The sequence below is a fragment of the Pan paniscus genome, chromosome 4 (genome assembly GCF_029289425.2).
Source record: "Pan paniscus chromosome 4, NHGRI_mPanPan1-v2.0_pri, whole genome shotgun sequence".
NCBI lineage: Eukaryota > Metazoa > Chordata > Mammalia > Primates > Hominidae > Pan > Pan paniscus.
This window is the reverse complement of record NC_073253.2, coordinates 101,683,922-101,756,010: the sequence shown is the minus strand read 5'-3', so window position 1 is coordinate 101,756,010 and position 72,089 is coordinate 101,683,922. Positions and strand designations below refer to the sequence as shown.

Genomic DNA, 72,089 nt, shown 5'->3' with positions numbered 1-72,089 from the left:
AAATCTGCATTACGGCTTACACTGCACACATATAATCTCGTTCTCTATATTTCAGCCTTGTTTCCTTTCAATTACTAAAAAATGCCTTTTTTTGTTTTTTGCCTCTTCTGAAAGAGCACATGCTGTTTTCTCTTTGTAAAGACACCCGCCCTCTGAAGCATAAGTGAGTGGATAATGGCGACATTTCATTGAAATTACATGTTATATTTGTAATGCTTTGGACTATACCCTAGGGATCTATCTTTTCCATGTTCCTCTTATCAATGTCAAAGCAGGATCCATGACACTTTTTTGGCACATCTCACATCTAAATATTCCAAAGCAACCTCTTGAAAACCTAGGGCACTTCTTTATTTCTCTTGGCTTCCTTTTGTTTATTAAAGAATCAATGTTTTCCTTTACACAGCCTTTCCCATACTCTTGGTTTCATATACAAAGCCATATGCACATGTTTTATTTCTAGCTCCTTTCCCCTTAATGATGATACATAAAATCTTATAAAATATACACTATTCCAAACTTCATACCAATGCATTCATATTTTATGTTGTTAAACTTGAAAATGACAGTTGACCTTATCTTGTTATCTGCTCACATTTATTTCATTTCAGGTGTTGCATATTTCTGCTGTATTTGTTCTTGTCTGTGTAAAATTAAATGATGATGCCCACATTGGATGCACATTGCTTTTTATTAAGCACTAGACACTGGACTTGATGTTTTGCAGATGTGATCCCACTTATTCCTCACACCACACTCTAAGCAAGAAATGGTTATTCTCAGTTAACAGAAGAGGAAATTGACCACAGAGGGGTTAGGCAATCTGTTTATGGTTTTAATACTAATAAATAGGCAAGGAAGTTTTGTTGTTTCTAAACAAAACTCTTGGCCACAACATTCTTTGTACATTCATACTACATTTCAATATTTTTATAACACACCTAAGCCCACAAAATTTCATTGACATCTTTTGCTTACAGTTTTTGCTTCTCTCTGATATTTTCCAGAATATCATTCTCTCTCTCATTTTCTTGTTATGATATATCCAACATGGAAATTGAGTCAATTTTTATTACTGTTTCAAATTTTTCAGTGGATTAAACTGCAAGATATGGTGAGGACTCAGGTGGAGGTCTATGTCAAAAGATAGAGGAAGAGTCAACAGGACTCAGAAAACAGAGGGAGTCACATATAAGCCTAATGAACCAAGGCTCAAATGAGGCCACCTTCTACATTTCATGCTTTTATCAAATAGATGAAATTTATTCTCGGTGTTTCCACATCAGAGATGGTGAACAGACTTCCTCTTGCAGACCATCTGGGTAGTAAGTGGTAGAGTACTATAATGAAATAATTGTAAAATGCTGCCCAAAATGGAAGCACACCATGGCTAATAACTGATACCTTTCTGGACACTCACTGAGGATGAGCTATGATTGGCAGAATGATCCAGGCATCTTTTTCCTTTGCTGACATTGTTTTGTATCTTAATATAATACATTGGATACAGTGTATCCAATGCTGACATTGCTTTGTATCATAATAAATGATAGCTGGTAGTATAACTGTATGATGATTGTGAGTCCTGCGAGTCCTTGTAGGGAATCATTGAACCTAGGGAGGTCTTAGTGTCCCTGCCACAGGAAGAGATTAGTAAACTTAGACTAGGTCAGAGCTCTGGTTAAGTGGCCACGAGGTCAAGACATGTCTCTAATTCAATCTCATAGAAACCTAGAGGGCAAGTCAGTACTGTGGTCTTAATAAATGATCAAGACAGACATTATATAGAAATTAGTTGTTACTCAATCATATTACATGTGTTGAGGACATTAACAATTAACTGGTGTATCAAAGCTGCCTGGGTCAAAGCTGACTCATGGACTAGATATTGATTCTAGAGGCTGAAGGATTTATATGTCTATGTGTCTAAAGATCAACAAGTGCTCTAAATATCCACAAAACAACAAACCCATATCCCCTTCTTTAATTATAGATTAGAGATACAGAAATGTAGATAGAAAGGAGAGGAACTCTGGATTTGTCTGATCTATTTGGTTTATGATGCTTTCGTTTTCATATTTCTTTCAAACTCTCAGACTTTAATTGAAATGTTTTTTAAAATAAATTGAGTAGACGTAAGTGAAATAACTAGTTAGGAGGTCATTTTGGTATCCCAGGGGGTGCCCACAATGAACCTGCCACTCATTGTTGGCACAGTGGGTTGTCAATTACATATTAAGTATGGAATTTGGCTTTTTTTTTTTTTTTGAGATGGAGTCTCACTCTGTTGCCCAGGCTAGAGTCCAGTGGCGCGATCTTGGCTCACTGCAATCTCTGCCTTCCAGGTTCATGCCATTCTCCTGCTTCAGCCTCCCCAGTAGCTGGGACTATGGGTGCCCGCCACCACGCCCGGCTAATTTTTCATATTTTTATTAGAGACGGGGTTTCACCGTGTTAGCTAGGATGGTCTCGATCTCCTGACCTTGTGATCCGCCTGCCTCGGCCTCCCAAAGTGCTGGGATTTACAGGCATGAGCCACCGCGCCCGGCCAGAATTTGGCATGTTATACAGGGAAGTGATTGCCACTTTAGGGACAGTGTTTGGGTCCAGCTTCAATGTCCTGCATCATAGAATTATAATGAAAATCCAAGTGAGTTGGGCAGCATTTTGTTGCAGTGATTCTCTGACCTGAAGATGAGCGTGCGATTGGAACAGATTTATTTTTCTGTTTTTGTTTTCCCCTTATATCTATACACACTCCCTATAGGAAGGATTATAGACCTGGTTTTCTAATTTAAAAGCATATCGGTTATTTAGGAAAAGAATTTTCCCCTAACTTTAAACTTGGAGGGAGGCTTTATCTTTGTATAAAGGACATTGAATAATATAGTAGAATGTATCTTCAGATATAGTTTTATAGTAAAGGTACACACAAAAAAATTTACATTAAATTCTGGTAAAATGTTACCATCTACTAAACACTATCCTTTCATCAGGCTTGTCATATCCATGGGAGTGAATCTCAAAGAGGAGACAGAACCTCTTGCTCAGACTCTTTTGCATCCAAGAGAGATGTTTATGCCAAATTTTATGTTTTCATTGCTCTTGAGCTATTCAGTCTTTGTTGTTCATGTATAGTTCAGTGCTTTTTAAAAGCACTTATCAGGCTATAAGATGACCACAATAGTCTGACAGGTAACCAAGTTTCCCACATCATGTGGCCATTTATACTTGTAATTGGGAGATAGATGATACATAGACAGATAGATAGATATAGATAGATAGATAGATAGATAGATAGATAGATAGATAGATAGATAGATATAGATAGATAGATAGATAATTTTTTTAAATTTTATTATTGTTATACTTTAAGTTTTAGGGTACATGTGCACATTGTGCAGGTTTGTTACATATGTATACATGTGCCATGCTGGTGTGCTGCACCCATTAACTCATCATTTAGCATTAGGTATATCTCCTGATGCTATCCCTCCCCGCTCCCCCTACCCCACAACAGTCCCCGGTGTGTGATGTTCCCCTTCCTGTGTCCATGTGTTCTCATTGTTCAATTCCCACCTATGAGTGAGAACATGCAGTGTTTGGTTTTTTGTCCTTGCGATAGTTTGCTGAGAATGATGGTTTCCAGTTTCACACATGTCCCTACAAAGGACATGAACTCATCATTTTTTATGGCTGCATAGTATTCCATGGTGTATATGTGCCACATTTTCTTAATCCAGTCTATCGTTGTTGGACATTTAGGCTGGTTCCAAGTCTTTGCTATTGTGAATAGTGCCACTATTAACATATGTGTGCATGTGTCTTTACAGCAGCATGATTTATAATCCTTTGGTTATATACCCAGTAATGGGATGGCTGGGTCAAATGGTATTTCTAGTTCCAGATCCCTGAAGAATCGCCACACTGACTTCCACAATGGTTGAACTAGTTTACAGTCCCACCAACAGTGTAAAAGTGCTCCTATTTCTCCACATCCTCTCCAGCACCTGTTGTTACCTGACTTTTTAATGATAATGGTTTTTGTTTTGCTTTATTTGTACTCTAAAACAATATGGCCAATTGATTTGTTTATTTTTTATTGACAGCATAGTATATTTCTGGGGTGCATATATTTTCATACATGTATACAGTGTATAATGATCACATCACAGTAATTGGGATATTTATCACCTCATCTTTGTTTGGGGAACATTTCATTTCTTCTAGCTACTTTGAAATATATAATAAATTATTGTTTACTATAATTTTCCTTCTTACCCCTTCTATCTAAGTCTAAGTTTGTACCCATTAACCCACTTCTGTTCATCCTCCCTGCTTCCCTCCCAGCTTCTGGTAACCACCATTCTACTCTCCACCTCCAGGAAATTCACATTTTTAGCTCTCACACATGAGTGAGAACATATGATACTTGTTTTCCTGTGCCAGGCTTGTATCACTTAACACAATGAGTGCCAGTTCCATCCATGTTGCTGCAAATGACACGGTATTATTCTTTTCATGGCTGAATTGTATCCCACCATGTGTATTTACCACATTTTGTTTTTCTGTTTTTGGACACCTAGGTTGATTTCATAGCTTGACTATTGCGAATAGTGCTGAAATAAACTTAAGAGTGCAGGTATCTCTTAGATAAACTGATTTTCCTTTATTTTGGATGTATAGCCAGCAGTGGGTCTGGCAGTTTTATACTTAGTTTTTGAGGAAACTCCATAATGTTTTCCATAATGGTTGTACTACTTTACATTACCACCAACAGTGTATGAGGCTTCACACTCACCACCATGTGTTGTCTTTTTAAAATGACAGACACTTTAACTGGGGTGAGATAATAAAACCATTGTGGTTTTGAATTGCATTTTCTTGATTAGTGATGGTAAGCAGTTTTTCCTAAACTCATTGGCCATTTGTACGTCTTCTTTTGCAAAATGTCTATCCAGGTCTTTTGCCCATTTTTAAATTAAATTATTATTATTTTTTCCTGTTGAGTTGTTTGAGTTCCTTATACATTCTGGTTGTTAATCCCTTGCTGGATGAATAATTTTCAAGTATCTTTTCTCATTCTGTGTGTTGTCTCTTCACTTTGTTAATTGTTTCCTTTGCTGTGCAGAAGCTTTTTAGCTTGATGTAATCTCATTTGTCTCTTTTTGCTTTTGTTGCCTGTGCTTTTGAGGTCTTACCCCAAAAAAACTCTTCCCAGACTAATGTCCTGTAGTGTTTCCCCAATGTTTTCTTATGGTGATTTTATAGTTCCAGGTCTTATATTTAAGTCTTTAATTAATTTTGAGTTGATTTTTGTATATGGTAAAAGATAAGGATCTAGTTTCATTCTTCTGCATAAGAATATCCAGTTTTCCCAGCACCATTTATTGAAGAGATTTTTCCCCAATGTATGTCCTTGACAACTATGTTAAAAATAAGTTGGCAGTTAGCATGTGAATTTATTTCTGGGTTCTCTATTCTGTTTCATTGGCCTATGTGTTCGTTTTTATGCCAGTACCATGCTGTTTTATTATAGATTTATAGTAGAATTTGAAATTAGGTGGTGTGATGCCTCCAGCTTTAGTATTTTTGCTCAGGATTGCTTTAGCTATTTTTTTTTTTTTTTTTGGTATGTGTGATTCCAAACAAAATTTAGAATTATTTTTCCTATTTCTGTTAAGAATGTTGTTGATATTTTCATAGGAGTTTTATTGAATCTGTAGTTTGCTTTGGGTAGAATAGATATTCAATAATATTGTTTCTTCCAACCTATAAGCATGGGATATCTTCATTTTTTGTGTCCTCTTCAGTTTCTTTCATCACTGTTTCATAGTTTTCCTTTTAGAGATATTTTACTTCTTTGTTTAAATATATTGCTAGGTTTTTCTGTAGCCATTATAAGTAGAATTGCTTTTTTGATTTATGTTCAGGTTGTTTGGTTAGTGTATAGAAACACTACTGATTTTTGCTTGTTGATTTTGTATCCTGGAAATTTACTGAATTTTTTAATCAGTTCTAGGAGATTTTGATGGAGTCCGAGCAATATATATTTTATTTTTGAAGACTTTATTAGTATATACTCACAGTATTGTTAAATACTGAGCACTCCCACTGAGCTTTATTTTATTTTGAAATAAACACTTAACTAGCATCGAGTAAGAAACTTAAGTGTTCTTGGGTAGATCTGTTTCCTCACTAGATTGTTCATGTTAGGCTTCTGCTTAATAAAGTGTGGACTTTCAATTTTGTCTCCGGTTCTGATCTCTTCTTTTGTTGCTAAATAGATACGTACATTAAAAAACAGAGAATATTATCTGGGGCAGGTATCATGGGTTGGCTTATCACCTATTCTTTATTGTTTCTCCTTTGCCTGGTTTTTCTCTAGCAGAAAAACAAGTCTTAATTTTTTTCTGGCTTCTTTGAATGTAGGGTGGCTAATGAGATGTAAGACACTCTGGTGCCACATCCCATTCTACCTTTCTCCTCTTCCTGGTCTGAACGCTGGCAAAGTGGCTGGAGCTATAGTGCCTACTGATGACGGACAGAGAAAAGAACAGGGTATCACAGATATCCTAGCTCTGATTCCATGAAAAACTGACCAACCTCTTCACTTCCTATATTCAGACTATAAGTTATGTTAAATACTTAAATAAATAAAAACACTTTCTTAAAACTTTCATTGGTTTTCTGTCATTGAAATTAATTTAAAAAAATATAAGCTAGCTAGCTATGAACTATGGATGAGTGGTACTGCTAATCTGGCTGATTAAATAATGAAAATATAATCTCTAACCATGAAAGAAAATTGAAGTAAATAAGAGACCGTTTTCTATGGCTCAATTTTGGGGAGAGAAAGGAAGTTTGGACTCGAGAAACTTAAAAAGTAATGATTTAAAAAGACATTTATTTGCAGGTATTAATATAGTCAACATTTGTTAGTTGCCTATGAATCATTTATACCTTTTCTACCTTTTCTTAGCAGTACCTACAATTTCCCACCTATAATGTGTGTGTGGGATGGGTTATTCCATCTGTGTTTCCAGGGGGTACACCAGGATTGGTTAAAGCCAATTGACACAACATATCTTCCTGGCCAAGATAATTTTCCAGGAAAGTACATATGAAAAACTCAGTGGAATAAAAGCCCAAGAATCTCGATTACATGGCTTTTATTTGGTGTGGGGGAAGCCGACTCCATCTTGGTGAATATGAACACGGAAGCACTTAGTAGATCAGCTAGCAGCCATGTTTTGAATACAAAAGGAGAGCCTAACAGGGAACAGAGGCAAGGGTAAGAAAAAAGGACTGAGAGTAAATTGAGTACTGGTTATATTTCTAGAACCCATAATCAAGCCTATCTTGCAACTAGAACATCAATTGCACGATGAAATGACATAGAAATTCCCTTTATTTTAAACAGTCTGAATAAGTATAATTTTCTATTACTTATAATAGAAATACTCCTATTACCTGTATTACCTTCTTGCTTTGTAAATGAGACTGTCAAAATATAGAGGATTATATTTTGTATATTTTGTCAGTAATTTTATTTGTCACTATTATAGAATCTCCCCCTTACTACATATGACTAAATAAAAGTTCATTTCATTTACTTTGGTAATTTATAGTGTTGTGTGGAGGGGCAAGCAATAAAATGAGAACTATAAAATCACTCCATAAATGCGTTGTCCTCTGTACATGTGTTTTAATCTTTTGGATAAAGAAATGTAGAGAGAGAAAGTGTGGTCCAGTTTTATGCTTGAACTTTGGATCAAGCATAGATCTACATTATTTCAGTTCCTGAACCACTTAGTGAAGTCAGCTAATAAATTTACATTATTTTATAACTGCAAATGAGAGTTGAAGAATTTGGTCACCAAGTTCCTTGTGATAAGTCCTTGCCCTCCCTACCTTCTTTCATTTGGACTTAAGGAAGACCTAGCTGTGGGCTAACTCCTACATGGTCTCTGAGCTGAGGTATGAAGTATTTAAGAACACTCCTCTGCTTTCAAAGGAAGGTGTAAAATTAGTCTTATTGTCATAAGTCCAATATACATTGTGTCTAGGAATAGCCAAGGGCATCAATGTGAACAATCTTGGGTAAACTCACCGGACTTGGTAGGGTAGTGGTAGTTGTTTATGATCATGTTTCAGGTCAGCACTGAGAAAGAAGAGTACTTTTTCAGTCTGTGTGGCTGATCTCTGAGCACATGTATTACTCTTAAGTGCCCATTCTCTCCAGAGGCCAGACTTCTGATTATCAACATTTAGTGTGCATGAATATCGCCTATGAGAGCTTGTTGAAAATGCAAATTCACATATCTTAGAAGAATTTGCTGAGGTGATTGTAAAACCACAGTTGAGAAATGTTAGGCTAGATATTGTCCCCAATTTACATATGCTTGCTGTTTAAAACTCAATAGACAACGTAAAACTTTGCACTTTTATACACTTGATTTTAAGCACCTTCAATGCTAACGCAACTCAATTCTGCCACTACCTTTCCTTCAAATCAGATATAATTGTATAAAGATTCACAAACAGATCCCTTCCCTCTCAGAATAAAATGGACTACTCTCTCCCTCATGATATGGAAGCAACTCAAAAATGTGAGATAAACAAATATACTATTTATTCTTCCTTCAAGAGCCTTTAAGTTTACTAAAGGAGGTAAGACAAGTTGTAAGTAACTGTAATAAAATGAAGAAAGTTATGCATTATAAGAAAGAAACAAATAATGCTGCAGGGGTTCAAAGATGAGAGAAAGCACATGCGTCTTGGGGTGTCCTAGAAAACCAACGTTCTGTGCCAATGCTTCTCTTTTGGTAGCCTTTTATTTGTTTTCAGTAGTTATGCTCAAGGAGGCAGGCAGTCAGCATGAGATACCAGTGTGGTATAAATTTCCTAACCAAACAGAAACTTTATGGAATTTAATATTTACACATTCTTGAGATCAGAATCTAATGCAGGCTTACCATTCACTTCATTAAAGTTTTGTTACTACTTGCAATGGATAAATTTATGTGTTAACTTGATTGGGCTAAGGGATGCCAAGATAGCTGGTGAAACATTATTTCTGAGTATGTTTGTGAGGGTGTTTCTAGAAGAGATTAGCATCTGAATTTGTAGATTGCATAAAAATGATAGCCCTCACTGATGAGGGTGAGCATCATTCAGTCCATTGAAGGACTAAATAGAACAAAATGGTGGTAAATTGGCTCTCTCTGTGCTTGGGCTAGGACATTCATCTTGTTCTGCCCTTAGACATCAGCACTCCTGGTACTCTGGCATTCAGACTAATATGTGGATTAACACCATTGGCTACCCTGGTCATGGCTTTGGGGTTTGCATTAGAACTATAACACTGGTTGTCCTGGGCCTCCAGCTTACAGATGGCAGATCACGGGGCTTCTCAGCCTCCATTATCATGTGAGACAATTCATCATAATAAATCTCTTCCACTCTCTCTCTCCTATTGGTTCCGTTTCTCTGGTGAACGTTATTATTATTATTTGTGAGTTATCCTTCAAAATTAACACAACCAAGTGACAAATATTGCAGAAATCTATGCATTATCCAAGGAATTTATGAATGGCAGAATGAGTGGCAGAAGGAGGAAATAAATGATTTTTTTTTTTTTTTGAGATGGAGTCTCACTCTGTCACCCAGGCTGGAGTGCAGTGGCACGATCTCTGCTCACTGCAAGCTCTGCCTCCCGGGTTTACGCCAAGGAAATGAAATATTTTTATAAAGTAAAGTGTGGTGGACAAATAAATAGAATAAATATGCCATATAACCATGTAGCTGTAAACCGTTAGAAAATGACTTTAGCAAGAAAGGTGCCATTTAAGAGCAAGGTGTGATATGGCATTCTCAAAACCTAATAGTATCAAACTAAAAGCAAACGGTCATGTTCAGAACATTCAGAACATATTTCTGAGTGGGGAGGGATGGAGAAGAGAGAGAAGGAGCAAGAAATAGAGATAGAAAGAGATTGGCATAAGTATTCTTACCTGTACCAATATCAGTGGAAAATTCTTGCCTGTGGTGTCATCCTTAAAATCAAAAGACTCATTTTAAATTTTGATCCACTTTTCACTGGTTAGCTTCTTAAATAGTGTGTCTACTGATTAATGTATTCATTTATTAGATATTTTTAATGTAATTTACTACTGTCTACCCTATATAGAGGAGATTTTTTAAATGGGTACAAAGCTTGTAAAGAGTGCTAATTGTTGACATGTGGGGAAGAAATTAAAATAGAATGCAATAAAACTGGAGGTGAATACATAAAGTGAAGTGATTGCACAATATAAGAAGAGAAAAACTGCAGAAAGTTAGAATAGAGTGAGGCTGCAAGTAAAGATATTTTAGACAGATGTCTTAAATCATGTTTAAGATTTACCAAATAGATATGGAAAGGAGAGGTAGAAGAAAACAATGTATGCAAAGTAATAGTGTCATGAGAGAATATGTGGACTCAGGATAACATAAGCAGAAAACCTGCTCTTCAACAGAAGCGTTCTTGCCATTTCAAACTATTTGGTAGTAATTTGTTAGGATAGTTTCAATTGTTTTGGTGGTTTTAGAGGGTTTCTTATATTAATAAATAGCAAATTTGACATATATCAGTTTATAAATATTATATTGTGGGTTTTTTCCTGATCAATTAATTACACTTTCAGAGGATAAAATTTATTCATAATGAGATTGCACAAACATTATATTATAGTTATTAACCTATATCCACAGTATAAACAATGTGATACAGCCTGTCAGTAAGAGAAAAATATGGCTGGAATAATCAAAGGGAAAACAAATTAGCTCAGTCATAGTAGGTTTGTCCCTTCTAGAGAAATAATTTGATCCCATGATTCAATTTCCTTTAAAAACTCGGAGATAGATTTATATCAATACACAAAGATTTATATTTTATTTTGACATTAGCTTTATAAATTTCTCAACAATAACCCTACATCACTGAAATATTTTAGCTAAATATCTGCTTAGAAACCAGAATTAAGAAGTGAAAAAACTAAATGACTGACACAACTCATGACAATAGAATTAAGTATTTTTCTTTGCTTCAAATTTTAACTTTGGGAGGAATGTGGTATCTTTTATTGGTCACATATGCTAAATGCAAATCTTTGTGAAACAAATCACATGAGCAGATGATCTTCTTTTTTTGCAATGGCCTGTGTAGCAGGCTTAATGTAGTCAAATTTTGTAAATGATAGGATTTGTGAAAAGCCACTTTCCCTAGGTTATAATGTGGATGTTATTAGGGTGTGCTCATGGTACGTGAGAATTTTAACAATCCAGGTAATGTTACTTCCTCTAAGTTGAGAGTACAAAATCTATCTTCTCGAAGGCTTTTAGATTGGATTGTATACCAGCTCTTGTTCAAATCCACAGATGTGACCCAGTGGTTATTTTGCCATGTTCTATACTAAACTTTAACCTCTTAAATGTTCCTCTTCGTGATTCTTTGTGCAATTTTTCAATGGTTATGTTTGTTGATTCTCCCTACTTAAAGATAGGCAGTGCATATAGTTTGTTTATTCCATTTTAATCTCTACTGATAACTAGATGATAAGATGTATTTAGCTTACATCAACCAAATGATTATGAAAGAATATATTGGGTATCTAATTGTTTATTTTGGTGTCTTATCAATATAGCTCCATGTATACATTAGAGAAGATACTTATAAAGCTAAGAATCTTCTCTAAATATTTCCATGATATGAACTTATCTCTCTATATTCCTTCAGATTTTTTACAATGATTTTGCTTTCTCATTATGATTTTTTCTTTCTAGCATATTCTCTATTGTCTCTCTCATATATTGTATCTCTGTATACGTTTATTAATTGCATAGACATTCTATATTGTACAAAGTGACTCCTATCCCTATTTTTTAAGCATATGTATCATTTTTTCTGTCTTTCAATATCCATGTCAATTATTTTTCAAATTTAAAAGGAAATATTTATATTCTAGAACCACATATATTAAGGAACTTCAATTTTGATACAAACAGATGATTAAACATTTCTGTCACCATCTCAAAAGCTTAGGATATATTTTAATCAATAAATTGCATCATATGTTTTATATGCATTTTCCAGAATTGCTTTTCTAGTATTTTTGTATATTTGTACCAAACCTTAGGATGCATAAAAACAGGACATACTGGGTCAGGATTATACATCGTATGGATTTTTTAAAGGCAGCTTTCCTAACATCATCTACAGTTCTCTTAAAGTTATCCTTGTCATGACCTCAAATCACTTAAATTCAATATTAAAGGGCACGTGCCTTTAGTCCCAGCTACTCCGGAGGCTGAGGCAGGAGAATGGCATGAACCCGGGAGGCGGGGCTTGCAGTGAGCTGAGATCCCGCCACTGCACTCCAGCCTGGGCGACGGAGCGAGACTCAGTCTCAAAAATAAAAAAAAAAAAAAAAAAAAAAAAAACTCTAAACGTGATAACAGGTTAACTCTCAAATTCCAAATAATTACAAAGAACTGACTTAAATGTCAATGTCTAGATTAATGTTAGTATTTAATAACCTTAAAAATGATGTCAGTTAAATTCTGTATTATGTAAATGATACTAAAATATGATTATAAAAATGGGAAAATCATTTAACAGTATCATTTTTTAAAAGAATAACTATTTTTCCACTAAATAATAAAAATTCAGAGGCTTATAAAAATTTTAAATGAATAAAAACAGGAAAATTAAAAGACAATTGAAAAACAGAAAAGATAGAAACAATGAATAATACCTAGGATTTGATAGCATAAAAGGGTGACTATAGTCAAAATAATTTAATTGTATATTTAAAAACAACTAAAAGAGTATAATTCAATTGTAACTCAAAAGATAAATGCTTGAGAGGATGGATACCCCATTTTTCATGATGTGATTATTATGCATTATATGCTTGTCTCAAAATATCTTATGTACCTCAAAAATATATGTATTAGTTTGGCGCCAAAGTAATTGTGGGTTTTGCCATTAAAAGTAATTAGTTTTCCACCAACCTTATACCTACTATGTACCCAGAAAAATCAAAACTAAATTTATTGTAAAAAATTGCAAAACAAATCTAAAATTCTGCTACTCAACTATTACAAAATTTCCCAGAATAGATTATTGTACTTATTTCCTATAATTAAAAATAAAACAAAACTTACTTTTTTTATGAAAAGGCAGCTAATTCGGCTTGATAGTTAAGAAATATTCAATTTGGAAAGAATATTATCTCTTATATTTCAAATCTTCTGTATCTAAATGTTCTATTTGACTTTCTTTCTTTCTCTTTCTTTTTCTTTCTTTCTCTCTCTTTCTCTCTCTTTCCCTCCCTCCCTCCCTTCCTGCCTGCCTGCCTGCCTTCCTTCCTTCCTTCCTTCCTTCCTCCTCTCTCTGTCTCTCTCTCTCTTTCTTTCTCTCTCTCTCTCTCTCTCATTCTTTTTTCTTTGACAGAGTCTCACTCTGTTGCCCAGTCTGGAGTGCAGTGGCATGATCTCGGCTCAGTGCAACCTCCACCTCCGGGATGTAACTGATTCTCCTGCCTCAGCCTCCTGAGTAGCTGGGACTACGGGCGTGTTCCACCACACCAGGCTAATTTTTGTATTTTTAGTAGAGGTGGGGTTTCTCCATATTGGCCAGGCTGGTCTCTGAATATTTTCATTTTATAATGCATTTCTGATTGTGGTATTGTCTTGCAGTCACTTATATAAAAAGGGCATCACTTCCACAACAAGTGATATTTCGGTAGGACAGTCGGCACATTTCGGAATTTATGCAAGATATTCAAATATTATATTTTCAACACTGTCCTTAGCCATTTCTCAGAACAGATCCAAAGGGAGATTTTCTAGTATCTTTTGAAATGTTTATTAAAATATCAAAAGTTTTTATTTGAAGCATCAATTTAATTGAAGACAATTTTTTATCTTCTGTTTCCAAAGATAATATGGAAGGGAGCAAAAGTTATGAACTTATGTAGAGTACTGATAAAAAATCCATTTTTGTTCCCTAAACTTCTTGTTACACTGTGACACAGTTTCCTCGTCTCCTGAAAGAAGCTATGATCCTGCCTGAATAGAAAATCAAAAACAAACAAAAGAAAAAAATTATCTAAAACATATGTTATATCAAATAAATAAGTTTTATACAAAGGATAATTTGGGAGCACATCACTTAGATAACTTAATTTTTAATTGTTTTTGACCAAACATAACTATTACACAGTGCTTGGACGTGCCAATAGCATTTTCATTGCTCTAACGTTGTAGAATTTTATGGTATTTTCATATTCAAACTATCATTAATCTTTATTTTATTTTTAAAAAATAACCTTGTATCTCGAATATGCTTCATTTGACATAAGATGAGCTGATCTGAATCTTTAAGATACTGATGATAAATAAAATGGAAGTTTATTTTAATTTCATTTCTCCTATTTGTATATACCTAGATAGTCTGTAACTTAATTAAGAAACAAAATTTGGTCAAGAAAGAGGAAATCTGTCTAATACAATTTGAATGTATTTGCAGATGAGGATGAGGATTGCTGTGGAGAAGGAGGTGCCAGAAATATTGGTGTTTTAATGTGACTAAAACCTACTCATTTTAAGTATTAGCACATTTTTTGAATAATTTCAAAAGAAAATATTGACGGAGAACTTCTCCATTTTCCTCTGCATGTTTTTCTTGGATCTTGACCTGAGAGTATCTCAACTCAAAGTCGATATATGATGCCAATATAAATAGGATCCTCTTTTCTCTTTTTACTGATGCATTACATCCTTGTGACATGTGATGCATGGTGTTGAGATGGACTGACATAGCTAATGAAATGTGACAGAAGGCAATTAGATACCAAGTTTTATAAATGCTAGATGTGAAATGAAAATCTATACAAGTTACTTTCAAAGGAAGCAGCTTTCATTTCACATTTTGTTTATCAACTAGAAGAGATATAGTCACATATGTCAATGAATTTCCTTATTAGCTGTAACTTAAAAATACATAAAATATAGTATTTCAAAAATTATTTTTATCTAAAATTTTATGCAAATCACCTAATTAATCACTATGTCAGTATAAGATTTCTCTAACATGGCTGGGCGCCGTGGCTCACGCCTGTAATCCCTGCACTTTGGGAGGCTGAGGCGGGCGGATCACAAGGTCAGGAGATAGAGACCATCCTGGCTAACACAGTGAAACCCCATCACTACTGAAAATACAAAAAGAAATTAGCGGGGCATGGTGGCGGGCGCCTGTAGTCCCAGCTACTCGTGAGGCTGAGGCAGGAGAATGGCATGAACCCGGGAGGTGGAGGTTGCAGTGAGCCAAGATTGCGCGACTGCACTCCAGCCTGGGCGACAGAGCAAGACTCTGGCTCAATAAATAAATAAATAAATAAATAAATAAATAAATAAATATTTCTCTAACACTCAGAATTTAGCATTTGCATAGGTTATACTTAATGGCTTATGCATCAGTGTACCTGTGGAATCATTTTGGGAAAATTTTAGATTACTGGAAATTATTTGGCCTAATGTAAATCTCATCAGACCACTGAATCCACCTATTTTTATATTATTGACTCATTAAACAAACATTACCTTACTTGGGAGTATACCAAATTTATTAATTTATCTCTTGAACTGGGACATAGCTAAATAAGGTGGCATGAGACATGCACACCTGGCTGACAGAATAAGTATAGATACTAGAACATTGAAAAAAAAAAAAAAGGAAAATGCTGCCATGTTTAGGATAAACCGATATGATGTTTTTGTCTTACTCTCAAAAAATTCAGAGAGTAAATAAATCAAAATTACATATACATGAGAGGTAAGATGTTAATGATTGGTGAAAGGTATGTAAGTATTCATTGTACTATTCTTGAAACTTCTCTTTGGGTTTAAAATTAAAAAAAATAAAGAATATATTAAATAAGTATCCTATAAAAAAGATAGTAACTGGTTCTGTAAAATAACCAGTAGTTAAAGTATTAAATTGGTATTTCCAGAATGAATAGTGACTCAGACATTAAATCAACATTTGGCATCAGAAAAGGAATTGATGTAAGATGAAGTTTTCAGGAAAAAAACAGAAGGTATTTTAAAGAATAAAGTGTCAGGAAACAACCAATGCTGGAAAGGATGTGGAGAAATAGGAACGCTTTTACACTGTTGGTGGGAGTGTAAATTAGTTCAACCGTTGTGGAAGACAGTGTGGTGATTCCTCAAGGATCTAGAACTAGAAATACCATTTGACCCAGCAATCCCATTACTGGGTATATACCCAAAGGATTATACATCATTCTACTATAAATATACATGCAGATGTATGTTTATTGCAGGACTGTTCACACTAGAAAATACGTGGAACCAACCCAAATGCCCATCGATGATAGACTGGATAAAGAAAATGTGGCACATATACACTGTGGAATACGATGCATCCATAAAAAGACGAGTTCATGTCCTTTGCAGGGGCATGGATGAAACTGGAAACCGTCATTCTCAGCAAACTAACGCAAGAACAGAAAACCAAACTCCGCATGTTCTCACTCATAAGTGGGAGTTGAACAATGAGAATACATGGATACAGGGAGAGGAACATCACACACGGGGGCCTGCCGGAGGGTGCAGGGCTAGAGGAGGGGTAGCATTAGGAGAAATACCCAATGGAGATGACAGTTTGATGGGTGCAGCAAACCACCATGACACGTGTATACCTATGTAACAAACCTGCATGCTCTGTACATGTATCCCAGAACTTAAAGTATAATTAAAAAAAAAAAAAAACTCCCCAATAGAGGTCCTGTATTTTCAAAATAAAATAAAATAAAATAAAAAGTCCTTCAGCTCTAAATTCTGTAAATAAATATTTCTTACATCAAAAAAAAAGAAAGAAAGAACAAAGCGTAATTCCTTATGCTTTTTGACTCTTTGCAGACTTGTAATAAAGAGTAACTAGAACCTTAGATGTAGTTAGCTCTGGAGATTCATTTGATCTAACCGATGGTTCTATATTAACATTTATATAGCTTCCAACAAAGGGCATGGTCCAGTGTAGATTTTCAGTACAAACTGGTTTCTTTACCTTTTAAGTTTAGGAGACAAAGTAGAACAGAGCTATGTCAACTGCTATTGTGAATCATAAATTTCTTTTGTATAAAATGACATAAAAATATTTTGTAAGATTGTTTTATTATAATAGTATTATTTTACAATAAGATTATGGGGACAGCAGTAACTTGGTGTGTTCTCCCATATTACTTTCTTAGCCTATTTGATACACTTTATCAAATGAGACTTTGTGAATTAGACAATTTTGCTTTGATTTGGGAGAAAGTTTCTCTTGATTGGGATTCCATTACATTTATAGATGAATTTGGGGAAGAATAGATTATGTCATCTCATCCATGATTATGGTATATCGCTTTATTTTGTTCACTTCATTGAAATTAACTTATTGTTCTAATTCTAAAGATAAACTTCACTACTTGAGTTCAAGTTTTGGTCCATTTCTACAAATTTTGGTGCATTTCTACAAGTTTTGGTGTATTTGCATGGCTCAGTTTACTTCTTCATGACAGACATATGTTAGTATGCCTAATTAGAATTATATTATAATAAATTCTATATCATATAACATGATCAATTATTATATATAATAAACAGTTATAACTATATTATTCATTTCTAAAGATGTGAATTATTTAGATGCAAAACATGTGAACACAAAAGGATTCTTAGAGCCAAATAAATTAAAATCTGTTAATCTTACTTTTCCAATTTTAATTTTATTATGACTTATAGTAGTAAAATATAAATGCTTGGAGGCTACCTAATTACTCAACAGAAAAGAATGATTAAATATATTGCAATAGAGCTATACAACAAAACATTATGTAGTTGATTAAATGAGTGATATATATGTGAATGTACTGAGAGATCATATTGTAGGGAAAATGAAAGTTTCAAAATGCTATGGATTCTATGATTTCATAAAAGCTACAGGTATATGTCTGTACCTAGCCAACAAGTTATTAATTTTTTTGAGACAAAAATCTCATTCTGTTGCCCAGGTGGGAATGCAGTGGCATGATTTCATCTCACTGCAACCTCCACCTCCCAGGTTTAAGCAATTTTCTGCCTCAGCCTCCCAAGTAGCTGGGACTACAGGCACGTGCCACCACACCCCACTTTTTTTTTTTTTTAGTAGAGAAAGGGTTTCACCATGTTTGCCAGGCTAGTCGTGAACTCTTGGCCTCAAGTGATCCGCATGCCTCCACCTCCCAAAGTGCTGGGATTACAGGCATAAGCCACTGCACTTGGCACAAATTAATAATCCTAATCACCTCTGAAACTATAGGATCAAAAAGATATTTTACTGTTTGATTGATATACTATAACCTATTTTTATTTCTTTTTTTCTGTTGATATTTTCAATTTGTTTTTCAATGAAAAATCAGAGAAATTAATGGGCAGTTAATTGCTTGTTGATGACACTACACAGTTGAATAAATTGTATCACCTGGGAATAAAAGAATCTTAAATGAGAGTAAATAAGTACATAGCTGGAACATGTGATTTTAATTATAATGTAATACAAAGGCAAACAATGTTACTTTTTCTCCTGCTTTAGTGAAGTTAATTGATTTTTAAAATTAGATATAAAAATTCTTCCCTGAATATGCTTTCATAATTGTTGTGGCAAATTACTTGGAAATATGTTAAGAACATCGAAAGGCTTAAGATTTTACCTCATTTTCAAGGTAACAAGTTAGTATGCCCTAGTTAGTGAGCTGAGTCTGAGATGAATGCCTGTCAAAGTTCAGATGATGTCACTGATCTCTTCATCTAAAATTAAGGACATATTTTATAGCAACTTTTCTACTTGTATGACTCTCATTGTAGAGACAATGACCTGCAAGATATGCAGAGATAACAAGTCATTCCTCTACCCCTACCCAGAGAAACTTCCCTAAGTAACCAACAGTGGCCTAATTTAGGAGACCTCCTCCATTGTCTAAGAGCTACATAATTCAGAGGTAGTGTTTTCTTAAGCAATTGCAGATCTGCTATGACCCAGACCTAGCGATGTAACCAATGACCCCTGAATAAAAGTGTTATTTGTCATTGTTAGAGTCCTCCAAATGAGACCTATGTTAGGTGGAGGTCACAGATTAACAAAGCCTCCAATACTGTGTTCCTCTCTGCAGGTATGTCTTAGAGTTCCTGGTTTAGTATGAGTAATTGAGTCTGTCTTCATTCTTGATGACTATCCTTTGTTCATTCCAATAGCCAGGTAGTATTTGTGATAGGATGAGTTGACATCCAATGTGATGACTAAGCCATGGTGAATTAGTTTTATATTGCAGCATAACAAATCACCACAAACTTAGCCTCTTAAAACAACACACATTTATTATCTCATAGTTTCTGTTTGTCAGAAGTCTGGGCACACAGCTTTATCTGGGTTCTCTGCTTCAGGGTCTTGATCAGTTGTAATTTAGTTGCTGTCCAGGTCTGGGGTCACATTAGATGCTTGACCAGGGAAATATCCACATTCAAGCTCATTTTTTGTTGGCAGAATACATTTCCTTGAGGCTGTACAACAGAGGTCCTTGTTTTCTTGATGGCTGTTTGCTGTCCCTGATGTTCCTTGCCACAGCGCCCTCTCTCTGAGCTTTCACACCATAGCAGCTTAGTTCTTAGCAGAGGGATTTTCAAAGGGATTATCCATTCTAGCAAAACAGTGCATTAACCTTTCCCTATGTTTTAACATAATCACAGGAGTGATAGGCCACCAACACTGCCAAGTGATGTAACCTAATCAAGGGAGAAGCAGCCCATCGCTTTGCCACTTCCTATTGTTTAGAAGCTAGTCACAGATCTCATCCCATTCAGGGAGAGAGGAAGTCTACAATAACATCAATTGTTGAGAGTTGATGGTGGCCAATTTAAAATTCTGCCTGTTAAAGGGGGCTGCTGGAATGAGGGTAAGAAAAAAACTCAGAAGCGATGGCAGGTTTTTTGTGGTGAAGTTTTAAGAGCTGATAACCATCTCCTGCTACATTAGATAGCCTTCTCAGTAAGGTTAAGGGAAATGGTGAACAAATTGTAGTTAGAGCTATCTGAGGGTATAGCAAATCCAGCAGCAAGTTAAATTTAAGGTATTTGCATTAGTTTGGGGAACTGCACCAGTGTATTTTCTTTGGGGAGGAGGGCTCTAGCAGCGACTCTGAAAACCGAAAGTTTATTTATGCTGTTCTGTCCCATACCTTCAAGGGCCAAACTTATCCCCTGTAAGGGTGGTGGGGTGGTTGATTTTCCTTTGTTGCCACACAGTTGTAGTTTCCTACTTCTGAAACTGTAACCACAACATTTTTTTTTCTCTAGCCATACTGTCCTTATACACAGACCTTTCATCCAGAAGGGCCAGAAGCAAGAGAGACAAAGAAACTTCCATAAAACTAACAAAGACCTATTATGTGCCATAGATGGATCATCGTGGGATACCCAGCAAGCAATATACTTAACCCACTACCACTTTAATTGATGTCTGATCATCACCAGGAAAGAGAAGAGATGAACCCTTTCCAGGTACAGTGACATCCACTGACAAAATCATATTACTAAGATGTTTAGACCAATAAGAGATAATGGATGTAGAGTCAGAAATATTTTTTGAGTGATATTAAGGAGACCATTCCAATATTCAACAATGCCAGATGCCAGTGTATTTTAGCAATCATGGACGGCCTGTCAAAGGACTCAGGGTTGAATGGCTTTTTCAATAAATTGTGCACTATTGTCAGAAAATAATCTGGAAAGTAAAAAAATATATATGGAGATTAATTTTAAAGTTTATAGTGATGTGGATAGCATCAGACGATTGGATTAGAACTGTAAAACTGTAACCTGGAAAATTGTAGACAGAGTTCCAATCTAAGCTTGAGGGACATATTGCTACCTTTGTAATGATGGTGATCCAAGCAGCAATGGCTAGTCCAATCTTGTTAGTGCAGGCTCAATCAGCAGTTTGATTTCTGTCAGTCTCATCAGAGAACAGATCCTTATTGTGGATGACAAATAGCAACTGTTTAGTTTTTGGGGGTTTCCATAACAAATTACCACAAATCGATGGCTTAAATAAACAGAAATGTGTTCTATCACAGATCTAGAAGCTAGAAGTCTGATGTTAAAACGTCAACAGGATTGGTTCCTTCTGGAGACTCTGAGGGAAAATCTGTTCCATACCTCAATCCCAGGTTCTCTTGGCTGCAGGCAGTCCTTGGTATCTCTTGGCATGAGATACATCACTTCAATTTCTGCCTGGGTCTTCACATGACCTTTGGGTCTCTGCTGTGTAGTTAAGTTTCAAATCGTACTCTCCTTTTTCTTATAGGGACATAAGTTGTTATAAGTTGTTAAATTTAGGGCCTACCCTAAATCCAGAATGATCTCATCTCATCTTTAACTTAATTACATCTGCAAAGCACATATTTCCAAATAAAATCACATCCACAGATATCAGGGGTTAATACTTGGGCCCTATCTTTCACTATTCAACACACTACAGTGACACAGATATTTCAATGAGAAGCCATAATTTATCTGTAAAATTTGTGGCCCCAAATAGATGTGCTTTAATCTGCCAGTTTAATCTTCAACACGAGTCAGAGTAGCGGGGGTAGAAATAAACAGAGGGTACAGAAGGAAGGAGTGATTCTGAGTTATGAAGCAACTTCATCCTTAATTTTCATTTGCTTTCATTTTCAATCCACCATTTTTCATAGCTCAATGAAAAAAATTCTCATATTTTCTGTCCTCCCAAAACTGTAAATCTAATTGTAAGGTTCTCACTGCAGACAATATTTGTTTCTGCTTTGGGATATCTTGGTTTAGCTGCCATGGCCCCATGGCTTTTTAGCTAGGGCCATGGAGCTTTCTGTCCCATCGCCATAATAATTCCCCTGCCTCGACACTCTTTTACTCCTTAGAGAAATGTGAACAACAATCAAGGTACCATTTGGCCAGCTTGCTTTAAAGCTATATTTCTCTGTTCAGCCTCTAAGCATAAACTCTTTTTTCTGTTCATTAACAGGCAGGACAGGGAACATATTCTCTTCTGTTTTCCCTTTACTAAGGCAAAAGCATTCAATATCAGATCCTAGGGAGTCATCTTGTATTCCCTATCCTAGCCCAAGAGGCCCTCATCCTTCCTCTTTTAGAAGGACATCTCTGTCAACATCACAGTCTCATTGCCAAACGGTCCAGGACTGTGAAAGCGCTGAGATCACACGCCACCTGCAAGCTAACAAGTTAGCCTGCCACAGTTGCAGGGATGCTGACAGAGGCTGCTAGGCAGAGACAAAGAACTTTATTACTCACATCACAGCAAGCACAATGAGCATTAGTGCATTTTCCCCGTGGGGTCATGGGAATGTGTTCACACTGATGCCGGCGTGATCAGTGGTTTGCATTGCAAGAAAGAAACCATAGCTTAGGGATTCTCAATCTTTCATAATGAGGAGTAAGCATGTCTGCCCTTTGCTCCAGAGGGAGACACTATCTCTGTCTTCCAAGGCTGTTTACTGTACAAATATCCTCATAAAGATAGTACAGATCGAGAGGCAGTCATTGCTTCTGTTTACAAAAGACGTACAGCAGCAGGATGAACCCATGTAGAATGGTCTTTCAACAAGGTCTAGTGTATTGAATTCAAGGCCATCTCTTATGCAGTGTAATTTGTGGAAATGTCATTTTTATTGTTGCATGACATTTTGAAATCAAACATGTTTTTAACAAAATAAAATGTTCAATATCATGATAGTTCCATATTGGACTATCATGATAGTTCCATATCAAATGTTCATCTTAAGCAGGATGAAATAAATGTGACTTTATTAAGATTACTTACACAGTATTGATTTGCAGGGGAAAATAATTTTGAAATTTTTTTAAATTATGTTTATCAGCCAGGTGCGATGGCTCATGCCTGTAATCCAAGCACTTTCAGAGGCCGAGGCAGGTGGATCACCTGAGGTCAGGAGTTTGAAACCAGCCTGGCCAACATGGTGAAACCCCGTGTCTACTAAAAACACAAAAAATCAGCCGGATGTGGTGGCGGGCACCTGTAATGCTAGCTACTCGGGAGGCTGAGGCAGGAGAATCGCTTGAACCCAGGAGGTGGATTTCACAGTGAGCCGAGATTGTGCCATTGCACTCCAGCCTGAGCAAGAAGAGAGAAACTGTGTCTCAAGAAAAAAAAAATTATGTTTATTATATATGACACAAATATTAACACACAAAATAAAGCTTTTTAGCTTATGGTGGCTGTGAATTTGGGTGCATAAAGTTAAAAGTTTATAAATGACAAAAGTAATTTAATAGTATGAAAAGCAGGGCTGGACATGCTGGCTCACACCTGTAATCACAGTATTTGGGAGGCTGAGGTGGCTAGATTGCTTGAGCCCAGGAGTTCAAAACCAGCCTGGGCAACATGGCAAAACCCCATGTCCACAAATAAATAAATAAAAAAATAAATAAATAATAAAAATAAAAATAAAAAATTAGCTGGTTGTAGTGGCATGCGCCTGTAGTCTCAGCCACTTGGGAGGCTAAGGTGGAGGACTGTTGAGACTGGGGAGGCTACAGTGAGCCATGATCATGCCACTCACTTCAGCTCAGCTGGCAAAACAACAAGACCCTGTCAAAAAAACAAACAAAAAGGTGAAAATCCAAAGACAATAAAATGTGTATATTTGGTAATGTACTTACATATTAACTCAATGCCTCTTTCCCAAATGATGGTATTTTTAGCCTCAATAAAACATAAAATTGAAGCTAAAACTCAAGTATAATGTTATATCTTTGGCAGATATCTATTTTGGTAGTAGAGCCTGTGTTTTTAAAATAAAGTTTTCAATGAAAAAGTTTAAGAAAACTAGCATTCCTTGTTCAGTGACTGGATATATGCAAGGGGAAGCTGTGGAACATTTGACTGTTGAGAGAGAATGCATAGATCAGGGAAAGATTAGTATATGCCCTAGTAGTGTATGTCTGTGCATAGATCAAACTCCTTTTTGATTTTATGAATCTAGCAGGAACATTCAGTATCTATTTTATTGGTAAGGCGCTACCTAAAAATCCAATGATATTCATTTTTGAAAATAGCCCCATATAGTTGTTAACTTAGAATATATGGGACAACAATAATATGGGGCTATTCCCCCTATAGACATTTAACTGAAATATCATTAATCATAGAATTTTAAGAAATTAAATGTAAAATGATAACATTTTAATAGATAATTAGAGAAAACATGTGTTGCATATGCTAATACTTAACTTTTTGTTACCTCAACAGATTACTTAACATAAAACTCAGGGACTTTTTTAAAAAATCAGGCTAAAATATTTTCACAGATAATATCTCTTTATGTTCTCTCCAAAATTTCTCTTCAGTTTTACATTTATCTTTCGTATTCCCAATGATGGATGTGTGTTAATATCAGATATATTGATACTTGTTTTATTAATATTAGGCTATTTTATTATTTTAAGGATGTATATATTTTTAGTAATGATGTAAAGATTGACGCTTGGGAGGGCATTTGTTGTGTGTGGGCCTGCTGCGTGCACACACTCCCATGTTGCTTTTGGTAGTGTTGTGAACACATGGATGTATTAGAAATGATTTTGAACAATTGCAGTAAATTCTACTGTACCAGCACTACCTAATCTTCAATTTTCAGAAAACTTATTTCTACCAAATGCCATTCATTCTTTTAGTAATAGGATATTTTTATTTCTCTTTTCACCAAATATACGTCCTTTTTCTATACAATAGCATTTTCCAAGGCAATAAATGCAACCTATATGGATTTTTTTCATTTTATGAGATAATATACTTTAAAAAATGTCAAACAAGCAAGTTTCATGAACTTTAAGCACACACACACAAACCACTTGAAAGTATAGGCCTTCCCTAGAAGTGTTTATGTTTATGCCCATTTTTATTTTAAAAACTTTTCTCCCCATTACTTTGTGAACATCATGGTCACATGCAAGGCTATTTTCATGTTTCTCACTTCAATGGCATAAGTAGGCAGTGAGTTAAAATGTAGGCCACAATGTCTGTGCTATGAATATTTATATATTTTGACATTTAGGAAGACTATTCCTTTCCATATTGTAACCCCTAGCAGTGTTTTAGTTGATATATTTCCAAAAATGGGGCAATTCATTTATACTGTGTCACTTTGGGCTTAAGGGACACATAACCTACCTTTTCACAGGCATAAAATTCAGTTGTCTTTTTTTCCTACTGCATGAATTATGCTTAGGAGCCTGTGGAGTCGCAAAGTGCTGTAATGCTTTCTGTTTCTACATTTATTTATCCCTAGGCAGCCACATTCACAGAACTGTAAGGGATATCAAGAAATTGCAGAATTGATATGGAGAATGACACCTTAAATATATGAAATAGTCTTTTCTTTCTTCTATTTCCAGAAAAAGAGAATCTCCAAGTTATTTTGGAAAATTGCTTAAGTTTCACAAATACAAGAAAATATTTTTGGTCTTATGTAAATCTCACTTTAGGTTAAATTTTTTCTTATACATTTTGAGGAAAATGGGATTCTTATAATTTTTCCCATAATTCATTCAGGAAAAAGTAATAATATTACCCATAAGTCATTTCTTCATTTCTGATGATTGAAGCTGTTATAATTCCTTTTATTTATTCTTTCAATCATAGGATTGGAAACTTTTACTTTTTCAGTCATAGGATTGGAAAGTCAGTGTCTTTTTAGTATGTTTTGTGCTCCTGTAACAGAATATTATAGACTGGATAATTTATGAGAAACAGAAATATGTTTTCTTGTAATGATGGAGGCTCAGAAATCCAAGAAAAAGACGCTGGTAGGCTGGGTTGTCTGGTAAGAGCTGCGTCCTCAGAAGGGGAGAGAAATGGTATGTCCTCACATGGTGGAAGGCAGAAGGGCAAGAATGAAAGGCTAGTTGAAGCCCTGTTTATGTAGACCTTAATTCCATTCATTAGGGGAGAATCCTTCATGATCTAATCACCTTTTAAAAGCTGCTCTTTTTAATACCATCACATTGGTTATTAAGTTTCAAAACATGAATTTTGGAGGGGACACATTCAAAACACAGCAGTCAGAAATACTCAAAGAAAATAAATAAGTTCCATAACTTTTAAAGGTTTGCAAACATTACTGTAAGGTTTGTAGACCTTGGATTTAACTAGTCTCTGCTTATGTTCTTTCAGTATTTAATGTTTAAAGTTGTATTTCCAGGGTTTCATTTTTTTTGTTGAGGCGAAAAGTATTAAATGTTTAATCTTAATACATATACAATGAATTTTGACAAATTAGTATACCTGTGTAACTAACACTTCAATCAAGTCGTAGATCTTTCATTAATACAAAAAGCTCCCTCATACCAACTTCCTGTCAACACCTATCCCAACAGGAAGCCACTGTTTTGACCCTGAACACCACAAATTAGTTTTCTGTGGTTTTGATGTTTATGTAAATGGAATTATATATTACTTCATTTTTGGGGTTTGCCTTTTTCCTTATTTTTTTTTTTGTGTGTGTGTACAAACTTTTTAGAGACTCATCCATGCTGTTGTGTAAATCACTGGTTTACTCTTTTTGTTGCTGAATAATATTCCATTGTGTGAATGAGTTAATCCATTCCCTGTTGAAAGTCCTTTTGGTTCTTTCAAGTGATTGGCTATTATAAATAAAACTTCTATTCTTATACACATTTGTTTTGTATACATATGTTTTCATCTCTCCCGGGTAAATAACAAAGAGTAGAATTGCTGGGTCATCGAGTAGGTACATGTTTAACTATATAAAAAAAAAAATGCCAAACACTTTTCCAAAGGTGGTTGAGTATTTTATATTATCATCAGCAATTGATGAAAATTCCAACTATTCCACCTTCTCATCTATACTCTCTGTTATCAATCTTTGTGGTATTAGATATTCTAATGGGAATGATGAGGTATTCATATACCTCATGCTTATACCTCATTGAAATATCTTGTAAGTTCAATTTTCATTAAGCTGATGAATGATTTTGAACATATTTTCATGTCAAGTGCCTGTTCACGTGTTTTCTCCATTATTTTACTATTGAATACCATTTGTGGTATTTTATTTCCAATTTTCCATGTGAAATTTTGAAAATTATTTCTACATTTTAGATACAAATTCTTTACCAGACACATTACTGATAATACTTTATTCCAGTATGGCTTGTCTACTTATTCATTTAATGCTATTTCTGAGGAGCAAAAGTTTTTCTTGAAATTTAATTTATCAGTTGCTTTATGGTTACTATTGTTTGTGTTCTATATGAGATAAAGGTTTACCTACCCCCAAATCACAACTTTCTCCCCATTTTCAAAATTTCTTAGTTTATTCACATATGACATTTCCATATAAATTTTAGAATCAACTTGAAAATTTCTATCAAAAGAAAAATACCTGCTAGAGGCCAGGCATGGTGGCTCATGCCTGTAATCCCAGCACTTTGGGAGGCCAAGGCGGGTGGATCTCCTGAGGTCGGGAGTTCAAGACCAGCCTGACCAACATGGAGAAACCCAGTCTCTAGTAAAAATACAAAATTAGCCAGGTGTGGTGGCACAGGCACCTGTAATCCCAGCTACTCAGGAGACTGAGGCAGGAGAATCGCTTGAACCCGGGAGGTGGAGGTTGCAGTAAGCCGAAATCAGGCTTGGGCAACAAGAGCGAAATTCCGTCTAAAAAAAATAGCTGCTAGAACTTTTATTAAGATTGAGATAAATCTAGACACCTACTTGTGGACTATTGATAAACTACAGTATTGAGTCTCTTTGGGTATGAAATTTCATGCCTCTGATTAAACTCCTTTAGTCTCTCTGAACAAGACTTTTTGTTTTCAGTGTAGAAATTCTGCTTTCATTGTATTTATTTTTTTAAGGCTAGTTTAACAGAATTTTGAAATGTATTTTTTCTAGATTTTCACTAAAATCAATTGATTTTTTAAAAAATTTTCCCGACCTTGCCTTTTGTCCTGAATCGTGCTAAATTCACTTTTGGTTCTTTTTTTTTTTTTAATTTTCCATATTTCATAGGATTTTTCAGGTACACAGTAACATCTGACTATAATGGCAGCTATACTCTTTCCTGTCTGATAATTTACTTGTTTATTTATTTTGCTTTATTATATCAAAGAGAATTCTCAAAAATATTGAGTAAAAATAGTAAGAGTGAGAATGCCTTCCATTTTGTGATTTTAGAGGCAAAGTGTTCAACATTTTACCACTAAGTAGATCAGCTGTAGGTTTTCCATAATGAACTTTGATAGATTGAGAAAATTCTATGCTATTTTGAGATATTTGAGGGGTTTTATTTAGTCATGAATGAGCATTGATTTTGATAAATTGCTATTTAAACATCTGTTGAATTTAACATGTTGCCTCTTTTTCCTTTATCCTGCCAATAGAATGATTTACATAAGTTGATGAATAATTGTTAATCTGACTGCATTATTTGAATAAGCTCCACTTGGTCATATGTTTATAATGGTTTTTTATACATTGCTGGACACAATTTGATCATATTTTCTTAAGAATTTTTGGGTCTGTGTTCACGAGGAATAATAATCATCATTTTTTCTCTTGTAATGCATTTGTCAAGTTCTGGTTTAAAGATTTAGACTGTCTCATAAAACAGATTTGGGGAGTTCTCTCCTCTTCAACTTTCTGAAGGAATTTGTATAACAGCAGTATTATTCCTTCTATAAATGGTTAATAGAATTCACACAATGAAACAATTGTGCCTAAATTTACTTTTGGAGAAAATTTTGAATTCTAACCCGATGCTTTAGATTTCTGTTTCTGTGCAAATTATCTATTTCTGTTCATTTAAGTTTTTGTAATTGTTTTCTTCAATAATTTGTCTATTTATTCTAAGTTGTATTAATTGGCATAAAGTTATTTTAATATTGCATTAATATATTTTTGTTGTTAGTAGAATTGGTAATAATGTGTTCTTTTTTGGTATCAGTAATTTTTTTATTTTCTCTCTTTGTGTTTCCTCATTTAGCCTTTCTAAGAGTTTATCAATTTCATTAATCTCATCAAAGAATCAACTTTGGCTTTGTTAATTTTCTATATTATTTGTCTGTTTTCTATGTCATTCATTTTGGTACTTATCTTTATTTCCTTCTTTCTATTTTCATTAAGTTTATTTTTATCCAGCTTATTAAGGAAGTCTATTTGCTTATTAATTTTTAATCTTTCTTCTAATATAAACATTTAAGATCCACAATTGCTTCAAACCTAGCTTCTTATGCAGTCCACAAAGTGTTAGTTTTTTGTTGTTAATTCAATTTGAAATTTTTTTTGTAATTATCTTCTGAGTATTTTTCTTCAACTCATTGAATTTTTAAAGAAATATATTACTTAATTTCCAAGTATTAGGCATTTTAAAATATTTTCTGATTACTAATACCTAACTTATATATAGTGTAGTCAGAAATATGCTCTGCAATCTTTAATTATATTGAAATTTATTGAGATTTATGGTGTAGCATAAGGCCTATCATTGTAAAAATCCCATCTGCTCTCATCTGCGTGTTCCGCAGGTGTGGGGTACAATATTCTGTTAATGTCAATTTTGTAAAAGTGGTTCATGATGCTCAAATCTCCATTCTCCCTATTTTCCTACCATTGTCATGTATTTTATATTAAGTAAATCCTAAATATCATTTACTTTAAATAGTTTTATTTTAAGGAAATTAAGAGACAAATAATCTTTGTATTTCTTACATATTTGCTTTTACTGGTTCTATATTTCTTCTTCTATATTCAAGTTTCCATGCTTGACCATTTTTTATAGTGCAGGTAGGTATACTAGTGATAAATTCTTTCTCCTTTTCCTATATAAAAATATTTCATTTTAGCTTCACAGAAACAAATTTGTTAACACTTAAGTAGTTTCTTTGCCTATTTTTAATTTAGTTGAATTTCGAATTGCAAAATTTTTCAACAGCTCTCAGATGTTGGCCTTATTTGCTTAGATGTCTATTGAAAACGTCCTGTTTCAACAAGTGAGAAACAGTTGAAAAATACAATGATGACATTATTTTAAATATTATATAGAACTTCAACTAATAGCCACTTTTATCTTTACTAATAAACAGTCTCAAATATTTTGTGCCTGTTAGGATAATAATGAAACTTCCCCAAACATTTGATTAGACCCTTAAATCTATTAAATTAAAAGTAAGACATCTCAGAATGCAAAATCATTCACTCTATGCTGGGTACAGGATATTTTTTCAGAAATCCATTGTATGGTAAACATATTGTAATCATGAATATTTTCCTCTAGTCTCCAGTCAGCTTCATGTAGCTCTTTAGAAGTATTGTTCTATACATACTTTCCTCTTGCTTGTGGCATTTAGGAATTAAACATAATATCTTCATTATGAGATCATAACATCATTTTGCCTTCTTATGAAACCTCCAAGGGGTAAGTTCTCACAAGTCACTAATAGAAGACATGACACACAAGAGCACCAAGTCATACCGAATGAGTTAGCTAACAGTTATCATACCCACTGGTGAGGCCATATCCATTATTTGCTTTTAACTTCACCTGTGGTTTCACCTAAAGCTTAAGACATCAGTTTCTTTCATGTGTTTGGATAATGTATCTAGAATGCCAACATGGTAGTAGAGGATTTATCTTAAATGAGCTGACTTCAGCAAAGTGTTCTTTTCCAGATGGACTCAAAGGGCATTTCAGCTTCCTTCACAGTGAAAGTATTTTATTGCATTGGCTGAAATAGAATGTTGTCTGCCTAATATTTCATTCTTAACATTTTCCAAGCCAATTTCTATACTTTTCAATTTTGCCTTGAATGTTCTGAAAGTGCCCTATGCTTAGAAGCTTTACCCTTAAATTTGATAACCGGATGAATATGCATGTTTTGTCATAATCTCATAGGATTTGTCATAGGTCACTAAATTTATCAAAAAAATTATGGTTATTTGTCACAATTGACAGGAAATTTAGCTCTAAGTCTCTCTTGCTGACTTCTAGAAGACCCAGGTCTGTCCAGACAACAACAACAACAAAAGACTGTTCCTTGCACAAAGCTGCGTAATATTTATAAACTACATCATACAAATTATCAGCTCTGTCATTGTCCATAAAAAGAACTTTTGAAAAATGGCTACTGATAGATATGCCCATACAAATCAATTGTTGACCTTTGATATAGTCATTGATCACTGACTGTTAGGATTAGCACATTTGGATTTCATGTCTGGGGTTAACATCAACTATTATTGAACTTGAAGATATTTTTATAAATTAAAATGATGATTATATACTCTGCTCAATAGTAAGTAGTCTCCTACTTTTACAAAGGGACATATATAACCATTTTAAGCCTCAAACTCAATATCATAGGACATGGTTTAATTATTATTCATGTTCTGGTAAACTTTTTATCCATGTTTAAAGCTATTTTCTCTCCCAGTAATAAAGATCTCTTTGGTTCCTAATAGGAGAATGAATAGTTAGGAGCCTGAGCAATAAAAACTGCATTTTATGATAAATATCAGTAATGATTCTAAATAACTTATTATCAGGATGTGTTTTTGTGTATGGCTTTTAGTTTCTAACACTTAATATTATGTTTAAATGTGGATTTCTAATTAAAGTTTTAATTACATTCTACACTAAAACTTAATTTTTTTCTTTGCAGAAAATAGCACCTCAATATTTTTTCTAGACATGTTACAATCACCATTTGCTTATGTATCTCTATCCATGGTCTATATATTAATATCATAATTGTCAATATCATCTTAGAAAATGGTAAATAATCTTCTTTCAAAACAACATTCTAGTCTGCTGACTATATGTTGCAAGAGACCCATGTATCACTTATAAAATAAGTAACATTTGAAAATTTTCATAACACGAGTATTTTCAAAGACAAGATATTTTATAATGTATGCTTTTGATCAATCTATTGGTTTTCTATAATTTTAATTGGGGTAATGAATTATTTATTAAGAATTTTATTCATAAAAACATGACTTACTGTATATTTCTGTATACTTTCAGATTGTTTTATACACTGGAAATACTGATTGTCTCACAACAAGGTGTTTCGTCTTAGAGCAAAATGGTTAGCTATGGTTTAACAGTCTGTTGTCCCTACAAAGTTAACCTTGTACAATCTGCTGTATAGTTTTATTTCAAAAAATCATATATGTATTTCATACAAACTTTTGGTACAATGTAAACAGCCCAGTCTTGGAATAGAGTACTTTGAATCATCATCATATGTGCTTCTTATTTTTATTTTTTTATTCTTTGGGCTTGAGGCCTTCTTCCTTGGCCAATATTTTCAGATTTGTTGTAATGTGATACATGGGTTACCCTGCTTTCCCATGTTCCATATGAGTTTATTAAATGGCACTGAGGTGCTTGTTGGTTCATCATCTCTCATATATGTTGGTTGAGCGTTTGAAATATAAAATCCTTAAATGACAATCACTTTAGAGAGATATTAGTTACCTGGTTTATCGACTCCAGTGCAGCGTGATTTCAGTTACAAGTAGAGCAGCTCATTGTTGCTACCATGCACTTGAGCAGTTTATTTCTCGTCACTCAAAGATGCCAGCATACCCAAATGAGCTGCAGAAATGGTTTCATAAGAATGAGTAGTCCTTTGCATATTGAATGTTTGTCAAACACTTTCTGATCAGTTCATTAATAACCATACGATGCTTGAAAATTTCTCTGTTGGTTAGATTTTACAAGTAAAAGCTTTGCAATAATGCATGAGGGCAGTGAGGTTGAAACGCAAAAAGAGAAAAAAAATTTATCCAATTTTCTTCAAATTTTATCTTATAAAGTTTTTTTGTGCTGTGGTATCACATCATCAATAATGTAATGTTATTGGAAATTTCACTTGCGATCTCATTATTTGGTATCTTAAAACTATCTTTTCTAAACTATACCCCAAAATGATAAAATGTCACCTGAGAAGTCCTGTATATTTGAAAATAAAAACACACAATACACAAGTTTGAAATAATTCTTTGACGTTTTTTATTTAGAAAGTCTGTCTGCTTCACTAGTAGCAGGCTCTCACTTCATTCCTTAAATAATTGCTCTCCTCTCAAAAAATGATCATGCCGTAAAAGTTGAGACAGTAAAAGTTTATCAAAATATCTCAATTCTTGGGTATGATATAATTTCATTACAAAATTCAGAGTAATATTGTTTTTACATTTCTTAAAGCCTTATCTAGAATTTTACTCTGAGATGTAAAGAAAGTCAAAATGAGTTTACCTGAAAAAAATGTAAAAATCACTATATGCAACTAAAACCTAATCATGGGGCCTGGGGTAATATGTTTATAATTTTTTAAAATTTATCAATCCCAATAACAACCCTCATGGAAAAAGGTCAATCAGCAAAAAACAAGTAATCCTTCGGAAAAAAAGGATCCATTGTACATGGAAAACTTCCTACTTTTTTTTTTTTTCCCTTGGGGGAGGTGTTGTCTCAGTGATTCCAAAGAAATTCATTCAAATTCCCTAATTAACTTATTCTTTACAAGTTAAAAAAATCAATAGAATTTTAACATTATATTCTGCTTAATAAAATTTATTTCTCATGTCTGAATTTACAATTTCGCTTTTCTCAAATACAGAATTTACACTTTCATTTCAATTCATTCATACTGGGCTTAATAGTACTTCCTATTAAAATATTTTTATATTTTAATTTAAATTAGTTAATTGACTCCATAAATAAGGCTAGTTTTTAAAGAGTGATTATTCATACTATAAAATAATTCATGATAAACATGATTTAATACATATTTTCAATCACTTTCCTTGTGCTATATTAAATTTCCCACTTAGACATATTTATATAAACATAAAACGAGAAACCTATATATCTATATTATTTATATATTATTTTACAGCCTTCACATGACTTCCCAAATATTGTGTTTCATATAAAAGATACTACCCCAGTCCCCAGAATTGGGTTTTAGCTGCATACAGAAACTAAATACCTTAGAGTTCTGATGATAATAGCTATTTCTTGTGAGGTCTGTATGACTTAATTTCAAATTGTGTAGTTAAGAGGTAAAAAACAAATGAATAACACAAAACTTAAAAGGAATTTTGACATATAATTTAGCAACCTCAACTTTGGTAATAAATCAACCTAATCATTTACAATTACACTTGCCCCTTTGGCCATTCATACCATTTTTTCCCCACTAGAATACAATTGCTTCTCCCGTGAGAATATATAAATTTATGTTTTCTCTGAACTTTTCACCAACTCTCCAACTCTAACATAGCAAAATATAAAACTCCACATGTTAATAGCTGGGTGTGTGAGTTCATTGCATATCTGCTAAATCAATGAGTTGGATTTGATGCTGCCTTTTAAGCACACTTAAAGTATTTTTCTAACATAGAAGCATTCAATTATAAATCTAAGTAAAAATCCAGTACTGAAATAAAACCAAATTCCCAAGATGGAATTTAGCATGGTGTCCATCTAAAAAGAGAAAAATGCTTGAAAGTGACAGGTTTGTAGTTCAATTTAATTTTAACTAACTTATTGCCATTTTTCAATTTGAAGCCAATATTCACTTTAAGTTCATCTCAGAAGTTTAGATTATCATGAACATTTGACAATTTGTAATCGAATGCTTACAGGCTAAAGGGGTTTTGCTCTTTTATTTGATGGATTGTGTCATGCCAGAGTCTGGCAGTGCATTTTATTTGACCTTTCTCCTTAAGTCCGTTCATCTTAAACCCCTTGTCACATGAGTGACAGACCATCATAATGTGATGGAAGACAAAACTTCAAAAGGATGCATCACCTTGTCAGATAAATGCAGATCAGAAATTCTTTTTTAAATGTTTAGTAAGTTAAAGGACAGTTTAGGCTAAATTAGGTTGTAATATTGAAAGGTAGAAGAAGAGTAAATTTTAGAGATCAAAGCTCACTATTGAAATAACTCTAATAATATTTAGAAATGAAAATCAGAAAGACTTTTATGATCTTTCCTATACAGTTGTAAGTGACAAGATAGAATTTACTTAAGAAAAAGTCATAGGGAAAGAAAACATTTTAACTAGGTACCGTGTGTTTGTGTACACATACACACATAAACACCCCTTTATTAAACTTTGGGCATTTGTAAAGAAATGTGCTCTCATTGGGCATATTCACCAAAATGTAATTCATCTGGAGCTCCTGATACTGTTAAAAAATTTTGGTGGAACTGAAAATGGGTAGTTTTGTATTTCTTGGGAAGAAATCATCTATCTACTCACAAAACAGACATCACTGAGGTGGAGAAAGGAGTAGATTTCCTCATATTTTGTAGTCATTCATCTTACATCAAAGACTTTTTATTATGAAGTCCTGCAAGATTCTCCACTTTGTGTGTTTATACCAATAGACAGAGGCCATTCATATTGTAAATCAATGAACTAGTTTCTTATTTTGGCAGGATCAGCAGTGATTTAGCAGTAGAGTGTGAGCACAGAGTAAAGATATTGACCTGACACATTTTATTCCTTCCCATGAGAATTTCTCCTATCCATGGAAGAAGAGAGAAATACAAAAGACAAAATAATCACAAGATAAAAATGCCATAGCCATGGAACAGAAATTAAGGAAAGCAAAGAGACCTGATTCTGTCACAAGATGCTGGAATCTGGTAATAGTGTTTTTCTATTATACGAGTGTCCAGTAATACATACCCATACATATAAACATACACACATATACTGACAAATATCTTCTTTGTTTATAGATTTAGTTATCGAAGTCACAAAGTGTTTTTTTTGTTTCGGATAATAAAGCAATTCACAAAGATAAACAATAATAGACTCAATACACCTAAAATTTAACATATCTGAAATAAACACACAGGAATAAAGCATATATTTCTATTTTCTTTCTATGGTTGCACCATCCATCTAACTTATATCATAAATCTTATCCAGTTCTCTTCTCTTCATAAGGATATAAAATAACTGGTAATCCAAAGTGGTTTGAAGGAAGGTTTTATGACAGTTGATGTTAGGACAAAAAGTGGCTGGTTATTAATAATATATTTGTTCTTTCCTTACCTAATAACTAGTCTTTGTCAAATAATATTTATTGACATAAATGAATTCCAGCAAGAAATAACACTTTTATTTAGTTATTATTGTTGAATGTGTGCATCATCTCCAAAATCTCTTATATAGTATTATTATTCCCTTCCTATTGCATTTAAAACTGAAGTACAATTATATAAATATTATATATATTTAACTGGTAATTATTTTTGCTCTAAATTCTGAAAGCAACATCTTTCTGCTTCAATAAGTGCTCACTTATCGTCAAGAATATTTTAAAATACGATGTAAATTTAGAAGACAGTAACTTTTAAAATGCAAACTATTATCTCTAAAAGTATGCAGATGAATAAGATCTAGTATTTAATAGAACAGCAAGGTGACTATATTTAATAATAATATACTTATATATTTAAAAATAACTAAAAGGATATAATTTGATTTTTTTGGAACAAGAAGGATTAATGCTTGAGGTGATAGAGTTCTCATTTACCCTGATGCAATTATTACATATTGTAAGCCTGGTCAAATTATCCCATATGCCCCATAAATATATATACCTACTATGTACTATTACCCACAAAAATTAAAAGTAAAATGAAATTTTAAAAATGCTTAAAAAGAGTAAAGATAAAAGATGATATGTTACCCAATAATTAAGTAAAGAAATGTGTTAACAAGCAAATTTGTGAAAATTGAAAATATTTTAAGGCTGGCATTTTTCATCAATAAAGTGCTTGAACATCACCTAGGTTAACAGAGTCAATCTCAACTCTATTTCCTGTGACAGAATACTCCATGGTTCTGCTCCTATTAATATCCAAGCTCTTACAAAGAGTAATTACCATTTCAGTAATTCTGCTTTGTGTACATGTTATTATTATTATTACCATTAACACACAAATTAATGCACTAAAATGTATACAGATGTATATGAATAAATGCACAGTTTAAAAAATTTTATGAAATGAACACTTGAGCAAGCACCAACCTGGTTAGAAAATATAACAGGATTCTCAATGCCCTACATGAATACATCTACCAGCTTCACTAACGTTGTGAAGAACTATTCTCCTAACTTTAATGATAAATATTTACTTCTTTTGCTTTTGCTTCTATTTACTGATGTGTAAATCACTAAAAAATTATTTTGTCAGTTAACATAATTTATTAATATAATTGAACCATATATATTCATATATCTTCCTCTTCTAAAATAATGTTTTAATGCATTTTGTGAATAACCATAATTTATTCATTTGTGTCGCTGCAACATGCATATCACAATTCATTTACTGATTTTAGTACTGAGGAATCATTGAGATGTTTTTTAGCATTTGTTTATGCAAAGCTGCCATGAACACTCTTGTCCATGTCTCCTGGTTCACATATGCATTGATTTTCCTTGGGAATTAATTTGAATGGAATTGCTCATCACAGACTAAACATGTCTTAAAATTTCTAATACTATCTACCTATCTTGAAAGTCTTTCAACCAATTTTAATGCCATGAGGCATTATTCTTCAATTGTCTCATCAAACTTTTGGATTGATGAACTTTGTTTTCCTTTCAATTTTCTGAGTGTATTGCAGTATTTCTCTGTGGTTTTAATTTGAATTATTGTATTAATAATGAAGTTAAGCACTGGGCTTTCATTTATTTGCCATCTGTATTTCCTCTTTTGTAAAGAGCGTGTTCAAGTTGTTTGCCCATTTTGCTAATAGGTTTAGTTTTTCTCTTATTGATCCTTAGAAGTTCTTTATATGTTCTGGATACTAAGATATTAGGTTAAACTTGTGAAAAATATCACTTTCCACAATTTGGCTAAAATTTTAACTGTTTCTATAATTTATTTTGAAGCAAGATAGTCTGTTTAAGGCAGCCTCAAATTAAATCTTTTCTTTATGATGAACACTTTTTCTCTTTGTTTTGGAAGTCTCAACCTATTCAAAAAACATGAAGATACTACGCTTTATTATTTTGTAAATATTTTACAGTGGTGGCTTTAAGCCTTTCAGTCATCCAGGATTTATTTTTGTTTACTTTATAAGAGCAGTCATCTTTTTTCTATATGGATACTGTATTGTACCACAATAATTTTTTGAAGAACTCTGTTTATTTTCCACCAATATGTGGTTCTACCTGTGTAATATATCCAGTATCCATGTATACTTTTTAAAAGGTTTATCTTTTCTGCTCAGTTGTCTTATACATTTATCATTATATAATTTTAATGATCTTTCATTTATTATAGCTTTATAATTAATGGGATTATCAGGTAAGTCAAGTTCCCCCTAGTTACACATCCTTCCCTTCAGATTTTTTGGTCTATGCCTTTACTTTTTTTTTTAAGTTTCAAAATTCTAATTGAAAAAGTTGACAAAATCTGTGAAATTTTACCAAAGTCATTTGAAACTATAGATATTTTAAAGTAAACCATCATTAAAATATCATATTTTGAACCATTTATTTAGGTTTTTATAAATGTCTCTCAATTCAATTTTATAAATTAATCTATATATAATTTTTAGACACTCATTGACTCTATTTTGATATAGGTATTTCCTAATTTTTTGCTGATACTCCTTTTCCACGGTTACTATCAGTGACTAAAATCAAGAATATCATTTTAGTACTCATCTTGCTTGACCTATCAGCAATATTGAGAGAGCTGTACCTGCCTTCACAGAGTTCTCTTTCCTTTTCTTTCATTACACTGCACATTCTTGGTTTTCCTTTTACCATGATAACCATTTTATTTTCAGCTTTCTTTGGCAGATCTTTTAAGGCCTCTTTCTTATATCTAAACTATTTATTCAGCTAATTTCTTCCTCTTCTGCTTACCAGTGTTAAAATAAAGAACTTCAGACAAATTACATTAAGCAGAGTTTAATTGAGCAAAGAACAATTCATGAACTGGGCAGCATTTTTCAGAACGAGGAAAGATTCCAAGAGCTCCACCTACCAACCTGGGCAGGCTGTCTTTACAGAAAGAAGAAGGAAATGACAACAGAAACAGTTTGATTGGTTACAGCTTGGCATTTGCCTTGTTGGACATAGATCAATTGGCATCCCATAAATGGCTGAAGCTCAGTTACTGTGATTGGCTGAGATTCAGCTATTTGTTAGAAGAATACATTCTTAGGTTAGCTTGCAATTTATTTACATACTAAGTTATATTGCAGTTTGCTATGTATTAATTTAAAGTACAAGGGCAGCTTTAGGCCAAATATAATTTAATTTAATACTAACAAAATGTAATTTAAAAAATTCTCCAGACATTTCTGATAGATCACTTTAAAAATAAGCTTTCAATACTGATTTATTAGAGTCATCCCAATATTAACATGCCTGTAATTGAACCCTTGATCCCAAATTTAAATAAAAACAAAAAATGACATTTAAAACATTTCTCTTCTATCTCAGTAACTTATACCAACTGCAAAATGTATAGAGTTGCTAAAATACATTTCATCATTCCTAAAATATTTCACTGTTTCCTCTTGGTTTTAGAAAATAAATCCAAATTACTTGACATGACTGTAAGAACATGATTACCTAACCCTTACATCTGTATTTATTAACCTATTTTCCCACTCTCTTTTCTTATTGTCTTTAATCTGTTGTTATTTTCTTCAAATTTTTAAAATACTCTCAAATGTTTTTCCTATTGATAAATCTCTTCCTTTCTCTTTATAAATTCTATTTACTATTCTGTTCTTAGCTTAAATGTCACTTTCACAAAAAGGCTTTCGATGACTACTCAGCTCTAACTAAAATCTCCCCATGTTATTATTTAAAATCCTGTTGTTTGGGCTGGGCACGATGGGATGGCTCACACCTGTAATCCCAGCACTTTGGGAAGGCGAGGTGGGTGGATCACATAAGGTCAGGAATTTGAGACCAGCCTGGGCAACATGGTGAAACCCTGTCTCTACTAAAACTACAAAAATTAGCCAGGTGTGGGTGGCATGCACCTGCAGTCCCAGCCACTCAGGAGTCTGAGTCTGGAGAATTGCTTGAACCCAGGAGGCAGAGGTTGCAGTGAGCCAAGATCATGCTACTGCACTCCATCCAGCCTGGGTGAAAGAGCAAGACTCCATCTCAAAAATAAATAAATAAAAATAAAATAAAATCTTGTTGTTTGTATATGTGCATATGTGTTTATTCTTAAATTAGATTATAAACTGTGTAAGAGCTCAAAGAGTGATTGGTATGCATTACTTTCTTACAAATTAGTTATGGAATAAATGACTTGATCTGAAATGGAATATTGTCAGTACTTAAAGCTATATTTGATTAATTTCTATTCTTTGTGGCAATATACACTCTTTTAAAAGACTTCTAGTAGTAAAAGGCTATATGTACAGGAACCAACCCTAGCAATTCTTAGTTTAATCCTGGGATTATTGGTGTGAATTATTGTTCAAGAATTTAAAGACCATAATTTTTTGCATATTAATTTTTTATATTACTAAGGGAGGCAAGCTTTCTTTTGTTTTGTTTTTGTTTTTGTTTTGTTTTTGTTTTGAGACTGAGTCTCACTCTGTCACCAGGCTGGAGTGCAGCGGCACGATCTCAGCTCACTGCAACCTCTGCCTCCCAGGTTCAAGTGATTCTCCTGCCTCAGCCACCTGTGTGGGAGGCAAGCTTTTAATAATTCATATACTGACACAATATTGAAAGCTTAAATTTATAGATCATATTATATCCTTAACATATTTTATGCACAATGTATTTACAATTCATATATAAAATTAGACCATAAAGTTAATAGGAAATATGTTGTGCCTAAGAGTATGAGTCTTGATTCTATTTTATGATAAATTCTGAGTTACGGATTCATAATTTACTGACTGGAACTAGATATTACTTCATAGTAACTGTTGGCCTTGATGAACTTTTAATCGTCAAGGTTTTCCTGACCAGTATTTTCCACTTCTAGATAATTTTTAATTGATACAGAATATTCTCAGGCTACCTATCTAGTAATTTCTTTTGCATTTAAAATGGATTACTTCTGCAAAGCAAAGGACACCAATTACCTGCTTAACAGTGAAATGATTTCCATTTAAAGTAACTGTCAATAATATTTTTTTAAAAAAACAGGATTATAAAATGTTTAAAATAACTAAAGTGTTAAAAGAATGTGCCTTCTAAAACCTTGATTTTACACAAAAATAATTTTTAGACTGAAAAACTGTAATATACTCAATCAGTTTTTAGAGCTTTTAAGTTTTAACATTTCTTTCTATATTTTGTATTATTTTTGGAAAGATACAAGAAGGGTAAATTTTAAAAACACCTAAATAACATTCAAACTTGAATTATTTCTGTGCCCTCTGAATATTCACAAATACCTTATCAGATTAAATGAGAATGCCATATATAAAAGCAATAAAAGGTATATTTATCCGCTAGAAATGCCTTAAGAAAAGTACCACAGATGAGGTGACTTAAACAACAGAATTTTTTTTTTCTAATAGTTCTGGAGGCTAAAAGCCCCAAGATCAAATTGCTTTCAGGGTTGGTTGATTTCTGATCAGGGCTCTCTTTCTGATTTGCAGACAGCTCCCTTCTCACTATGTTTTCACATCACCTTTTCTCTGTCTCTGCATACTCCTGGTATTTCTTTTTCTCTCTCTTTCTCTTTAATCAAATAAGGACACCATTCCTATTGGATTAGGGTCCCTCCTATATGACCTCACTTAAGCTTAATTGTCTACTTAAAGGTCCTGTTTTCAAGTGTCCTCACCTTGGGGATAAGGGCTTCAACATGCCGTTTTGAAAGGACACATTTCAGTCCATAATAAAGGATATTTACAGTAATGACAAATTCATTTAAATTTTTTGTTGAAAATAAGAACCGACAGTTTGCAAACAATAGGCACATAGAAAATTGTTTGTGATTTTTCCAAATAAAAACTAAAATTGGGGAGAGGAGCAGAGCAAGATCACAGAGTAAAACTTTGCAGTGGAAAACTCTCTGCAGAAACCTTACAGGGCAGGACATAATTGGGTGATATATCCAAAATGCTGAAAGAAAGTAAAACCAAAAACAACCTTTCAATCAAGAAGGCAGTATCCAGCAAAGCTATGTTTCAGAAAGAAGAATAAATAAAGACGTTCTCAGACAACAAAAGCTGAAGGAGTTTATTAACATCAGAACTGTCTTACAAGAAATAATAAAAGGAGTTCTTCAAGCTGAAAGAACACTATACAAATGAGTAACATGAAAACGTGAAAATATGAAACTAGAAAAGTAAGCATACAGTCAAACTCAGAATACTCTAATACTATAACAGTGATCTGTAAATCTATTATGTTTTTAGTATGAAGGCTAAAAGACAAAACAACTAAAACTAATAATAGCCACAGTAATTTTTTACAGACTAGGAAATTTATAAAAATATATAAATGGTGACATCAAAAATTCAAAATGTGGTGTGGAGTAGAGTAGAGGTGTACAGTTTTTTTTTCTTTTTGCAATTAAAGTTAAATTGTTTTCAGCTAAATATAGCCTTTTATAACTATAAGAACTTTTTGCCACCCTCATAATAACAACCAAACAAAAGCAATAGAAAATACATAAAAAGGCAAGAAATTAAAGCATACCACTATAGAAATTACTTAGCATCAAAAGACAGCAAGAGAAGAAGAAAAGAATGAAAAATCTACAAAACAACTAAACAACAATTAATAAAATGGCAGTAATAAGTTCTTACCAGATAGTAATTACTTCAAATTAAATGAATTATATTCTGCAAATGAAGGACCGAGTGGCTAAATGTATTACCCAAAAGAACCAACTATATGCTGCCTACAAGAGACTTACTTCACCTTTAAGGACACACAGAGAATAAAAGGGATAGAAAAAAAGGTATTTCATATAAATGAAAATTAAATGAGTACAAGAATGGTTATATCCATAGCAACTAAACCAGACTTTCAAAAGTGTAAAAAGAGACAAAGAAGGGCATTATTTAATAATAAAGGGGTAAATTCATTTAGATGATACTATATTTATAAATATATACTGAATATTGGAGCACCTAAATATATAAAGCAAATGTAAATATTTCTGAAAGGAGAGCTAGACAACAATACAATACTAGTAGGGAATTTAAACACCAGAATTTTTCTGTCATCTAGACAGAAAATAAATAAACATCCTAGTTAATCTACATTCTAGATCAAATGAACCTAACAGACATATACAAAACATTCCATCCAACAGCTGAAGAATGTACATTCTTCTCAACTGCACATGAGACAATCTCTAGGATAGATCACACGTTAGGCCACAAAACAATTCTTGAATAATATAAGATTTTAAAATTCATATTGAGTATTTTTTCTGACCACAATGGTATAAAACAAGAAATCAATAATAGGAGAAGCTTCAGGAAATTCACAAATATGTAGAAATTAAACAACACGCTCTTCAACAACCAATAGGTCAATGCAGAAACTAAAAGAAAAATTTAAAATTTATTGAGACAAAAAAACCCACACATATCAAAACCTATGGGATACAGCAAAATCAGTTCAAAGACAGAAGTTTATAGTGACATATAGCTACACCAAAAAAGAAAAAAAAATCTCAAATAAAACACTTAATGTTGCATCTCAGGGAACCAGAAAAACAAGAATAAACTAAGCACAAACTTTGTAGAAGAAAGAAAATAATAAAAATTAGAGTAGAAATAAATGAAGTAGGGACTAGAAAAACAATATAAAAGATCAACAAGTTTATGAGTTGTTTATCTGAAAAGATAAATTAAGAAACCTTTAGCTAGACTAAGAAAAACAAAAAAGACTCAAATAGATAAAATGAGAAAGAAAAAGGAGACATTATAGCTGATACAAAGAAATACAAAGTATCATGAGACTATTATGAACAACTATATGTCAACAAATTGGATAATATAGAAGAAATTGATACATTCTTTGATGCATACAACCTACCAGTAGTGAGTTATGAAGAAAATAGAAACTCGCAAGAGACCAGTAACAAGTAAGGATGTTGAATTAGTAATAAAATGCCTCAAATCAAAGAAAAGCCAAAAACCTGATCACTTCACTGCTGAATTCTATCAGTCATTTAAATAACTAATACTAATTCTCCTCAAACTTTTTCAAAAAAAATAAAGAGGAAGAAATACTTACAAAATTATTTTATGAGGCCAGCTAAGCCTGATGCAAAACCAAACATATCACAAAAAAAGAAAACTGCAGGCTGAGACCCCTTGATGGGTATAGATGCAAAAATCCTCAGCAAATTTCTGCCAAACTGAATTTAACAGGACAGAAAAAAGATCATTAACATGACCAAATGGTACTAAATCCAGGGCTGCAGGAATGGTTCAACATACTGTCACAGGATCCTTTGGGTGTCGCTTCACTAGACAGAAACCTCTGTGGTTGGTGGGGCCTCTGCTTGAGCTTTGATCATGCCTGCTGGGCTTGTTCCACCCACTCAGCCCAGCAGGCTGCATCTGGTTCACACTACTGACCTGGATCCCACACCTGCCAAGGGCAAGCCAGGCGCACAGCAGCAAGCCATGTGTGAGTGACTGAATGTGGAGTCCGGCCACTGTGCACAGTCATGCATGTCAGCTGCTGCAGTGGGGCAGGCAGCTTGAGGCACTGGCACAGGCGTTGGCTCTGTGTGAAGCTGTGGCTGGACCAGACATAACACAGGCAACTTCCGCTGCAGGCACCAGCATCTGAATGAGGGAAATGTGGTGGTGCCTGAAAGCTCAGAGATGCCAGGAACTGCAGAGTCCCAAAGAGTGTGTTAGGGCATGTCACAGCCCTGGCTCAGGAAGCCCTGAGATCTGAACTCCCAGAAGGGCTGCAGCTCTTTTCTCCTTCTTCTTTTTGTCAACTGCAGCATGGTAAGTAAGGGGTAGGTTTGTTGCAGGCCCATTTGTGTTACAGCTATTTCAGTCTTACTGCCCTGCTCTGACCAGTGGCTCCTGGGCTGGTCCAGCCTCACCACTGCTTCGTGTTGTGTGGGTCAGCCACCCAGCACCAGCAGAGGGTGAGAGAGCTATACTGTTACAGCTCTGGTTCAGGGAGTCCTGAGGTCTGGGCCCCCAGAAGGGTCATCACTTTTCACTCCCATGATCTGGAAGCATGTCATCACCCACAGCCTGGTGAGCCAGCCAGGAATGTGGTAAAGCCCCTTTCATGCCTGCTGTTTGGCAGTCCCGAGTTCTTGTCCCATGTCCAGGAAGAATGAGGTTACATGGACAACTAGAGGGTGAGCAAGGTGGACAAGAGCTTTACTGGGTGACCAAAAGGCTGTCCGCAGAGAGGAGACACAAAGTGGGTATCTCCTATCAGCAGTAAGGTGGTCCCAAGGACTGTCTAATCTGGCTGGATAAAGCATCACTTGATTGACCAAAAGGCACCAAGAAAGTTCTCACTCCTGGTGGAGGACTTCACCTGGAACTGGAAGCCCAACCCCATAGGTTCAGGCCATCCCTGGCTTGAAGGTGGTGTTTCACTAGGGACCCACCCCTTCCTGCCTAGGAAACTGTCTGCCTCTCGCCACCAATGTCTAAATTAACAAATGTGAGACATCACTTTAATAGAATAAGGAACAAAATTCATACACTCATTATAATAGATGCAGAAAATGCATTGAATACAATTTAACTTTATTTTACTGTTAAAAACACTGAACAAATCAGGTATAGAATGTACCTAAACACAAGAAAGACTATATAAGACAAAGCAATAGCTAACATAATATTCAACAGTGAAAATTTGAAAGCTTTTTCTCACAGATCTGGAATAAGACAAGAATGCCCACTCTTGCTCCTTATATTTAATATAGAACTTCAGGTTTTATCCAGGGCAATTAGGCAAGAGGAAGAAATAAAAGATATCCAAATCATAAATGAATAAGTTAAATTGTCTGTCTTTGCAAATATGATGTTATAATATAGAAAACCCTAAAGATGCCACCAAACAACTACTAGGATTAATAAAAGAATTCAGTCAAGTTGCAGAATAAAAAGTCACCATGCAAAAATCTGTTTGAAGCTGTGGCTGGACCAGACATTCCACAAGCAACTTCCACTGCAGGCACCAGCATCTGAATGAGGGAAATGTGGTTTTATATACTAACAGCAAATTATCTGAAAAAGAAAATGTATAACTAACCCATTTATAATAGTTACAAAAAAAATTAAGAAGGTGAAAAATCTCTCCATTAAAAACTATAAAACATTGATATTGAAGAAGACACAAATACATGGGAAGATTTCTTGTGTTCATAGATCTGAAGAATTAATATTGATAAAATGATCTTACTATCCAAAGCAATCTACAAATTCAACACAATCCCTATCAAAATGCCAATGACTTTCTTCACAGAAATAGGAAAAATACCTTAAAATTATTATGGAACCACAAAGATCCTAAATACCCAAAGCAATTTTGAGCAAAAAGAAGAAAGTTTGGAGACATCACGCTACCTGAATCAAAATACCCTACAAAACTGTAGTAAATAATATAGCATATTTCTGTAATAAAAACAGACAAGTAGAACATTGGAACAGAATAGAGAACCCAGAAGTAAATCCACATATTTACAGTCAACTGATATTCACCAAAGGCATCAAGAACATACAATGATGCATGGACAGGCTCTCTAATAAATGATATTGGGAAAACTAGATATACACATGCAGAAGAAAAACATTAGACCCTATCTCACACCATATACCAAAATAAACTCAAAAATAATTAAAGACTTACATGTAAGACCCAAAACTATGAAACTACTAGAAAAAAATAGAGAAAAATCTCCATTACACTGTTCTGGTCAATAACTTTGAATATAGCCCCAAAAGCACAGGCAATGCTAGCAAAAATAGACAAATGGGATTACATCAAACTAAAAAGGTTCTTCGCAACAAAGGAAACAATCAACAGAATAAAGAGACAATCTACTGAATAGGAAAAATATTAGCAAACTATGTATTTAATAAGGGGTTAATACACATAATATAGAAGGAACTCAAACAACTCAATAGCAAAAGAAGCAATAACTCAAAAACTGTACAATGGACTTGAATAGGCATTTTTCAAAAGACAACATTCAAATAGCAATCAGGTACATAAAAAACAATGTTCAACATCATTGATTATCAGGAAAATGCAAATCCAAACCACAGTGAGATATGACCAAGATATGACCAAGCACCTGTTAGAATGGCTATGATCAAAAGACAAGAGCTAAGTGTTAGCAAGGAAGTAAAGGAAAGGAAACATTTGCCCATTGTTGGTGGGAATGTATATTAGTACAGCCATTATGGAAACAATATAGAGCTTTCTCAAAAAATTAAAAATAAGACCACCACATGATCCAGCATTCCCACTACTGGGTATACATCCAAAGGAAATGAAATCAGTCTGTTGAAGCAATATTTGCACTGCTATGTTTGTTTTAGTATTATTCACAATAACCAAGATATAACCTAAGTGTCTATCAACAGATTAATGAAAAAATAAAATATTTATATGTAAACACTGGAATACTATTCAGCTATCAAAAGAAGGACAGTCTGGATAAACCTAAAGGACATTATGCTGAGTGAAATAAGTCAGACACAGAAAGACAAATACTGCTTTATCTAATTCATATGTGGAATCTAAAAAAAATTAATCTCACAGAAGTAGAGAACAGGAGAGTGATACCAGGTACTGGGTTGGTAGGGGTAGGTGTTGGGGAAACGTTGGTCAATGGATACAAAATTCCAATTAGAGAAGAGAAAAAAGTTCAGGACATCTATTGTACAACACAGTAACTATGGTTAGGTAACTATGTGAGGTAACACATATGTTAATTATATAGATTTAATCATTCCACAATGTATATTTATACTCCAAAATATCATGTTATACACAGTGAACAGATATTTTGTCCATCAATTAAAAAATATTAATGTTCACCATGTAAAATTGATTATGTAATAGCATTATAATCAGTTGAGACCAGCAACATATAATTATTTCATATACACATATACACTCCATGTACACATTCAGGGAAAATTAAATTTGAAATTCAGATTCAATTTTCCTTATATCATGGTTGCATCTAGAACCTCTGTATAGGTAAAGCTTAGCGAAAGACTTTTGTCCTGGAGTATTTGCGTGGTGGGAATGGATAGGGGTGTGTGGGTGTGTTTGTGTGTTTCTGATTTTTGCAAAAGCAGAGTAGGCAGCTCACTTTAAAGCTGGGTTTTTCTAGGAAGTACACTGATTTTGATTAAATTTTATGTTTATTGAGGGGTGGCTGAGTTTGACAATCTCTCAAAACACCTTCATGCTTTTTCTAGTGTAAACAATATTAGCACAAAAGCACTTTTCTTAATCTTAGCAAAACTTAATCTTAGCAAGAACTTTGAAGGTTAAAAACTATACAATGTACTGAACTTGTCAGAAGTAATGGGGGAAAAAAGGAAAAACCAACTATGTTAAAGAAAAACTGAGGTGTTATCACATAAATATGTCTCTTTCTATAGCTAGTGTGTGTGTGTGTGTGTGTGTGTGTGTGTGTGTGTGTCTATATGCTTTCTTTTTACATAGCATAATGCATATGGTCATTCTGTACCATCATTTTTTCAGTAGATTATTGTTTTCAAACTATTAGCTGTTAATACCACAGCTGTCCTCAGCATCTGATAATCAAAGCTTCTAAGATTCTCATCTTACTTTCTCAGCAAAATTTTACTTTGTTAGCAATAGTACCAGGATGTGCTATACCATATATGTCATGATATATGCCTAATTAGAATTATGTAAAATGCTACAATGCCTAAGTAGAGAATAATTTTCTGCCAAATATGATAACATAGATATAAAATATAAGTGAAGACAGAAAATTTATGCATACATTTTTGGGAAAGATGTGGATAAGTACAATCATGCCCAGTCACTGAAACAACATTGGACTTCAGTTGCTAAAACTAGAAAACAAATCCAAACTAAATTTTGTGTATGTGCTTTTTATATTGTACTTACATTTTCAAAAGAATCTGAATTTCTCCCTGCCCACCGTGTCCAACATAAGCATCATTTTTTTTCTTGGAAAAGCTACTCCTTTTCCCACTGTTTAACACCTTCATATTTAATATCTTTAAAAATTGTTTTTAATTAATTCTGTCAGGAAATGTATACTGCATATTAATCCATCTCTCTCAAATATTCTTAGTAACCATGAAACTTAACCTTCTTTTCTACTAACTTATAGGTTCCCTTCCTCTTTTGAAGTTCTGTAAGCATAAGTGTTTACAATGCATCAAGCATTTAAAGATTTTGAATGGTTAATTATTAAAAATTCCCTTTTGAATTGGATGGCACTCTTAGAGGCCATGTGGAAGAATCCAAAATTTCTTCATCACTAAAATGAAAATGATAAGTACATTAATCACTGTTTTTGGTGAGATTTGCTTATGTAAATCACAGTGTATGGCAACACATCCAAAACATGTTTAAAATATTGCTTTGAAAGCATTTCAAAACATTTTTTAAAATTTGCAACTTTACATAAAAATTATTTGATGATTTTCAATGCTATCTCAATCTCACAAAGTGAGGAAGACACACATACTCTTTGTTTTGAATTAAAAATAATACCTGAATAGTCTAAATTTTCTTGCATCAGATTAAAATGTAACTTGTCAACTTTCTTGCTAAATTGGTAGGACCTTGTTTTGTGGGGGTGGGCGAAGAGAGGCAAAAAAATAGTAAAAATATAATTTCCATTTTAAATAATACAGTGATGTATTGCAATTGCAGTAACATAACAATATAATTTTTTTTTCTGAAAGTAACCCAAATAGTTCCATTACCACTGTGAATAAGTCATTCAACCATTGTGGTTAGAGAAGTTTACTTTAACAATTTCCATGCTTAAGGCCTCTCACTAAACGATAATTCTGTGGTGGTGACTTTTTGGTGTGTCTAATTGTCCACAAAACCATACTTAAAACTGGCATTTCATGTAATTTAGAACCAAGTATTTAAAATAGAATAAGAAATATTTACAAAGCTGATTATTTCATAAAAATAGGGATCTCTCAAATGTCAAAGACATAAACATATATGATATTAAATACAGGTTTATACGTAGTATAATAAAAGACTGTGGTAAAAATACAAAAAGTAGAATACAATTCCCATAAAACATGTTTGAAAATAAAATTTAATGTCACAGATTAATTTTTTAACAATCTGCTTTTATCAATTTATTGTTTAAGCATTTCCTAATGAAGGCAAACAGCACTAGCAAAACTTTCTAAATTTTCCTAATATTCTAAAATATGTATATATTAATTACCATAGCGATAAAGTAATTATCCTGTGTATCTAGGTTTTAGATGTGTGACATTAACGAAGAACTCTGGTTTTAAGCCTATATATTTTTTCTGAGGTAGACAAAAAAAGGGATCCTCATTGCAAGCCTTTCTCAAAATTAGTGTAACCCTCAGAACAGCCTGAGTTTTAGCTGGCCTCAGAGAATGTTTACAAAAACTGACGAAATTTCATCATTACGGCACTCAATGATTGAAGCCAACATATCCAATAAACCTCTATTGAACTTTGTGCTGAGGTTGTGAGCATGATGCAGAGATAATTTGGAGTGGGATGGTAGTTTGTTTTGTCCATAATGAGTTTTTGGTTAAAAAAAAATTATACGCATATAAAATAGAGACTGATTTTTCTTTTCTTTTCTTTTCTTTCTCTAGTCTCAGAAAGCTTATAAAACTGCTTATAGGAGAGGGCGAGAAGGGGCCGCCGCCGGCCTCCCCCGCCGGGCAGTCGGAGACTGCCTTACCAGTGGCCGCCCCCTTCTTCCTGCTGTACCCAGGCGATGGAGGAGCCGGCTTCGGAGTGCGCCCGCCGCTGAGCAGCAGCGCTCCTGGAGGACTCCGCTGTCGCCTGCTCCCCGCTACCCTTCCTGCTGCTGAGCTACCTGAGCAGCAGCGCTGCAGCGGCAGCGGCAAGCACCATCCTAATTATCTCATGGCTAAGGAACACATGAACCTCATGAACACGGCCAAGCTGACTATCAAGGGCTTGACTGAATCAGCTCTGAACCTGGAGAGGACTCTTGACTCTGACTATGCACCTCTTCAGCAATTCTTTGTGGTGATGGAGCACTGTCTGAAACATGGCTTGAAAGCTCTAAAAAAAAAAAAAAAAAAAAATCTTGGACAAAATAAATCCTTCTGGGGGGCTCTAGAACTGGTAGAAAAGCCTGTTCCAGGAGCCGCAGAGATAACAGCAAGTGTTAAAGATCTTCCAGGACTTAAGACGCCAGTAGGTAAAGGAAGAGCCTGCCTTCGCTTGGCATTAATGCAAAAGAAACTTTCAAATATATGAAAGCTTTGATCAATAAGAAAGAACTTCTCAGTGAATTCTACGAACCCAGTGCCCTTATGATGGAAGAAGAAGGAGCCATAATTGCTGGCCTGTTGGTGGGTCTGAATGTAACTGATGCCAATTTCTGTGTGAAAGGAGAAGACTTGGACTCTTAGGCTGGAGTTACAGATTTTTCAATGTATCTCAAGGACGGGAACAGCAGTAAAGTTAGTGAAGGAGACAGTCAGATTACTGCGATTCTGGACCAGAAGAACTTTGTAGAAGAACCCAACAGACATTTGAATGCTACTGTAAACAACCTTAAGGCAAAAGTAGATGCATTAGAAAAATCCAACACTAAACTGACAGAGGAGCTTGCGGTTGCAAACAACAGGATTATTACCTTACAAGAAGAAATGTAACGAGTTAGAGAGGAAAGTTCCTACATACTGGAATCCAGTTGAAAGGGTCCCAAGCAAGACAGAACTGCAAAAGGGCAAGCACTAAACGAAGCAAGAAAGCATTTAAAAGAAGAGACACAATTACCACTGGATGTAGAAAAAGAACTGGAGATGCAGATCAGCATGAGGCAGGAGATATGAAGATGCTGGAGAAGGATGTCTGTGAGAAGCAGGATGCCCTGGTATGTCTTCAGCAGCAGCTGGATGATCTCAGGCCCCTCAAGCATGAACTTGCCTTTAAGCTGCAGAGTTCAGACTTAGGAGTAAAACAGAAAAGTGAACTAAATAGTAGCTTGGAAGAGAAGACTAATCAGATGGCTGTTATCATTAAACAACTTGAACAAAGATTGCACCAGGCTGAGCAAAGCTGTCGGTCTGCTGAGTTGGACAACTGGCTCTTCAAACAGGCCTTTGAAGACAAGATCAACTGTCTGCAGCTAAAAGTCGAGGAGCTCACCAGGCAGCAGAACCAGCTTGAGTTAGAACTAAAACAGGAAAAAGAAAGAAAATTACAAAACAACAGGAGTATCCCAGGAAAGGGTTCCCAGAAGCCAGAATCCAAGATGGATGGGAAGCATAAAATGCAAGAGGAAAATGTTAAACTAAAAATGCCTCTGGAAGAAAGCCACAGACTGCAACCCCACCCTATGGATGAACAGGATCAGCTGCTGCTCTCTGAGAAACCACAGGTATGTCAGCTACGCCGGGAAGATGTCAGCCTAACAAAGAATGTGTGTAAGAACTGCAGAGGAACCTTCTGTGATGCCTGTTCAACAAATGAACTGCCTCTTCCTTCAACTATGAAGCCTGAGCGAGTTTGCAGCCCCTGTCACAAGCATCTGATGAAGCAATATTCCACCAGCCCATCATAAGACTGGAGGCCAAGACCTGGACCGAAAAGTTTATGCAAGCTAATCTGTACCTGTATTTTAGGTGTCAGGATCTCCTAGAGCCAGTCCCTAGAGTGAACTAAAGAGTTGATAGGAATTAACTAGATCCAGGGAGAAAAGGTAGTGTTTGGGGTTACTGGAAATTTTGCTTGTTTTCCCTAATAATTGTATGAATAAAAGCGAACACACTTGAGCCCTTCTCTTCTAAATCTAAACAACCTGACATTGAAGGTTTGCTTTATAGCATATCTTTGGAAAGGCAATTCATTTTTATGATTAGTGATAATAATATTGGGGTGGATGTAATGGGAGAGAGAGTCCAAGCAAATAAGAATAAAAAGGAAAACAATCATCTCCTTCTATAACATTTGCAGATTCAAGGGAGAGAGATAGATGCTGAGATCAAAATGACAGATGTTACACATTTGCCCAGGTGCTGTTAGACATAAACATTGTTTCCTCTTCACCCCTACTAACTATCTCTTTAAAGTATCTCTACCAAACTTTGAATCCAATCTCAGGGAAAAGAAATTCAAGAGTAATATAAATTCTGAATGTATTGAAAACAATATTATAATATAATTTCAGGACCAGAATCTTTTGGTCTTTATCTACAAGAGTTTTCATTATCAAAACAAAGAACATTTGTTTTTCTACTTAATGACTTCAAAATAAATAACTGCCCTTTTCAGAATCTCCTTCCACAAAACAAACCAACTCTTTCCCATTCCCTCCATCCTCTCCAAGTCGTAATGGAAATTGTAAGGAGTTTTAAAAATAGGGTTTGGCTTTTGCAAATAGAAGATTTTGATTAAAGCAAAGTCAAATATAGAGTCAAACAAGTTTAATTTGTTTTCTTGAGACAGGATCTTGCTTTATTTCCCAAGCTGGAGTGCAGTGGTGCAATCACAGCTCACTGAACCCCTGACCTCCCGGGCCTCAAGCAATCCTCCTACCTCAGCTTTCCAAGTAGCTGGGAATGGCTTCTTTTTATTTATTTATTTATTTATTTATTTATTTATTTATTTATTTATTTATTTTGCGATGGGGTCTCTTTGGTTGCTCAGGCTGGTCTCAACCTCCTGGGCTCAAGCAGCCCTCCTGCCTTGGCTTCCAAAGTGCTGGAATTACAGGCATGAGCCACCACATATGGCCAAGTTTAATTTGTTGATGGCTGAGAACAGTTAGCTCAGAATACTTATTATATTGTTTTATGAATAAGGAATTCCTTATTCTGTGTCATGAATCAGAGCTGATAGATGCTTTCTTGGAAAGGGCAATACAGTCATCCCTTGGTATCCTTGGGGGATTGGTTCCAGGAACCCCACTGGATATCAAAATCCTTGGGTGCTCAAGTCCCATTATATAAAATGGGTTATATGGTATTTGCATATAACCTATATACATCCTCCTGTGTACTTTAAATCATCTGAAGATTACTTATACCTAATAAAATACACACACATCACTTCATTTGCATGGATTCAATATAGTGCTTGGTGTTCAGCAAATTTAAGTTTTGCTTCTTTTGAACTTTGTGGAATGTTTTTTCTGAATTTTTTTATTGGCAGTTCTACATGGATGTAGAACTTATGGATATGGAGGGCTGACTGTACTCATACAACTTTGAGTAACAAACTCTTTGGGGGAAAAGAGGGAAGTGTATTGAGCAAGAGAAGGAAAGAAACATTATATACTATTTTTATTCTGTTACATGTATCTGTAGATTGTTTGATTGTAATCAAGACCTTAGAAGAAATTATTCCGCGACTGGTTTAGAATTCTGGGGTGGAAACATCCTGGAACCATGTTATTTAATAAATTCTGTCTTCTGGAAAGGGTTACAACCTGGGAAAGAGTTGTTATTCCAAAAGTCAGCCTGTTACTTGGTGAAGCTGAAGTTTAAGAGTTCTAGGGAAAAATAAAATCAAATAATTCTAAAAAAAAAAATACCAGCTCTTTATACCACACATTTAATTAATATTATAGAATTCCTTATGGGAAAGAATATCTAATCATTTTCTTTTTAAATGAGAGGGCAACTCAGTCTAGTTATATGTCCCTATGATCATTGAAATATGACAGAATATATGGTTTTATTTTCAGCTAAATGCTTCTGCACAAATGGATTTTTAAAATCAACAACTGTATTACATTTAATCAATTCTTTTGTTTTAAAAATAATGAGGTTTATTATTAGTCTTCTCAGAGGAAACAAATGAGTAGCTTTCAAGCAAATAAATGAATTATCTATAAAATTGTCATTGACAAGGGATCTATATTTTATGCGTGTAAATAATAAAGAAATAAAAATTGAAATTGAAAAAGCCCTCCTACAGGATTATTTTAAATGTCTGCCTGGTCATTGTCTACTCTAAGACCTTTATGATACAATCATAAACACTTAAGTTCTTTGGTATTAAATTCATATTTTCTCATTGGTTTGATGGGGTTAAACTAGCTCTATGTATTCTACTAAACAGTGAGAATTTTCCGGAAAACAGATATAAGACACTCAAATCTTTAACTCAAAACCTAAAGTCTTCTATATTTTCTGAATGAAAGATGTATATAAATGATGTTGGCATACATAACATTTGTTAAAGAAAATTATTTCCATGTCCAAATTTCTAAATCAAATCCATGTTTCTCACTCCATGTTTTAGACATATTTCATACTGATTATCCTGACATTCATCTTTTCTTGACTTCCTGACACAGGCATCACTCTCAGCAATCTAGCTGATGAGTCTTGCTTAAAATTTCAATTACACATTGTCTCCTGCCCTATCAAGATTTATACTCTTTTAAGGCAAATTTCTCCTTTATAACTGATAAACTATGCATTCAGTGTTCAAACAAGGTTATCAGCCCCTGACTGGAGAAGCAGATTGATGAAGAAAAACAATTACTTTGACAACAGAAAGCATAGAAGACAACTCTTTGAAGCACATCATTCTCAATGGCATAGGAGATTCCCAAAGACCACATTTAAAAAACAAAAAAAAGAGTCAACAGAAATGAGCTAATGTTCTCTGTGTACTTGGAAATATAAATAGAGAGAAAAGGACAAAATACTTTTTAGGATTCTGGAATTTGAGCTGGAAGGTAATAGGATATAAATAGGAAATAAAGCCCTTGATTATTAGAAAAAGAAAAACTGAAAGAAAAAAATCACAGCAGTCTTATAGTAGAATAAAATAAGGTTTGGTTCACATATAATGGTGTGACATAAAGGTAACACATTCTATCCTGGACAGAGCTCTACAACATAACAAAGATAATAAAGAACTAATATTTATTGAGCTTACTTAAGACATGATTATAAGGGCTTTAGTTGCATTAATCTACTTAATAGTCACAATAGACCTATGAGATAAGAGCTAAAATTTCCCATTTTTACAGATGGAAAAACTGAGGCTGATAACATGTCCTAGGTCAACAAATTATAAATGTCAGATCCAGGGTTTGAACTTAGCGATTTGAAGTCAGAGTGACAATCACTTTGCTTCCATATTCCTCTTTAGTTAAGTGATAAAGACAAATGTGCAACCAGAAAATATCAGGAATGTAAGTTAAAGCTATAATTGAGGGATGCAGAGTGGTCTATGGTGACTCAGAAGAATGCAGAGTACTGTTAAGACTTTGTTTCTGGATCTGTGTGCTGTTTACACAACTCTGTTCAATTCCTGGAAGTCATTAAGATGTGCGCTTATAAATTGTTAACTTTTATGTATATGATATGTAAGTGTTTTATTTCAATAAATATTTCCATATAATCAAATTACATAGATGGAACATATAGTGGAACATTTTCCCCAAGTGTGGCAAAACATAAAAGATTTAAAAGGATATTGCATATTTTAGTACTACTGTCAATAGGAGACAGTCAATTAACTGTACCAGATATAACTAAATATATATAGAGAGATATAGATTGCATAAATATATATCTACATATCTATAGATAGATATAGATAGACTGGTATATTCCCAGTCCCTCAGCCCTTTATTTATACTATATGATTTAAGAACAGGTATATTAGCATTATGATTATAGATTGAAAAGAAAAATGAACTTTATATTCTAGCATTGTTATTGATGCTAAAACTTTTTGAAACTATGGAGCTGTATTTTTTTAATGCTTCTTTTAAAAATTCATATTCATCTAACTGGTTGTGAGTGAAGAAAACACAATTTTAGCCTTAAATGTTCAAAGCAAATAGCACACTGTCCCTTCAACTGCTGGTGCTAAAATTAAAGAAATTTTCAGTCTCATCTTCATGGCAATGAGTCTCATTTAAAAAGTCATTTTTTCTCTAATAACATTTGCATACTTTATTTTTAGAATAAAACTTCAGATTTCTTCCTATTGGAAAAATGCAATTTAATTTGTAATTTTAAAATTTGGTCCTTGAGTATTAATGTTAAGCATGATAAAATAGTTGCTATATATATGTGTGTGTCTGTACATTATATATATGTAGAGAAAGAGACAGGAGTTTGTTTTTTATCTACAAAAACTTACTTCTATATAATTTGCTACATAGAAGTAAGTTTTTGTAGATAAAAAACAAATAAATAAGACATAAAAGAACAAACTAGACCAAGCATAATTTCCAAATAGTTTACACGTATTTAGTGTTTCTTACTTTAATACTATTTTAAAAATCACTAGGATTTTGTTTTCCAAGGATCTTCACTCTCACCAACAGTTCTATGACAGTTCTTGGGAACTAAACTGTGTGAATTTGAGAAGCCCCATTCGGTTGACTGGGAATTAAAAGATACAACAATATACAGGTTACAGAAAGAGATGGCACCATGGTCTTAAAAACTCTGATTTTTTTTTTTTCTCTTCCTGCTCCCTGTAAGCTGTGATAGCCGAAAGAAGAGTATAGAACATTTTCTTGACAGTATTTCTGTCTAGAACTGTGAAATAAATAGATGATAAATTAATATTCCATTATTATTATTATTACCTTTTAGTTTAAAAATAGTAATTAGGATTACAGTCAGAGGTGAAGAAATTCTTCCAAGGATAGGGGAAACATATGGATAACCAGGGCTGTGGTAGGTAGAATATAGCCCCCAAAGATGTTCATGTCCTGCCCCACGAAACTTATGAGTATGTTACACTACATGGCAAAGGGAAATTAAGTTTTTGGATGAAACTAAAGTTGTCAATCACCAGAAAAAGTGATTATTCTGGATTGTCTAGGCAGATCCAATCACAAGCATCCTTATCCTATTAAGGTTATTTTATCTACAAAAACTTACCCTATTAAGGTTGCTTGTCATGGGATCTGCCTATATAATCCAGAATAATCACTTTTTCTGGTGACTGACAACTATAGTTTCATCCAAAAACTTAATTTCCCTTTGCCATGTGGTGTAACATCCAATCACAAGCATTCTTAAAAGTGCAAATAGGGGCCAGGGGCGGTGGCTCACGCCTGTAATCCCAGCACGGTGGGAGGCTGAGGCAGGTGGATCACCTGAGGTCAGAAGTGCGAGACCAGCCTGACCAACATAGTGAAACCCCGTCTCTACTAAAAAATGCAAAAAATAGCCGGGCATGGTGGAGGGCGCCTGTAACCCCAGCTACTTGGGAAGCTGAGGCAAGAGAATCACTTGAACCCAAGAGGTGGAGGTTGCAGTGAGCCGAGATCATGCCATTTCACTCCAGCCTGGGCAACAGAGCAAGACTCGGTCTCAAAAAAAAGTGCAAATAGGAGGTCGAAGAAGATCAGAGAAAGAGTTTTGAGAACAAAAGACAAAAGGAATGTTAGAGTGATGTGATGTCAGAAGGACTAGCCCAGAAGTTGTTGGCTTTGAAGATGGAGAAAGAGGGCGAAGAGGCAAGGAAAATGGGTGGGCTGCTGAAGCCAGAAAAGTCAAGGAAAGGGATTCTTCTCTAGAGCATTCAGAAGAGAATGCGGACCTGCCGACACCTTGATTTTAGCCGGGTGAGATATGTGCTGGATTGCTAACAGAACTATTATAAAATAATAACTTCGTTTTGTTTTAAGCACCTTAATTTGTAGCGATTTGTTACATCAGCAATAGAAAACTAATACAACCACTATGAGCTATATTTTCCAAGAAGCAAAACAGATATGCTGTTACAGTTAACTCCTCAAACTGCATGGGCATAGACTGGGCACCAGAACAAATGTTCAGCAATTTTCTACAAAGCTGGGTAAGGAATCTCAAACTTATTCCAATTTATAAAATATAAAACATGCATCCACCAGCACATTCGTGTTGGAAAGCAAAAGAATACACTTCGCTGTGCACTGTAGGGGAACTGGCAGAACGAAGATTGGTTCCAACCAGAGCTCTTAATGCTGTCACTGAGGCCTGAAAAGCACCTGCTTACACATCATCTGCTTTAGTACCTCTGTCTCTGGTTATTGGGCAATGATTCAAATAGTACATTTTCTGCCAACCCAAAGCAGTTCTATTCCCATTCCCTGCAGTTCCAGCTCTCGGAGCAGAAGGTCGTTGTGCACTAGCAATAACTTTGTAGTATTTTAACAAGGGATCCAAGGAAGAAGATTGAGCTATGAAATATGGCTTGAGATGCAATTAATTCTTGCTGTTGCAAAGGTAAACGGGGACTCAAGTAAAGGAGAAATTTAAATTCCCCTTTTGCTGTTACCTATAATTGTGTTCTCTCAGGATGCAAATCATCAGAGGAGAAGAGTTGATCCGAGTCAAATATGTTGGAAAACTGCTTCAGTTCAGTGCTGCCAAAGTTGGCATCAGATTGAGCTGTCTCTGGTACTCAATTGCCAACAGCAGAAATGTAAGCCACAGAAAGAGGAACTTCACAGGGAGATCCTGAACTCTGTAAAAATTGTTCATTCATGAGCTGGCAAGAAGTAGATGAAAGAGACACAGTATACAGAATGAAAGTCTAAGGTGGGAGTAAATATTGTAAAACTATTATTTTAATGAAGAAATTTATATATTTGTTCCCAAGGTGTGTGTGTGTGTGTGTGTGTGTGTGTGTGTGTATTATATAATATAATATATATATATATTAAAAGAAGAAAAAGATTAGGCTTATTCACATGCAATGTAGGAATCATTGCAAACAAGAAGTATTAATTTTGCTCCTAGAAGCCAGAGCATGACATAGTCATTGGATTGATTGGATCCTTACAAAACAGATCAGATTGTGTAGTCTGCCTTAGCTATTTTTTTTCTGCTCTTTTGCAATCAAACTAGTCATGCAGGGTAGTCTGTTTTTGATAAAATGTCTGAGTAGAGTCTCTGTGAATCTGAATTTTTCCAGGTTCAAAACACCAGGGAAGCAAAAGTGACATTTATGTATTTTATAACTTATTTTCATTGTCTGTGATTATTTCAGATTGAATGGAGTTATGGAAATATGGGACCTTCTGACATCTCCTGATTGATGAACTATAGCTCTGATTTTTATGATGATTGATTTTATTTTTCAATTGTTTTGATTTCTGAAAATTTTAACACCCACTTAGCATGAGATTGATAATGGTTATTTTTCATGTAGAAAATCTGACTTAGATTTATGGAATTGCTTGACATATTTCAGAACTACTTGTACATGTGAACTTCTATTATTTTGTTCATATATGAATTTGAAATGAAACAGGAATATCTGCTATTATATTAGCATGAGAAGGGCAAGTTCTTATTATTGGCACCACCATTTCTCATGACAGAAAAATGCTGTAGTTTATTACATTATTCCTAGAAGAATGGAGATATATATATAGATATATATATACATAAAATATATAATATGCCATTCCAACAATATCACATTAGTGCAGAAATTACTGCTTTGAAGGGATAAAGTATTTTCATATCCTCAAATAAGTTTTCAAACAGTCACCATACATAATAAAAAGAAAGAACAGTTCATTTTTGGCCCCAGCTGGCCAACAGGCATTTATTATCAGTTACACTTATACATGTCAGTGTGAGTTCATCAAATCTAAAAGATTTTTCACCTCCACTTGATATAATCATAGAAATTTTGAGTTGGATATGACCTAAGACATAAACTTGCCTAACCACTCACCTAAAGTAGAAATTATCAATGTCAATATCTCTGATAAGTGGTCATCAATCATATGTTTCAAATACTAGAAGTGACTAGAAACTCGATGCTGTTTGAGTCAGGTCATTTATCTGCTGAACAGATCAATTTTCTAAGATATTCTGTTATGGTAAAGAATCTTCATCTCTTTAATATCTTCATATTGGTTCTGTATCTAGTCTCTGTAGCTCTAAGACTATCATAGCTGCTACTATCTTTCTGTATTCTTTATCTCAACATTCTGTTTACCTTTAATCCTATCTTTGCACCTTGAACATATTCTCCAGCAACCTTCAAGTAGATTGCTCACCATGTTTTGGATGCATGCTGATTGTTTAAAACACTCCTAAAACCTGACCTGAGAGCTTAATTGGGTTTTTCCAATGTAGACTTTAGGGCAAGTTATTTGCTTTCAGTCTTTTTGAACACTATTATTTCATTGAAAACCATGATTTTTAATTATTATATAAATAGTCTTGCTTGATTAGACCTCAAAACACTTTAGTTTATTTCATTTTATTCTTTCAAAAATATTATTCAACCAGAATTGCCCCTTCCCACTCCCCAACCCCTAACACACACATATTATTTGCAATTTTTTTTTAAATACAAATGCAACACTTCACATTTTCCCTGTTGATTATTGCTGGGACATATTATTGTACTTTTTAAATGTCTTATGCAATGCAGTGGTAAGCACAGTACAGTGTGAACCTAATCTTTTAAAGCTTGGCTTCTAGAGGTTCATTCAAGTCATCCATTTAAAGAAATAATAAAATTTGGCAAGAATGAGGTGAAAGACAGGTCTTTATGATATATTATGAAAAGCCTCCTTCTCTTAATTATCATTCTTACTATAACATATCTCTGAAGTGATATGAAATTCCTTCTGATACTTGAGATAAAAATTTCCTGAAACAACACATCATTAAAATGTGTAGGTATTTCCTCATTATGTATGTTCTTTCTAAAACTTCAATTATTTTAATATACATTTGTTTCACCCACTTTAGTTTGAAGGGCATTTTATACCCTGTTAAACATCAGTATTATGCTAGCTACTCTTACCATTTAGGGACAATCTGCTGCATTACCTCCTAGCATTTTGGATAAGCATTGACTCGTTTTCAACTCTAGGTTTCCTGCAACCATTATTTTTGGTTGGCAACATTATTTTTTACTCATCCTTCGTGATGGATACTTTTTAATATTTTACGTGTAGTGTTTTCAAGTATTATCTTTTTGGAGACATACTGTTTTTCACTCTAAAGGTCTCTTCAGAATAAAAACTTATACATCTTTAGAAATAGGAAAGTTAAAATAAGTGAATTAATGACTCTCTTAAGCAATGCATTTTTTTAGATTCATTCTTCTTTCTTGAGATATAATTATCTCACAATTTCTCATAAAAGATTTTCTTCTTTGATGACATTGAGAAGTATATTTCTAACTTTTCAGGTACAAATATTGGTCTTCAAGTTATCTCTTTCAACCATTGTCATCTAATTCTAAGTTGTCTACTTCTTGTAAGACTCCCAAGTCCTTCTTTTCTGTGGACTTGAAGTAAATCCACAGTAGCAGCTTCCATTGCTTCTTATGGCTTCCACGAAATAAAATTTCAATAAATAAGAATTCATCAGATACCCCATTTGAAGACTTGCTTTTCCACAAATGCTTCCATAATAACCCACTAGTTATTCCATCATTGCCAACTCTGCAGCCTATTTCAGAAGTTCATAAACACTACTTACCATTTCATTTAACTAGTTAATATCTACATAGTTTATACTGATGTTACTTGCCATGTTTTGTTAATTTGCAGACACTCTCCTGGGTTTATACACTAAGTTTTCTGGATATATATTTAGTTGTAACTATTTCTCTTGTCCAATCATTCTATTAAGTCTGTTTGTGATTAACAATACACACACTTTCTTGGAAATAATATGATCAAGAGACCAATTTTACTATGTACAAGGAACAATAATGTCCATTAATAGTCTAAATGAATAGGCAGGATGACAAGGCACACAAGATAGATCAATAGCTTCACAGTGGGTTTAGCATTTTCAAGTGATGGAGAGTCTTCATGTTCTAGATACATTTTTCTTTCAGGATCATATCTTCTCTTTCTTAAAAGTAAAATTAGACAGAAAAAAAGATAGTACACACTTAATATCTGACCATGGCTAAACTTTGGAAAATACTGAGATGCAAATATTACCACCTCCTTTCATAAGTCCTCAAGTATACCTACGTACACATACAAACAAGAAAGCAAGCCAGTATAACTGTAGTAGAATCTGTGTGTTATAATCACAGTGTTATTAGAGTTCTGAGGAAGGAATATCATATTTGGGTGTTACAAGCAAGGGCTTTCTTTGTGCAGGTGTTATGGGCCAAAAATTGTATCCCCCCAAAAAATTCACACATTGAAGCCCTAACCACCTTGGAGATAGGGCCTTTAAGAAGGTAATTACAGTTAAATAAAGTTACAGCATGCGGCCCTAATCCCATAGGGCTTGGGTTCTTATAGGGGGAGAAAAAAACCTTCCTTATAATGATAATACTGTGACAAGATTTTTCTTTTCCTTAGTTATATTGTACATATAATGATGAATGTAATGGAATAATATATTTGTTAATGAAAGATCTATAGATGATAAGTAAGGAATTTTCCAGTGGCTGTACCTGTTACTGTTAAAAATGCAATGTGGCAATATGCATGGCAACAACTCAAGGATTTTTTGAGCCCATGGAGATCTTCCATCACCAGGTATTACAGGAGATAGAACTGATGTGCAGCACAGACCCCTCCCTGCATCTCCTGCTACTGCTGACTCAATGTACTGCATGTGAACATGACACGCTTTGTGACAGCATACCTGCCTACCACACCAGCCAAATGGAGCCCTAGTCTTCATTCAAATGAAGCTAATCATTAAACACGTTTATTTAGAAACTATTTATGGTTTTCATATTTATAATGTAGCATACATGTAAAACTCATGTGTTCACTGTAATATATATGAGTCAGAACTGAACTGGTAATAAAATGGCATGGAAGAACGGAGTGTTGCGCAAGCATGCCCAGACTCTGAAAAATACTTTTTATATGCTATCATGCTTTAATCCATACAATAATTCTATGAGGCAGAAACTAGGCTTGTCTCTAGTTTATAAACAAACATACCAAGGCAAAGAATGAGTCAGTGACTTGTTCAAAGTCTCAGAGGCAAGTCTTGTATTTAGGTCAATCTTAAGTCCATGGGCTCAATCATCATGCTAGAATGATTTGGATAGGGGACATGTGTTAAGATGACAAATGTATAAAATGTATTTAAAGATACTCAAGTTTTCTGTGGAAATTTTCTGGCTTCTGCTGTCTGACAAACCTCAGCTTCTAGTAGTTTAGGTTAATGAGTAGGCTGTGTATTAGTGCTTTCTTTCAGTTAAGATAGAGAATGAAGACTAAAGGAATGAGCAATAATCATGATGAAACATAATAAGGACTTTGGGGAAAAGTGATCTGAGTTACTTGGTTCAACTCAACCAGTTGAACCAATGGTTGAGTTGACCTATGCTCAGGTTTACAGGATAACTTTGTTTTCTCTGTGCCATGTAAAGATGCCGTAGACCAAATACACCCTTTAAAGATAGATCTTACCAAGAACTCAAAAACAAAGCACGTACTATAAACAAAACAAAATAAAACAAAACAAAACCCTGGACTAAAGAAAACAAGTTACTCAGGAAATTATTATTTTTATTTATGTTGGATACCTTCTTCTGTTGTGGTTTTAGAATAAAGCATTGAATATAAAAAGCGAAAATGGGATTTAACCTCTACTTATATCCTTCTGAAGAATTACAAAATTGATAAAATGAATTTTTTTTTTTTTTTTTGGAGATGGAGTGTCATTCTGTCGCCAGGCTAGAGTGCAGTGGCACAATCTCAACTTACAGCAACCTCTGCCTCCTGGGTTCAAGCCATTCTCCTGCCTCAGCCTCCCGAGTAGCTGAGATTACAGGCACGTGCCACCATACCCAGCTAATTTTTGTATTTTTAGTAGAGACAGGGTTTCACCATGTTGGTCAGGATGGTCTCGATTCCTGACATTGTGATCTACCCGTCTTGGCCTCCCAAAGTGCTGGGATTACAGGCATGAGCCACCATACCCGGTCAAAATGAACATTCTTAAGAGAATTGAAGGAACTGGATAGTAGAAATTCATTAAAATAAAAGAACATTATACAGCAGTCTTACATTGGCTAAGATAGATAGAAAAACATCTTTGTAATAAGGTAAAAGAAGAATAGAAACCTAAATCAAGACAATAGATGAAGTAACAAATCATTTCAAAGGTCATATTTCAGTTTTGGTTTTATGAGGTGTAAAATGCCTGAATCACAGGAAAGTAGATGATTCTCCAAAATCTCAGACTTTTTGAGAAAATACTGTTTAAAGGAAGAAAAAAAAAGCTATTGCTATTAGAATGCTCAGCAACATGAAAGGATGTTTGTTCCTTTTTATATCAATGACAACAGCCCTCTTGACAAGAGACAGTAACAAATTATGAAGCCTGGAAATTGTACTCCTTACATAAAAGCTTGAGTTACTCTACACATTTCTACTCTACTCTGCCTCAAGCTATTATTCATCTCCTAGCTCTCCTTTGGTCTTTCTTTCTTCCTCCTTCATTTAATCCCTTTCTCTCCTTTACCTCATCAATATATATTTTAAGCTTCTACTATAGGCACTTCCAAGTCTTGAAAAAAATGCAGATAAAGTGAACTCCCTAAAAAGTCTCATGAGGTGGTAATAACAGAAAAGTTAAAAAAAATAGTGATCGCTCATTTATGGAGAACCTAATGTGCATGTCTCATTTTCTTTCATAATCACAATATGAGATTGGTACTGTATAAAATATGAAGAAACTGGGACTCCTAATTTTTAGAAAGTTGTCAAAAGATTGAGAGATATGTAAGCAAATGTCTTTGATGCCCCCCAAAATTAAGCCAACAAGCTTAATAGCATGCAGGTATTATTACTGAGGTATAGAAGAAAAAAACCCAGTGAATTTTAGGTATGTTTGTTGGGTATAAGGGAGGATTGAGAAGCCATAAAATGCTTGGTAGCGAAGATGATGTGAACTTGGTTTGAAGAATAGTGTATTAAATTGATGGATAATATGGAGGGATTTGGGCACACAAGCAGTATTTGAAAAGACACGATAATATGGGAAAACATAGGATATTTGGTGGACCACAATTTATGAAGTATAACTGCATTACAAGATACACTTACAAGAAAGTAAGTGATAATCCACATATAGATTTTTAGCAGAATAATTGCACAATTAGGTTGCATTTCTAAAATTTCCTCCCAAATAATGAGGAGGGAAGCAGAATAGTTTAGGAGAGAAATGATAAGAACTCAAGTAGTTATGGTGTAGACAATAGCAGCACTTTGAGAGATATTTTTTGCAGCAACTAAGTTTGTGTCTAGCATATCCTCTTTTACAATACTGGACAGACATATGCAACTTATAAAACCTTGGTGCTTGGTGATTCATCTTTACATTGTGTTGTGTTTTTTTGTTTTGTTTGTTTGTTTAATGACAAATACAACTTATAAAACCTTGGTGTTGGTGATTCGTCTCTACATTGTGTTGTTTTTAGTTGTTTTTTTCTGTTTGTTTTTGGTTTTGGTTTTTTTAATGAGTAAAAGGGAATAGTGACTGTAGTATATTCGAAAGCAATGCATTGCTTTTAGAATAGCATGCATTTTCAAGTTTGTATGCCATTCTATAATGCAAAAATTAACTACTTCACCTGATTGTATCAATGATTGCATATATGCCGCACTTCCACTTATATTCAACATACATCTGCATGAATCATAATCTTCATACTGCACAGACAAAAACATTCCACCAAATAGATTTTAATGACATTAATTATATATTCTATACACAATAACCCTGTTTACAAATCAGTTTTTTCAATATTAATCTCATATTAATTAATGCAAACATGAAGCGAAAAATAGTTATAATTCACTTACTATGCTCTTGCTGTTAGGAAAATTTGAAGAAATTTAATTGGTTTAACATGTTTGAAATACATCTCACAATCAGGCCAGGACTGGTGGCTCATGCCTGTAATCCCAGCACTTTGGGAGGCTGAGGTGGGTGGATCACCTGACGTCAGGAGTTCCAGGCCAGCTGGCCAACATGGTGAAACCCCATCTCTACTAAAAATACAAAAAATTAGCAGGGTGTGGTGGTGGTTGCCTGTAATCCCACCTACTTGAGAGGCTGAGGCAGAAGAATCGTTTGAACCCGGGAGGTGGAGTTTTCAGTGAGCCGAGGTCGCACCATTGCACTCCAGCATGGGCAACAAGAGCGAGACTGAGTCTCAAAGAAAAAAAAAATTATATAAATCTCACAAACACTACTCCTAATTTCTTTTGGTTGTATGAAGGTCTTCAGTTATTAAAATAGTTATGTTCATGAATACCAAGTTATCAGCGTTCCATGAAGTGTTTTAACCCCTGAAAAGGGTCTTGGTGAAAGTCTCGTAGTGATTATATCATTTTATCAATATGCTTGCCTGCATTGCAAAGTGAAGTAGAGACTTGTAGTTGCTTCTGTTTAAGAAGATATTTTATACTACTCAGTTGTTTTCGTTTTCTCATTGGTATTAGAGTTTTCTAAATCCAAAACATCATTTTTTGTATGTTCTTCTATTTTTGAATGTTGTTTCCACTAATTTCCCCCATATTCTTTTTTTATTATGTTTCATGTATGATCCTTCAAGCAAGGGCATATGCTCATCTAAGCATTTTATTCTTTGACCTGCCATATAAAACTTATTTGCTCATATTTTTCCCTATGCTGTTAATATACTCAAAATGATATATTGGTTCTTTGAACACGTGAATTATTGTATTTTTGTTTGACATCCACTTTTAATTTTAAGTCATTGTATTTTATTTCAATATCATTGCATTACTTACCTTTTACCATTTTGGAATACAGTACAAAAATTCCTGGCTATTTCAATTTTATCTATACTTCAGGCCAAGAGTTTTCATAATATAGTACATTTCTCTTCCTTTAAAATAAACAGCCAAACCTATAAAATAGGCCTTATTCGTGTTCTCCAATATAGGGTTATTGCAGTTTTATATTCTAAGTTTTTGAAAAAACCTAAGAAATAGTGAGCCTAGATATAAAGGTCATGTAGCACCGTGTACACAGATACTCAATAACTTTGTGTTTCTTGAGTTACACAGGCAAAGGGAGAGAGCAATTGTGACTGAACTCTCAAAAGCATGAGCAGTAGGATGGACAAACGTGCAGCTTTTCCTCCTTTCCTCTTCTGCCTATGAATAAACTTAGGGAGACAGAAAAATAACCATGCACTTCATCATGCTAATCAATACGAATTTTTGTTGAAAGTTTATTATGTGCAGAGCACTGTTCCAGATCCTTGGGGATGTAAAGAGCTACAAAACACAGATCCTGCTTTTAAGTGTCTTTAATTTAGACGAAGAGTTAAAACTTATATGATACATAAAACATATTTTTTGGATTCAGAAAAGAATGAGGAAGAATATTTAACTTACTATAAAAATGGATTGATTAGAAGTTAAACTTTCTGAGGAGTTCACATGATGTTTCCACTTTGCTTTGCTTTGTCCTGTTTCCTACTCTTCTTTAGGAAAATATTTCAAGCTTAGTCATGCTCAGAGTGTGCTATAAGATTGTAATGTAGGGTAGGGGAATTCCCTTAAATACTCACACCCAAGTATAGCATGACATTTTAAAATAAACTTACACCAACTCATTCCCTCTGATCAGCAGGAGTATTTTAATGGAGATAAATAAATTATACACAATTTTATATAATTACATTAAGCCAGTTGTGTTTCTATGAACATGCAGCATGAACTAAGATTGTCTATCTCCATATAAATATAGTAGAATAAATGCAAATGAGCCATAAGCCAAACTAAAATTCAAGTTACATCTTGATAAATAGTTATAAAATGTTTTAAAGAGGGCTTAATGAAAATATGACATTTAAAAACGAACTAAAATATTGGTAAATATTTAGTTATTCCTAGTATGAAGAATTTATAACCATGAAGGCAGTGTAAAAACTTATAAAGGAGACTATTAAAAGTATTGTTTATATAAGAATTGGAAAATATAATACCAAAAGCTAACTTGGAAAGTATATGTGTTCTTCACATATCAAATATTTACAATCGGTAAAGGAAGTGAATATGTTTTAGTATTAAGTGAAAGGATGAGGACATTCATCCTTACTACAGATAGTAAGATCTAATTTTTATGCTTATTTTTCTTTCTCTAGTTATCTAATTACTTATAACCGTCATTTAGCTATCTATCCATCCATATATCTACATGTAAGATATGGTTTTATAGTAAATCCTACAGAGTTAGAACTTTGTGTAGTTCTTAGTTTTTCTTTATTTTTTTTCTGTGTTTTCTAAACTTTCTGCAAACTCTAGATATTGGTATTTTTATAATGATCAGAAAAGAAGTGTCGGGTTAGGTAATAAATTTCTACAGCATTTCTAGAAAGCTATTGGTGCTGAAATATTTTAAAACACTTAAAATCATTCAGTGTTCTGTGAGCTCTTTATTTACTTTCATAAATCTGTCCTCAGGAACAAGTCAGAGACATAATGAAAGGTTATTTGCACAAGTAAATTAATATCAGCAGTGCTTATAAACCTTTGGAAAAAATCTAATTGAAAATGATTGGAACATGTTTAAATTTTGTTTGAACTAATCATGAGATGGAATATTATGCAACCAGGTAAATCATATTGAGACTTAATATTTAATGACTTGGGTGCATGTTCATAATATTAAGAATAAATGAATATGAACACAATATGCAATATAAATATGAACACTCTATTTAGTATAGATCAATAGTCGCTCATTTGCAGACACACATTTCAGTTCACATAGGTTTTATATGTTCATGAAACCATATCACAGGAAAATATATTAGTATAGGAGTGCTCCAGTAGGATTTTGATTTTTCTTTGTTCTATTTCATATTTTTAAAATTTTACAGTGAAATTTTATTATTATACTCAAAAAGATAAATGTGAAAGAAATTTAGGCTGGGTATCAATCTCCATATTAGGTTTTATAGTAATACGTTTAAGAAAAATGGTAGGGTATTTTCTTATTGAGCCTAACATGTAATTATATAAGAAAGACAGAAGAAAATGGAAAATAAAAAAATGTAGTTAGCTCCCTGTGGGTGTGTGAATTTCTTAACGACCAGAATACACACACTAAACAGTCTTCTGTGGTTGAAAGATAGATTCATAATTTAGGAATGAGGATATTGGAAGCTACTCAGAGGTCATTTGACTCCCAGCAGGGCTGAATGAGCACTGATATTGTATTGTCTTGTGGCTGAAAGACTAGCCTGAAGGAAGTTACCCTGAGTCATTTCCATGTGCTGGGTCTATGTTGGGGCCTACTGGAGAGTTTTTCTGTAAGTACCCTCATGAGTCTTGATTGCCAGCAGGCTCCCTGGGCTCATGCAAGTTCCTAGATGCCAGATTCACAGATTAGACACACAGGATACATATCGACTTTTGATGAGCATCTCACTAACTGTGCTATTTCAACCTTATGTAACTACCAAGGGGTTTGGGAGAAAAAGAAAAGTAAGTCCTTCTGTTTCCCTAAACTCCTGAAACAACTTAGGCTGCTGTATTCTTAAACAATTTCCAAGGTTTTATAGCGTAATTTTGAAATTTAAGAAAAGTCAATGGACAGGAAAAGACAGAAAGCAGGGATGACTGTGTTTTCCACTTGTTTCAAGTAACAAAACAGATTCAATCTGGCTATAATAGCATTGTATGTTTGAGTAAGAAATGACTATGTATTTGAAATAGTTTTTTACTTAAATCCTAAAAAAAACACAAAATCCAGTTTTTAAAATTTCCTAGCTTTATGACGTTTTTAAGTTATTTAACCCCTCAATTTCTGTTTCCTTTTCTGTAAAATAAGCCTAATAAAATCTAATTTATAGTTTGGGGTGGGCTTTAAGTAAGATCATTATTTTAGAATTGCAACACAAAGCATCAAATAAATATAACATGATTAGTTGTTCACCGCTTTTTTTTTTCTTTTTACTTAAGACCTCTGGTCAGTGGAGAGTATGGAACTTAGTGTCAACAGTACATGTGTTCTGTCCCTAGATCAGCCACTTATTAACTGGAAATTTTTAAGCCTGGGCTTAAATTTTGTTTTCTATGAGATGGAATAATGTTATCTATATAAACCACAGAATGCTTAAAGATAATGAAAAGAACATGGGGGGTGTATTGTATTTTATCATTTAATTTGCATACAATCATCACTGCCATCTCTAAAAATTATGGGTTATCAAAGATGATACATAAACTTCATAAGGTCCCACAAGTGGTGAGAGGTAAAAGGCAGTATTCAACTCTAAGTTTTTTCTGAATTAAAAGTCTCTTTCCATTCTTTCATACTAACACCTTATGGTTGAGGTACCTAGAAGCTCCCACAACCCCTTAGATTGTGGTTCCAGATAGCTTCACTGCTTTGGGTCAGGGTCTTTATCAGTAAAAGAATAAGCTGTTTTAAAGCAGTTCTTTATAATCTGGATTAGTTTGAGGTTCCTCAACTCTTCTCAGGAGGAACTTTGAGGGAAATTGAGGCAAACTGGAAGGTTCTACCTTTTTTGTTACTTCAAAAAGAACAGCTTTTCTCTTCTTTATTTTCTTATTTATATGCATAAGATTTCATTTGTACAGAAGAATCCATCATTAAAAAACAAGCTTGAGAACTACTAGACTAGATGTTCTCAAAAGATCTCTTCATTCTCAAATAAATATATTAAAGAGTCACGAATTAGTCAGAAGGTCAGGAAAAAAAACAACAGATCAGTAAGCAAGTGAATTTT

At 34.1% G+C, this 72,089-nt stretch overlaps 1 pseudogene; it reads left to right on the top strand.

Annotated features, from left to right (window-relative positions):
• The first annotated feature begins 50,672 nt into the window (after positions 1-50,672).
• LOC100992815 (protein RUFY3-like) lies at positions 50,673-52,994 on the top strand (annotated as a pseudogene).
• The last annotated feature ends 19,095 nt before the right edge of the window (positions 52,995-72,089 follow it).